Consider the following 72,089-nt stretch of genomic DNA (forward strand, 5'->3'; position numbering starts at 1 on the left):
TATTCAGCTTCTGATCTGACTCAAACAGCGCCAGTATAACTTCACACCCAACCTGACGCTGTTCGTTTTCAAATAATATTGCATTACTTCGACGATGTTTTCTGATTGGTACTATTCGCGTCATAAAATGATTTCTTCAAAACGTCACATATATTTGTCTCTTTCTTTTTTTAAAATGTGCGTTGTAGCACTCAGCAACTGGCCACCTGCATGTTCTTGCGCACACTAAATCAGCGCATCTTTATGTAAAAACCGCAGTGTCAGGTGGGGGGCGGTAGGGATGGATCCTGAACGCGACTGAGACAATGAAAAGTGAATTTAAAAAAAATAAAGCTAACCTTTACAAATATCATAAATTACATCAGCTGTTACAGACTGAAATCAAATGTATCTTTTTATTCTAAAATAGTGAAAATAAGAACACTTTTCAAATGGGAGTTGTGCAGGATCGAACTCGTGAGCTTCTGCTTCCCAGTCAGTGACTGATACTGTTGCGCCACGGAAGCAGTGATAGTTAATACGTGTCAATGTCTCACACTAAGGCGGGTTTTTACAAGCGGTGGCTTTTTTTTGTACCTTTCGTGAAAGTGTTTCTTTGATATTTGGACTTCAGGCTTCATACATTATATAGTTTATGCCTACATTTTGTCAATTGCTACTAGAATATATAAAACGTTTCTGTTTTAACAATGTGTTTACACAGATTACTGTAGAAATGCAACACATATGAAATGCGTGTGTTTCAAATAACAATCTTATTATTTCTACTCTAAAACTCCACTTCACTCCCAGGTAATCAATCAAGGCAAGAGCTGGGAAAAGCCTGTTTACGTTCTAAGTCGTTGGGGGGATGGAATAGCCGGCTGCTGGCAGCTTGTCTTTATCAGTACATTTAGATGACAAAAGACGCTGGCGGAGAGGTGAGAAAGGTTTTAAGAAGCGATTTAAGGTGGGCCGGATATATGAGTTTTTTCGTAGGCTCTGGTAATTCTAGTGTTAATCATCACAGTCTAACACCAAGTCAGTTAAGCTTCAGGGATATCAGTCTGTCCAGTGTAGGAAATTAATCTCACAAGAGACACAAAGAAAGAGTTGGGGAATTGTCCCCTTATAATGTCAGCGATCTTGTAGAAAATTGGATTGCAAAAAGTGAACAAAATCATAACAGTTGATAATACAGAGCGGTTGAAAGTGAGCCTGTATAGAAAATGGCGACAGGAAGGAAGTAATGATGGAAATGACTGTGCAACCAGAAGTGACGTCATCAAAAGGCAGCCGGAAGTGACATCGACGGAAGAGATGTTGGCAGTAGTGACATCATCAGGTAGGGGTCGGCAATGATGTTGTCTTCAGGAGTCGGAGGTGGAAGTAATGTAACGGAAGAGGAGCCATTTTGGGAATCCATGACTGTTGGTGAGTGAATTAATTTATTGTTTTTCTTTGGTAATTCTGGTGGAAAAAAGAGAGAGGCATTAATACCTGATATTACCCTCTTGTCTCATAATCGTTCACTCACCTCAGGGCTTGTTGGCTGCCTCCTAAGCGCACATGTGTGACACCAGTTATTAAGCATAAGTGATTGTGAGTCAACCTCACCTACTTTGGTGCAAATGAAAGGAACAACAGGTGCACTGGAGAGGCAACAGCAAGACAACCTCCAAAAAGGGAATGATTCTGCCGGTGGTGGCCACAGATTATTGCGCTCTCCTTATCCTTCCTGACTGATTCTTCTCTAATTTGGCATTTTGCTAGTGTCCTTGTCACTACTGGTAGCATGGGGTGGTACCTGCAGCCTATTCAGGTTGCACAAGAAGTCCATCTCCTCCAGGATGGCATATCCATACATGCTGTTACAAGAAGGTTGGTTGGTATCTCCCAGCACAGTCTCACTAGCATGGAGGAGATACCAGGAGATGGGCTGTTACACAAGGAGAGCTGAGAAGGGCTGTAGAAATCCATCAATCCAGCAGCTCCTTTGTGCAAGGAGGAACAGGAGGAGCACTGCCAGAGCCCTATGAAATGACCTCCAGCTGGCTACTGGTGTGCATGTTTCTGACCAAACTGTCAGAAACAGACTCCATGAGGGTGGCATGGCATCCTCAAGTGGCACCTGTGCTCACAGCCTATCACCATGCAGCTCGATTGGCATTCACCAGGGAATACACAATTGGCAGCTCTGCCTTTGGCACCCTGTTCTCTTCACAAATTAGAGTAGGTTCACAGTGAGCACATGTGACAGACGTGAAAGAGTCTGGAGATGCTGTGGTGTGCATTATGCAGCCTACAATATCATCCAGCATGACTGATTTGGTAGTGGGTCAGGGTCTGGGGAGGCATACCTTGGAGGGTCAAACAGACCTCTCAGACCTGTTAGGCAATGGTACCCTGACTGCTGTTAGGTACTGGGATGAAATCCAAAGAGCCACTGTTAGACCTTACACTGGTGAAGTTGGCCCTGTGTTCACAATTCCTGGACTCATGCGGCCAGAGTGTGTAGGCAGTCCCTGGGTGATGAAGGCATTGATGCCATTGACTGGACAGCACATTCCCCAGACCTGAATAGAATTGAGAACCTCTGGGACGTTATGTATCAGTGCGTCCGACTTTGCCAAGTAGTGCCACAGACTGTCCACGAGTCACCGATGCCTTGATCCAGGTCTGGGAGGAGATCCTCCAGGACACCATCTGCCGCCTCATCAGGAGCATGCCCAGATGTTGTCAGGAGTGCATACAGGTACGTCGGGTCACGTTATGAGTGGCCGTGATGAAATGCACACAAGTTGGATCAGCCTTTAATTTCAATTTTTGACTTTGATTTTCAGTGTGATGTTGAATCCAGACCTCAATGGGTTGGTGATTTTGGTTTCCATTGATCATTTTCACATCATTTTGTTCTCAAAGAATTACACATTAAAGATTTTCCACTTAAATGTTTCATTCTTCGAGATCCAAAATGTGATTGAAGTGTTCCCTCTATTTTTTTTGAGCAGTGTATTAATAGCAAGAGAGAGTCTTTAATCACAGGCTCAGCATGCTTATTCTAAAATGATATTAACAAATTCTTTCATGTTTTAAAATTCTAAATTGAGATGATATAGAACATACTGAGCTATACAAGGTGGATGGAGATTGGTGTTAGCAACGAAGTACACAGCTCTACAATATAGGCGAACTAGGTGGTCACCTATGGCAGGCTAATTAATCATTTGGCTAAATAAAAATTGGCGTAGCCATTGTAGACACAGCCACACATAAGCACAGGTCTGAAGCAGCAGCTGAAGATCAGAAGTTTCAGGAAGAAGGTTTACAAGGAGGTACAGAGCACACTAACCACAAACTCCATACAGTACACGATAACCACACTAAACCCTAACTTTAACTTCTATAATTTACTTGTGGTTATTATTTCATCTGCATCTTTTGTTGTTTGGGGCACAGTGGTTAGAGATAAGCAGAATTCATCCACTCCAGAGTTTTTACAGTTTTCTTAGAGAAGTAAACTTTCCGGAAATCTTCCCAAATGTAGATGTTGCTTTCAAGCTTTTGCCTGACATTGCCTGCCACAAATGCAAGTGATGAACGATCTTTCTCCAGGCCCTTATTTTTTCCGTTCTTCATTCATTTTAAAGCTAACACTCTGTAGCTGTCATTTGCTTTACTCTGTGTGACTGAGACCTTGAAGTTGATGTGTATAGCACTCAAGTATTTTGTGTAGGTGGGGCCCCAAATGCGTTTCTAGCCCAGGGGCTCCCATCCTTCTTAATCTTGCCCTGTGTTTAGGTATGAGAAGGTGGAAAATTGTTTCTATTCCCTGTATAATTCACTGTAATCTATAATAATATTTTGGATGATACCATAGTTAGACTGGGCAGCATGGTGGCGCAGTGGTAGCACTGCTGCCTCGCAGTAAGGAGACCTGGGTTCTCTTTCTGGGTCCTCCCTGCATGGAGTTTGCATGTTCTCCCCGTGTCTGCGTGGGTTTCCTCCGGGTGCTCCGGTTTCCTCCCACAGTCCGAAGACATGCAGGTTAGGTGCACTGGTGATCCTAAACTGTCCCTGGTGTGTGCTTGGTGTGTGGGTGTGTGTGTGTCCTGCAGTGGGTTGGCACCCTGCCCGAGATTTGTTCCTGCCTTGCGCCCTGTGTTGGCTGGAATTGGCTCCAGCGGACCCCCATGACCCTATGTTAGGATATAGTGGGATGGAGAATGACTGACTGACTGACCATAGACAAAGACAGAGTGATAAAATTAATTGGTATTTAAGTAATGACTCCAGTTAAATCTATTTATTTAGCAGAAATAAAAACATTTAGGAACATTATATTCAATAACTGCCTTACAGTGGATAAAGAACTTAATTGATATGGATTGACAATGTTACACCTACATTTCCTGCATTTGGTCTTGTAGGCAGTGCTCCAAAATGGAATATATAAGATGCATTGTGCAAGTCTGTTAATAAAAACAAACCTAAGATACTTGCAGTAGTTTGAGAAATGGAGTTCTGCAGTATATTGAACTTCATCATATTTTAAGCACTACACTGATGGAATGTAACTTGATAATGAAACAGACTCCTGCATCTGGGCTGCTGAGTGGATTCTGCTGCCAGTTCTCAATGAGTTGCAATGGAGTTTGCCTGCCTACCCTGTTAGTGACCTCACTCCACATCATTGATTTTCATCTTTTAATGGCAGCCACTTAGCCCAAAACAGGGTCACTGGGAGACAGTAATGGGTGCAAATAGCTGATGAGATGCCAACCCATCGCCGGACTCACTCATACCATTGTCATGCTTTTTCAGACTGCTTTGATTTGGAGTCATCATTTAACCTTTAACATATTGAGGATGTAGGATTAAGCCAAATTACCTCTCAAAAAATCAGACAGATACTGGAGTGAATATGTAAACTCTAAACAGACATTTTTTCTTTTTGAGAACTGGAGCTGCATACTTGGAATAGTAAAACTGCAGCACTAACCACTATGTCACCATACTCCCACCACACTTCAATTTCAATAGCTCATTATACATTAAACCATATCAAAGAAAAGCTGTCAGCAACCTACTTTTCACAAAATAGCACTAGACGTCAAAGGATTTAAAGGGTCAGAATGGCACCTGGAAATAATTTATTGTTATCAACCTTAACTTTTATTATCTAAACTCAATAGCTCATAGTTATTAACAAATTGTGCTTCTCGATTACATACAGAAAGACTTCCTGTCGGGCAATAAAATTTGTAAATTAAATTCAGCAATAACTTGCATCTTGCATTTTCCTGTCACAAATGGCAGAGGTATCTGCCGAGTCAATCAGTAGACTAACAAATCCCTTAGTATCCCAACTCGGGCGTTCTGGATTTTATTTCAGGATAATGCCATTATCTTTCGCTGAAGCGCCGTGCTTCGGATTACTGGGCTATTTAATTGCTTCCAGCTCCATTTGTTGGTTTGATTCTGCAGAGAAACTTTAGTCTGGCGAAGAGACGTAAATCTGATAAATATTTAGACCACGTAATTCAACACGGCTTGTCCGTTTTAATTGTATTATTTGTCTTTCATTCGGCACAGGGTACATTGATTTTACAGCCATTTTATTTATTATATGACAAGATAATCAAAAAAGAAAGAGATGATCAAAATTCTCTAGCATTTCCCGAAAGTTTAATTAGACAAGCGGACTAATGAAGTTTTACATTTAAGCAGGTGCGTGTGATAATTAAACTAAAGGGCTGTCCGTTGAGTTCTTTATTTTAAAAATAATTGTAGCGATGAAATAATATCTATGCAATGTCCTTATCTGAATTACTATTGGGATGACATCAATATCAACTTTTCAGACTCTTAAGTCAATATATCATATATCAATATACAAACTTTGAAAAAAAAATCGAAGTACATCAAAGTAATGGAAAGGAATCCAAAGAACAATCCAGGGGAGATTTAAGCAAATATTCAATGTGCTTGTTGGATTGACTTATTTGCGTTTTCCCAGTTATAAAGAACGAGCACGTTATTACTGACCGGCACATGAACAAGCCTTAATGCGCGCGCGTGCAGGTGCCTATTTGTAAATCACGTTATAATAAGCAATGGGCAGTACTCTTCCAGTAGACCTGATTTCTCGCCGCTTCTTTCACTTACCGGCAACATTTATCCTGTAACCAGTACGGGATAGGGGCACCAGAAGAAGGGGTCGAAGCAAACCACACAAGCGCATGACATCAGATGTGGAACTTGCAACCTGATGCACATGCGCCCGATCGAGGATTTATTAATTGTTTGGAAAGTGCAATAGGGTCAACAGTACGTAATGGTGTTTGGGTCGTTTTCTTAAAAACAACAAAGCAGAGATATAGGCGGCTGCCTGCGTCTGCAGTTTAGGTCACTTCACAGCAGTAGTTTTTTTTTTTTTGCCGTAAACACAAAATGAGATCTTCAGCACTCTGGACAGCTCTCGGTCTGTTTCTGTTCAACACGACAAGATCCAGCGAAGGTAAGACACTTTTTGTTTCTGGATTGAAAATCCCTTAATATGTTGGGACAGATAGCAATATAAGAACCGCCTCACTTCTTAAAAGTTACCCGACAAAAAAACTTGAATATTTTATTTTTAATTGATTTTTGTTAAAATATTCTGGGTTGACACTGCACCACTCCTTAAAAACGTCAGTGATTTAGGAGATCGAAAGCAATCCGCCCCCCTTGTTATGTTTATACCAAAGGAGAGATAGTGAATAAATGTACCTAAATTATCAATATATAACTTGATTATAATTATATCGAGGCACAATTAAAGTGATTTTATAATTTATAAGCAAAAAGACAGAATGCCCAACCACCATTTTTTTAAGTAGCTATAAAGTTAATTTACCTTCATTTACGTTAGAATGGATACATGTCCTATTACTATGTATTCATTAAAACATCTGATATAATATAATTGGGTGATGCAAACAGTGAATACTCAACAAGCAGAACCGTCCTTTTGACGGCCACATTTACTGGAAAAAAATCAATATTTTGTAAGTAATCTTACAGCATGGCTCTTTGGGTGTGGAGATAAAGAGCCTTTTAAAGCGAAATAAAACGCAACAGGAATTTAACTGGGTTGCTATAGTCATGGCAATATAAGTACTGCTGGCTAAAATGCTGCCATAATTATAACAATTTAAAATGGTTGCAAGTTACTAAGTAGAAAAAGTCATACTACTTAATACAGTATACTGCATCTGTACTTCTGTTTAAAAAGTAAAAGAGACATGTTTGCTGGACTTTTTCCTTTTCTATCTTTGTATGCATACTGATTCTTAAAATATCGGTTCTTTAATGGCACTTTAATGGGACTTTACTGGGTTGAGAAAAGAAACATTTCATTCTGTACGAAGTTATTTTTTTGGGCTTTGAAAAGGTTCCTAATACAGGGTGAGTCAAAATTATGTTACCACTAAAGGTACTGCTATGTCTGTACTTATATACAATTTTTGTGGACAATTTATATGCCACATATGGGACATGTGTTGAACATGATGGCGAACAAGTTGAGACATTCCTGTAAGTCATCTTGCACATATGAAGTATGTTTTGTGAATAAATTATTTCCACCATTCAAATGTTAACATAATTTTGACTCACTCTGTATATACCTCCTATAGTATACGTATAAGTAAGCTATCTTCTTCTTCCTCTTTCGGCTGCTCCCGTTAGGGGTTGCCACAGCGGATCATCTTCTTCCATATGTTTCTGGCCTCTGCATCTTGTTCTGTTACACCCATCACTTGCATCAAGGCTTTTAAAATTGTGAACCCACTGGTATTCACAAATCTGTTTTCATGGTTGTTTAAAGAGCCTGTTACACATCTAAATAAAGTCTTTCTTGAACCTTCATGAAGATGGTTCTTTTAGGAACCAAAAATGCCCCCCCTCTGGCATTGCTCTGAAGAACCACTTTGGCACCTTTATTTTGAAGAGTGTCGTTAATATAGTATGTCTAATGTTTTATGTTTCCAAATGTCACATATTTCTTTTGGTCCTTTCTTATGTAGCATTTCGACTAGGAAACAATCCAAACCGATTTGCCAACTCCACTTTGGTGCGTCTTTCCGACTACCTGATGACTGGCTACAAGAAAGGGGTGCGGCCTGTTCGAAACTGGAGAAATTCCACTCTAGTTTCCATTGATTTTATGGTTTATGCTATACTTAGTGTGGTAAGTTTACAAAGTAAATGATTACCTTACAAGTCAGAGAAAAGCAAGAGAATGGAAAAGTTGTTTTGCAGATGTAGACAGTATAAAACAATAAAACATAATGCAAAAAAAGAATGTTTTTTGGATAAAATATTTATTAACGCTGCAATGTAATTTTAACTTTTTTCACTTTATTTTAAAACGTCACAATGGATTTTAAATAATTACAAGGGAATACATCATATGATATTTTACTGGAATATTTATAATAAATTTAGAGGAGATATTAGAGCTGTCCATTTCTAATTTGCTTTCTTGATTTAAAAGTACCTGTACTCAAGATGCCTCTAGATAAGTGATATTTCTGAACCGTTTTCATCTGCTTTCATGACTAAATGCATATTAGCATAAACAGCTTGCATTTTTATTTAATAGTTTGTTATTGAACAATCTTAAAATTAAATGGAAAGTAATAAAAAATATGTTTCAATTTAAAACGTTTTTCTTTGCTCACTGTAGAAGTTTTACTGGTTTCAGTACTAAGTTTTAATGTCTATGGGATGCTAGGGTCATCCAATTATGCTCACAGAAAAGAAAATCTTTAGCTTGATTTTTTGTGAAATTTATTCTATTACCGCAATATTAGAATCTCTCATCTAACCATACCATATTATTCAGCATTACTTTAACCAGTATGTGACTGTGGTGTAACATTAACATCACATTCCTAAATACGTTTGAATCAGTTTATTGATTCTGAATCTTTTTTTCTCTATTTTTTACATATTAAACTTTAGGATGAAAAAAATCAAGTTTTGACAACTTACATATGGTACCGGCAGGTAAGTAACGCAGGTTAAGGTGACTTTAGCGCAGACTTCCTTAATTCTGGTCTGTGATGGGGCACTCGATTTGAGTGATAAATCCTGCATATGAAGTTCTGTGACATTCTGTTCTCATGTAATTATCTTTTATAGTTACTGTAATCATATTAAATATTATTGTGTCTGAGTGAACTTTAGGCATTTGTAGAGCATACATGTTTTCTTTGGGACATACAGTGTTCATGCTATATACTAACATGAGGAACACTATTAAAATTAATCATATATAGAAATCTGCAGTAATTTTTTTAATGAAAAACCTTTTTTGATTGTGTTCAATTTCAACCTCTATTTCAGAATGAAGTACATAATTATTTTTTTTTCAGAAATCTTAGTGAATGCCTATGTAAATCACCTACTGTTCTCTTTGTAATACAAATCATACTTATAATTGACACCTGCTGTGTGAAGAAAAGTATTGTTCTTTTTTATTTCTTCATGCCCTCGGAAGTAATCAGCAGTATCAATGCTATTTGACTGCACTTTATGTTCTATAATGTAAAGTGTTATCCAGACACAGTGTAGTCATATATTTAAATACGTAACACTGGAAATGTTCATTTTTCTTAAATAAATCGGATTTATGGGAAGCAGCGAGGATGTTGTGTTAACATCTTGACACCATGACATTTATTTAAAAATTGTACTTTATTGTCTCTGAACTTGGTAAGGATTTGACAATACTACCACTACTAATTGTGCGCAAGTTGTTAAAAATTAATTTATCTAGGTCCTTTTGCGTTCATCATCATTAATACCAAAGAAAATGCAACAAAGAAAACGAATTGCCAAGTACAAGATTTTGTTTTTTATTTCATTTTATGTGTTTATTTGGTTTTATGTTTTAACATAGCATACACTAGAGCCCAATGACAGAAATTTCATGTTACAAGTGGTTCTAAAAAGATACCGTAGGTGTCTAAGCTCTATTTCAATGTGTTTAGCAATGGAAGGATGAATTTCTTGTGTGGAACCCAGAAGACTTTGATAATCTCAAGCAAATCTCCATTCCCACCACTAATGTTTGGGTCCCAGACATTCTCATCAATGAATTGTAAGTAAAACTATTTTTTACATTTAACAATTCAAGCTTACAGACCCCTGCAGTGAAGTAATTCCCCCCTACAGCCATTCCTTGCACCCATGGTGTTAAGGTAAGACACCTAGCAAATCTGAATTAGATTATCAAGTTAGAAAAACGGATGGAAGGAATTATATGTAGGAGGAACGTTCAAAAAGTTTCCGCACTTTTATATTTTCGTTGGAAACGATGAAAGTGGGAGGAATAGTAATTGGGCCTTAAAAAGTTGGTACAACGGTGGGAAAATTGCATTGTGAATGAAGGTGATTATGTAGAAAAGTGATGTCATTTGTTTTGGAAATTCTTAATAGAGTTTAAGAAAAGTGCGGAAACTTTTTGAACGTCCCTCGTATATGCCTTAATTCAAACTGATTTATATAATAATCTGACTTTTCTTCCTTTCAGAAGAAAGCCACAAAAATAAACACATCATGCAAATAAAACAACACAAAATCATTTTGAATAAACATAAGCAAAAATAATAAACAAAAGCTGTTCAGTAAGCAACTGTAGCTCGTGACATTAACCAGTATCACGCTTTAAACACTTTCAAACACATTGCACATTTAATGAAAGGGCATGCATCTGTAAACAAGAGAGTTTACCCCAAGTTCCTGATAATATTTAGTAGGGGGACTAACAAACAAAACTGTTATCTGATCACAAGAGCAACTGCTTCAGTGGAATGTTACTTACAATAAGGATCGGCACGCAGCTCATACAAATACAAATGCTAAGGAATATGGCATGCCAATTTTAAATGAAAAACATGGTCAATTTCTGTGATTAATTTCAAATAGGTTTGTTATATTTTTAGATAGATAGATAGATAGATAGATAGATAGATAGATAGATAGATAGATAGATAGATAGATAGATAGATAGATAGATAGATAGATAGATAGATAGATAGATAGATAGATAGATAGATAGATAGATACTTTATTAATCCCCAGGGGAAATTCACAAACCCTTTTTAATTTTACCCCTTGAATCTCAGCCCAAATTATTTTGGACCCACCGGTGGTACCAAATAATAATACAAATTTTTTGAAAAACATAGATAAAGTACAGTGTGTTGCCATTAAAATGCTGTATTGCGTACCCAGATATCACATTGCAATGTTTTTCTTTCTTCCCTCAAAAATGGCCTTATTGAACATCCTGATTCACTTGTGTACAATTTGAGGGACAGACTGTTGTCTACTAAATGAGAGGGTTGTTTTAACTTTCAAATGACACCACATTCCACTTTCTATGTTTTCTCCTTTTTATATTTCAGAATATTATTTCTTTTTTTAGTAAAGATGTTTTTGAATTTTGCAAGTATTGGTGCTGTAGTTTGGATACGATGTATAATTTCTTTCCTAAGCATATATGTTCTGACAGAGTAAAATCTGCACTTCAGGGCTCTTCAATAATGGATATATATGCCATTGATACTTATTTTATAACAGTACAAGCAGAGAGAACTAATCTTGATTATTGTCTTTCAGTCATTCTCCAACCTGCTATATCCTAACTCAGGGTCATGGGGGTCTGCTGGAGCCTGCACAGGGCGCAAGGCAGGGACAAACCCCGGGCAGGGCGCCAGCCCACCGCAGGGCTCAAACACACCAAGCACACACTAGGGACAATTTAGGGTCGCCAGTGCACCTAACCTGCATGTCTTTGGACTGTGGGAGGAAACCCACGCAGACATGGGGCGAACATGCAAACTCCACACAGGGAGGACCTGGGAAGCAAACCTGGGGCTCCTTACTGCGAGGCAGCAATGCTATCACTGTGCTACCATGCTGCCCCTTGATTATTGTATTGATTTAAAATAGTAAAACTAGATATTTCATAATATTTTTTTTTCTGGGTGTTCCTCACAAATTCACTTGGAAGCTTATGCAACACCTATGCAAATAAGAATAACATTCCCAGTGCATTTTTTTGGTAAAAACATTACTGTTATTCTACTGTAACATATGTGTACAACCTAATTAATTCTTCAGATGTGAAAATTTCTGAAAGAGAAATTCTGACTTTTATTTTGAAGGGTACAACATGACTATTGAGTGAAGGATGATCAGGTTATAGCCAGTTAAATCAAAGTAGCAGAAAACAGACATACATGATGCTGAGTTTAAAGGGTTAAAAAGAAAGTTGTGAAAAGAGCTACAGCTAAACTAGTGAGAGTTACCACTGCAGCCTCTTTTGTACTCTGTTTGTAATTCTTTTAATAAGAGAAATGTACTTACATAATCTTATAAACATGGAGATCTGACTCTGCATATATTATTATTATTTGTTTTAGTGTTGATGTAGGGAAGTCCCCAGATATTCCATATGTCTATGTCAGGAGCGATGGGCTAGTTAGAAACTACAAACCGATCCAAGTGGTGACAGCCTGCAGTTTGGACATTTACAATTTCCCATTTGATGTTCAGAATTGCACGCTCACATTTACAAGCTGGCTTCACACAAGTAAGTATCCTTATCCTGGTTTTTCATACTATTTTAGATTGCCTTGTAGATTATTATTCAAGCTTGTAGATTCTATAGTCATATATTGCAGAGGCATCAGCTAATTCCAAAGAATTATCCAGGCCAGGGGATACAGACCTAAAGTAGCGGAGGTGCTATTTTGGAGTAACTGTTGCTTTTTCCATAATGTATTGTTATGGTGTGATTAGTATGGTCTGTTCTGAGCTGTGCTCGTGCAAATGAATTTTTCCACACTGAAGTTAACTTCAATACACATACATGTATAATGCATATACCTGTACAGAGCTCATTGTACATAAATGCATACAAGATGAAGTGTGAATAATACACGCCAAGCAGTAGTTGGCTAGCACATAGAATATTAATAGTATCTGACTGGTGCAGAGCTACATTACATATTTATCTGCTCAGTAAAACTGTGACGTAAAGGAAAAGATTTTTTGTTACTTATTTTTGCCTCATAGGCAATATTTGAGTTTGGCTCTAGAGACCACAGCTGGCTTATGTAGTATCTGATTGATACAGAGGTGTCAGACATACTTACTTACCTACCCAGTAATCACATAAAGTCCTACACGTGTTTACTTAATGTGTCAACAGGCCTTTATTAAATGGTAAGTGTAAACCCTTGATAAAACCTATGAAAGTACAGAGCAAAATCAAATATTGTAACTTTATCAAAATGAAATGTTGCTTTTGAAATAGGCGCTTTCCTTACACTACATTAAACTGAAATTGAAATTAAACAAATTTCATTTTTAGTACACATTAATAATAATTTTCTTACTGAAATATATGTGGATACAGTTTGTCACACAAAAAGCTGTGACAATCTTAAACAAATTACAGAGCTACTTAGTAGAAACGTCAGCAAACCAAATGAACTTGACGGACTGAATTGCTTGCTTTTGTTTGGTAAAATATCTTACAGTGTTATGTTATTCCCTGATAGGTGTTTGCTACTTTAAACTTGGATAGTAAGTGTTATTCCAGAGCAGTTTGCTAGCATTGGATTTTAGGTTTCATGATGCTCAGGCTGATAATGGAAGTAAACTTCATCACGTCTGAGCACCACATAGTGCTGTTATGACTGGAATCCTTAGAAGGACATTTCTTTGATCAAAGGAGCATCTAAAGAAAAGCATTTAAAAAATTGTTATATATCGGCCAGGGTTCGACCCCTGGCTGGGGTTCAGATCCATGTGTTGTGTTCTTTTTGTTCATCGTTGAGCCATTTATTTATGTCAATGTTACTTTTGTTAACCGTCTGCTGTATTTTATTAGCCTGTGTTATGTTCCTTATGTTTTGTGGTTGGTCCCCCAAGAGGCGCAGCCACCTGCCAATCACTGCCAGGAAATGCCCTCTCCTCTAGATAACCGAAGGGTCTCCCACAGTTCCAGCCAGTCATTTCTTTGCCCTTGTTACTTGCTGGATTTGACAGTTTCCCACTTTAGTGGACATTTTTGGGACTACGTGATTTCAAACTCTTTAGTGCTTGGGTCTCCTAGTTCATGCCAGAATTGTCCATCTCTGCCACTTTGATTAAATATCACAAACTACTGTTGGTTCACTTACTCTCAGGAGAAGCAAAATTTAGATGGGGAGAAAGTGGGTAATACAATACCAAGGGAGAGTCAGAAAGGTTGAAGGACGCATGAGGTAGTTTGGGACTAACCTCATGTGAAAGGTGGAGGCTAACACATCAGAAATGGCAGTAAGGATTCATATGGGATTCATAAGCAGCCAAATTAGATTTTGGTTTGAACAAAAAAAATGATGGAGAAAAATTGTTATAGGTGTTCAAGTGAAATGTAAACAATTCAGAGAAGAATTTTATCTAACTGAAATGTATTATTCTACAGTTTCTGACATTAATATCTCTTTGATGAGGACACCAGAAGAGGTGATGTTTGACAAAAGTGTTTTCATGAACCAAGGAGAATGGGAGCTGCTGCATGTGTTGTCAAAATATTCAGTCTTCAGTATTGATGGCAATGACCATTATGCAGAAATGAAGTTCTATGTAAGTATGCAGGAACAATATTTTGTACTCCATGTGATAGCTACACCGTTACACTGGCAGCAAAAATTCTAAAATTCTATAATCACTTAGAAATGAAGGGATTGCTATAGTAAGGTGCAAGGTGTCAAAACACTCCCATCTTCATAGCTTAAGCCAAATGCCCCATAATAAGTGTGCTCTGGCTACACCACCTTATTATAGTTGCATGGCAATGGCAATTATCCCAATATTTTTTATTACTTCTAGAATAGTTGCAATGAAATTCACTTTTAGTTTAGTCATTTTGTCTTTAATTACTTTAGTTTCAGTGCCTTTTATTATCTTTATGAGTAATGTATTTGATTTGTTTTAGAACTCTGACATTACTTTCAATTAATCTTTTCTTGGGACTATTAGCACAATAAAGTACAAACTATTATTTGCATAAGAAATAATCTTTCTGCAATTAAATTACTTGGTTGCTTTGTTGGCATGAGTATCCAAATGGTTTGATGCTATGGACAATCTCATTGTAAATTGTTTTTAAGGTATTGGATGGCACACATGATTATAAAGTGGCCTGAGTATTACAGTATATCTTTGATAATAGCACAGTGGTAGGCTCGGCTGTCTCACAGCTCCAAAGCACTACATTTGAAGCACTTCCTGACATATGTCTAGGTAGAGTTTGTACGTTTTTCTCATTTTTGCTTTGGGTTTTCTCCAAATACTCATTCCAGTAATGGAAGGCATGTGTGTTGGGTTAATCTGCAACTCTAAAATGTCCTGAATGAGAGAGTATGGCTATGTATGGAATACCTAATGATGAACTGGCACTCTACCCTGGGATTGTGTCAGTTTTGAACCTAATGCTGGTATCATAGGTTACCTTACAATTGGATTTAGTAGTTTCAGTAATGGATAACTGGAATGTGTTAGGACAAATCAAGTTAGAGTTTAAAACACAGCTAATTAATAAAATAAATATAATAATTAATAAAATAAGGCTAAATGTCTAAATGCATAGCAAATCACATTAAGTTATAGAGAAGTGTTTATTGATTTCTAGGTAATTTATTTTAAATTATCACAAAATCATTACTACAAAAATGTTTTTTGGAGTTCTATTTGGAATTCTTTAAATTCTCCAGGTTCTTTAATTTTTCTCCCATGTCCCAAAAACCGTGCAGATCAAAAAACTGACACAGTGTAAGTGTGAGTGTGTGCGTAGGTGGGTCTCACAATAGACTGGCATCTTGACCACAGATGTTCCTGTCTTGCTCCCAGTGCTGCTGCAACAGACTTCAGCCTCCCACAACCCTGAACTGAATTAAGTGGGTTTAAGAATTTTATGTTATGATATGTTGTATACTGCATATACTGTATACACTGTACAGTATATACAAAGTATGTACACAACAGAGCAACAGAAAATTCTGTTACTAAACACATAGTCTCTTTTAGGAAATTTACAAGAGAAAAGGAAGGACCAGGAGATAAAAAATGTGAACCAAAACTGTAGTTGAAGACGGGTTGAGGTTGTAAATGAGAAGACAAAACAAAACAAAACAAAAGGGCAAAGCCGAAATCAAAAGTCAAAGTTCAAAGGGGAGCTCAAAAACTTAGTGCTGGTGGGTTCAGAATCTATTACTGGGTCATGAAGAATGGTAATGTGTATCCAGAGGAATAATAAGTGTTATGACCACTTCCATATTTCTAATGTCACTTCCTGTGATGTCAGCAACATGACAGGAATGGTCATGTGATGCTACTTGGAGCATCATGTAACCAAGAAAAGCAAAACATTAATAAAACTTTGTCAAAATATGCTAGAATAAAAAATACACTACAAAAACGTAATCTTAGTCTCAAAAAACCATGAACAGAATAAAATTATACATGTAGAATGAACATAGTGCCACACTTTGGAGGTGTCATCACAAGTTTAATGGTCATTTTATGAGTTTACTCACTCCCACTCTCCTCACCTCTAGGCATCCTTAATTGTGCGACCTTTTCTTTTCATATCATCTGGTGACACCACCTTCAGCCACATCTTCTGCCTCATCCGCTCCACTTCCATCTTGGTGCACCTCTTCTCCTAGCCAACTTTTACCTTTCTCTCCACATACCTAAACCAAGTTAATCTGTTTCTCTTCAGCACAATGCCAAATGCATCAGAACCAAGTCCTTCTCTTAATTCAGGTCATTCTGCGATAGTCTGCACACCCATCGGATCATTCTCATCTCTATTCTTCTGAATTTTGCTTGCTGTTCTACTTTTATCAAATATGTCTCTCTCACAAACAACATAATACTCCTCACACAGTTTTCATAAACATTATTCTTCAATGCCATAGAGACTCTTTTAAAAATCAAAATTGAGGACAAAGACTCCGTAATTTCTTCTATACACTTTTCAGTCTTGCTATCACTGCTGTGTGCGCACTTCCATTTCTACTCAACATGTCGCCAAGGTAGAAGTTCCCTACTTTCTCCAAAACAATTTCCTTGTTTACACACTACATCTTTTATGCAACCATTTTGAACAAACTATGCAGTGGATTGAGTTTTTTTTACAATACTGTGCAACCATTTATTCACTTCTTTCACACCTTCTGCCCTATTCACATCCAAACTAGCTTTCCATTTCAGGATATGTTCCTTCAATTAAGCTTTAATTTTTGCCATCTTTTGCAATCTTTCACACACTTCTCCAGTCAGCACCTCCATTAATATCATGAAAAGTAGAAGAATGGATTTCTGGTGCAGCCCCACCTTCACCATAAAATCTTCAATATTCCCATTTGATGTCTGACCACAATTAGTGCTTCCTCATATATTACATTACTGTTTTATCACACTATAAAATCCAAATAGATTTTGGGGACACCTCTCCTGCTATCAAATGCACAAATTCCTTACCTGTACAGTTATATGTTACACCTCTGCCACTACTCCCATTTATCAATTCTTACTGTATATTTACCAACCTTTATGTAGTTCACAGTTGCAGTGCTATTGCTTCCAGGGCTATGGTCCACTAGCTTCTATCAGTAGCTACTTCATAAACTTCACCCAGAAATGACTGTTATGGAAGGAGATCCCAGAGGAAGACAGGAATAGTTCAATCAATTAGCTTTTATTCAATCACAGATGAGTACATGGATTCATGCTTTGCAAAGCAGAAGAGCAAAGTTCCCCTGTATCAAGCGGCTTTTAATATTCATTTTCCTCCCTCCCCCTTACTTATGAAACAGCATCTAAACATTTCATCTTATATTATGCAAATTGGCCAACCATTTCTTTTTTGTGTACATGTCAAGAGGGGCCCCAAAGAAAGAAAGGTCATCTTTCCTGTGTCTAACAGACTCGTTCCTAAAGAATGAAGTTGTCTTATGATAGATGCCTGTATGAATAACCTGCTATTGTAATAAAACAGTTTTTAACCCTTAGTAGCTTGCAAGCAATTACATTTTCTTTCACACTGTAATTTTAGCTTATTTCTAAAGAGCGTTCTTTCTCTCCCCTGCCCTTCATTCTCGGTCAGTGATAAAAACAGAGAAAAGCATGCAAGCAGGGAAACAGGCTTATTAAGTTTTAAAAATACAGCTAGTGTAATAAACAAAAGCAAACAGAGTATAACATTTCATACCATACAACCTGATAGTTCTAGAAGTTCAGTCTCTCAAGTGGTACTTAATCTTGCTGTTACACAAAATCTCGATTTGACTTCCCTCTTCTCTCTGTTCAGCCCATCTCTAGTCAGCTCTCTATACTGTTCTCTGCCTGAAGACAATCTTATTGATCGGGGGCTCTTAAACCTAATCAATGTCATGCCATCTCTCAGACTTTCTTCTGGGACCTTGTCAAGTCAAATGCAGTTTTTTACTTTTTACCCCGCTGTCTGCACACTGCTTGTAAACTATGTCAGATGTGGAAGACATAGTGTGTTTGAATTGCTTTGCTTCAGAAGGAGCACAACAGAAACATGTCTACATAGCCTTGGTCATAGCTGTTCCTCCAATAGATAGAAAATTTGATGCCCACAAGATCAGAAATCGTAATGGATTAGAAGATGAACCGTTAATCAAAAAACAAGCAAAGTCAAAACCAGCAAGTCAAACTCCGGAGAAGCACCTAAAGACAAAACATAATCACTAGTCATTAATTTGTGCCTTTAAACTGTAACCTGAAATATTTTAAATAGGAATTAGAATGAGTCAAACTTCTACAATCAACAAACTGTGTTACCAGCTCTTTGGGGCGACTTTTGGAGTCTGTTACCTACGAATCATTGATCACATTTGTACCCAAAATGGTGATGTCTGTGGAGCATTGCAGTAAATAAAAAATATACAATAAGGTATTCTTACAAATTTTAATCCATAATAAATTATAAATGAATACATGAAATGTTCCTTTTCTGAGATATGAACAGTCCAGGATACCAATGAGAAAAATTCTGAAAGGCCAGGAAAATTTTACAAAATCAGAATTTCTCAACAATAGTGAAGCAGTTTATAAAGCCATGAATCTTATGAAAGAAAACACAGCAGTTCGTATTGCCAAAAACTCTGATCTTACAATACCTCAGAAGTCTTTTTACACATATGCTTAATGGAAGCAGGCTGCTTCCTTCGTTTAAAGAGATTGTACAGACAATTATCACAAACAACTAGAAATTACAAAAACACAACAACGAAGTAAAGAAAAAATAGTAAAAGAATGTTGTCCACAAAACAACTTGCAGAAAACAAATATTTTGTGCAGTCCTTTACTCAGTTTATTGCTTTTCATTGCTAAGCATAATTTCAGTCTCCATTTCAATTACATGATGGAGGCAAAATAATGTATGCTAAATAAAATTCAAATACAAATGCATAATAATGTAGAAGTCTGTTTCAGTAAACTGTGAATCCAATATCTGACTGAAATACAGACATCTGACCTTTTATTTGTACTATAGGAGACATATTGTAGACGGTGTCCATTCTATAATCAAGTTAATAAATTAAGTTTTCTTAAATGTTACTTTCAGTCTAACAATCTACACATAGAAAGCAAAGACCAATTGCATTTCTGTTGTATTAAATTTATTGTATGCAGCTAAACATAAAATTTGTTTTCTTCTTAGCAAAAATCCTAATTTATATTGTTTTTCTCCAGATCCGTACATGTTCTTCCACTCATCCAATGCTCTTTCTCTTCCTGTTCAGGTTGTGATTCGCCGGAGACCTTTATTCTACGCTGTGAGTTTGTTGTTACCCAGTGTGTTCCTAATGGTGATGGACATTGTGGGATTTTATCTTCCTCCAGACAGTGGAGAGCGAGTGTCTTTCAAAATTACCCTCCTCCTTGGATATTCAGTCTTCCTTATTATTGTGTCTGACACACTGCCAGCCACTGCTATTGGGACACCCTTGATAGGTACAGTATCTGAATAATGCAAGGCGATTTGGGGTTGCAGTGATATGTAATAATAATAATAATAATACATTTTATTTAATAATTTATTTCTTATCACTCTTATCACTCAATGTCACCTTACAATAAAGTTAAATAACAGTTAATAAAATAAAAACAAGAAAATGATAAATCACAAAGAAATAATTAGTAAACAAACAAATATGACCGGCAGTAACAGTGTAGAATTTACAATTGATATGCTAGCTTGAAAAGATAAGTTTTGAGAGTAGTTTTAAACTGTGCTATTGAATCAAGCTGACGAATATGAGAGGGAAGAGAATTCCAGAGTTGAGGAGCACTATGAGAGAATGCTCGAGCTCCCATAGAACTGAGTTTGATGTGTGGTACAGAAAGTAGAGCTGCAGATGAAGATCTGAGTAAGCGAGAGGGAGTGTAAATTTGGAGGAGATCAGTGAGGTAGGGAGAAGCAAGGTTGTGGACATGTGTGACATCATTATAACCTTTTTCAAGGCAAAGAGATCTGAAAATGTCTTCATTTTTTATAACAGACAGTTTTCAGTACTTGTGAAGGTCAAATTGTTATAAATCCTTGCCAGTTCAGGAGAAAGTCACATGTTTGAGAGAGATGGATTCTTTGTTTAATGTAGAATAGGAATATGCTTGGTGTGGTTTAGCAGGTGGTTGCCTTAGAGTAACGGAACTTATGCTTGATGTCCAGCTTGGAGGCTTTCTGTATGGAGTCTGCATAGGTTGGGGAGTTCCAAATTGTAAGTTGGATCGGTGATTCTTATTATGAGTGACTATGGGTATTTACCTCAGTTTGCATTATTCTTACCAGAATAAAGTCTGAACTGGAAATGAAGAAGTATGGAAAGTGAAAAGATAGATCTGTTAACCTTGAACTCCCTTCCTATATTTCTAGAATATATTTGGATTAAAAACTTTAAAATATTTTTCTTTTTCTGTTCCACATATGACATATTTACATTCACATGGGCATCTAGTACAAGCTATTGAGTTATGAATTAGAAATACCCATAAAGTTTAAACAATGTGTTGATGAAGCAGCAAATAGGCTTTCTCTTAAGGGGAGTATGGGATGGTTAGGTACCTAGAGTACAATGTTCTCCTTCTGTCCTTATGGGTTTTTCTTCAGGTCCTCCTGTTTTCCTCTCAAATTATAAAGAAGTGTTTTACACTAATTGGCAATCATGAAATTGAAGGATAAAGTGTGTGGAAATGTGGCCCATGATGAACTGGCACCCTTTCAGGACTGGTTCCTGCTTTTTGTTTGATGATACTGGGATAGACTTTGGGCCCAGTGACCCTGAATTGGATTAGACTTATGTGCAAATAGATAGATAGACTTAAAATGGTGAACAAAAGTCCATGTCACATTGTAGCCTTCATTTACGTAATCTTAGTGAAGCCCGCTCTAGTGAAACTCAGTTATCTAGCCTGACATACCAGTAACTCCCCCTGACAGTTTGATTCTGTCTTTAGTCTTAGTGGTGGGCTCTGTGTGCATGAGAGCTGACGACCAATGAATGCTTATCTGAAAGAACAATGCATATCATGCAGACGTGGTGGATTTTATAAACAGAAGAGAAGCTTCTCTGTCTGATGGGTAGAGATGGCGTCTAAAATCGTCAAACCTTTCAACCCCTTGTACAGCACTGCTTCCATCAGACACCACACCATTGGTGGACATAAAAGGTGTGAGCAAGACTGTGCTAGAAAGTTGGTATGCACTCACTAAATTTGAAATTCAATAATGTAAGTTGACATTGTTCGGTTGACAAGACCTGCAAACACAGTCAGCAAGTCTGAAATACCTAACAACTAGAACCAGCATAATATGACAGCAACGTAAGACTGTAAAGACTAAGGAGTTTTCTTTTTGTAATCTCCTTATAGAATACGCTACCATGGCTGTCCGTTTGTCTGTCCAGGATTTTAAATCACCTGTAGCTCGCAAACCGTTTGACCTATTGACCTGAAATTTGAAACAAATATACTACGTGACCTCTACTATCCGCTGTCAGGGTGATGATTGACCTCCAAGGTTATTCATCTTTTTATTTTTATTTTATTTTATTGTAGAATCAACTCTCGGTAGTGGCCAGCAGTGTGCATGCATACGGGCACCATTCTCATTCCCTACCACCTTCGCCATCACTTCCCCTAACTCAGTCAGTCAGTCAGTATCCAACCCGCTATATCCTAACACAGGGTCACGGGGGTCTGCTGGAGCCAATCCCAGCCAACACAGGGCACAAGGCAGGAAACAAACCCAGGGCAGGACGCCAGCCCACCGCAGCTTCCCCCAACTCTTCATATCTTAAATCATTTTTGAGGCAGATTGAAGACTTAAGTACCAGCTTAACTGAAAAATTAAAGAAAAACGTAATTGCAACACAAACACTGACTTAATCAGTTTTAACGTGAAAAGATGCAAAAAGAAGAGAAGAAGTGGGCCACTAGGGTGGAGAAAAGAAGAGCTGCTCAGGAAGCAGCAAGCACATCAACCTCTGAGCAAACGAATGCTAAACGTACAGAGAAAGAATATGAAAACGATGAATGCTCAAGTCAAGTGTATTCACTGCACGTTATCGTGCAGTGCACCGTTACTGGTGTAATTATAATTTGGGGGAGGATATGAAGAAGCACATCATTAGTTTCCTCCAGTTTCTGCTTATTGTGACATCTATACTCTCTTTATTGGTTTCAAGATTTTTGTGGACAGTTTTTATAGGAAAGTGAGGTCAGTGAACTTGTATTTAATCAGAATTTGTTTCTCTTGTGTTGTTTATGGGAGTTGGAGTTCTAGATGCACTATTTTTCAACCAAAATGTGTAGCCTAGGAGCTTGTGATGCTGCTCTTGTCTATATTCCTTCCTCTAGATGATACCCACATCCCCTACTTCCACAAAATTGTATCCTCATGGAACAGATATTTTGACTCTTCTCACGTGTATCTTAAGTACATTGCTAAAATAGTTTTTACTTATTTTCATTGAGTTTTTTCCCCTCTCTTATTCTGTTTGTTGATTCATAACGTTTGACTATTTTCCTGCATTTCTAAATCTTGTCATGGCCTGCTCATTTGGCTTCTTTTCTTGATTAGCTGTGCTGTCACTTTAGCCTTGGCTCTTTCTTTTCATTGCTCTCAATATCATCTCTCTTGACTAGTGATGAGTGAAACAGGCGAGTTTTGATTTGCATACAGTTTTGTGAAAGTGACACTCAGATTCATTTTGCAGGCAATTTCACAATTTGCGAAATGCAACACTCACTAAAACAAATTTTTTTGGAGGTTTAAGGGTTTCTTTGTGGTGAATTACAAGGAACGTTGCTTTCTAAAGCCTCACTCATGCTTCTCTGTTTACCAGTGCTCTTTTCTGCACTCGTGTAAAGCATTTGACCTGTCAGACGCCAGTAAAATCAATTCTAATTATACCTTTCATTCACATCGCCCAGAAGGAGTGTAGTGCATTTTTTTATAAATATGACATGCTGCATATTTTATATGCAAAGACACACTAACGCACAATATTGTGCACATTGCAGTGTTTTCTCGGCTGGAAAATCTCCATAAACTTGAAGAGGTCTTTGACAACCTTACCCAGAATTCGACATTTCCAGTTTCTTGAGGTCTGCAGGAAAAGTTGAAGATATGCACTCTCCTAGCGTATTCTGTCTCTGACACAAGTTTAAGATTATGATTGCCAAGACTGTCATTGACAAAGTAACGATTTTTCCTTCCAAACATAACTGGCTACTCAATCAAGTGTTTACACGTGACTGGAAATAAGTTCAGTGGTCTTCCTTTCACTAGAGATCTTTATTTAAATACTAAATGACAGGCAGGCACATACTAAATTAATTCATGTGAATGCTTTCTTCTTGTGTCGGTGGCACACATTTCACTAGAAACGAAATACAATTTGTTTAGAAAATCTTTATATGAAGTGAAGCATCAATTTTTTACTGCAAATTAAATTTTGCTCATTACAACGTTTGACTAATGTTCCATTTATAATCAGAATCCAGTTTAAAGAGCTATTGCTGTATTTCTTGGGCAGATTCACGATCAACTTGGAGTCCACTTTGTGTGGCAAATGCTGGATTGAAGTCCACTTTGTTCACTGCAGACTAACAGTTCAACAGGCCAAAGGAGAAGGATGTCTATGAGGGAGTGGCATGCTTATCAGAGCAGTTAACACATTTTCCTGCTTTGTGTCCTCTCTTATTAGTGAGATGAGAGAAATGTCTAGTGTTAATGTCAGGAATGTGAAAAATATGTTGAGGATCAAGAGAGTAAATAAAGCAAGTACCTGCTTGGAAAAGAATGTCCCAAGTCTTGGTCAGTGTCCCTGCTCAGTAGACTTGTGTAGGCAGTTTCATGGTCTTTACACAAGATGGTCTTTACATGAGGGCTGATGCTTCCGCTGATGCTTCACAACTGCGCTGAAGAGCTCTTAAATAGAGAGTAGCTGCTTGAGCACAGCTGCGAGTATTGAAGCAAATAAAAGACAAACAACTGCATGAACAGCCGAAACTGAAACTGTTTCACAGAGAAACAAAAGATGCGTATTGATCGCTAGAGAAAGCAGACAAATGAGAACTTAATACAGGTTAGAAATAATAAAAATCTAGCACAACACAAAATACTTATCTATACACAAGTTAATAATCAAAATGAACCAAGCGGAAAACTGCCACTTAAATACGTTCACTGGGTGCTTTGAGTATCAAAGCAATTGAAAGACAAAGCACTAGTGAAAATGGCCAAAACTGAAACTGGTCAGCAGAGAAACAAAAGACGTGGAAAGATCCCTAGAATAGGCACACAAGTGTGATTGGAATATTAATTTGGAAATAATAAAAAGCTTGCACAGCACAAAACATTTCTCTTTACACAAGTTAATAAAGTGAACTAAGCTGAAAATGACCATTCTTGAAAGATCCATTATCTGTTACTACTTCCAAAGGATAACCTAGCCGAGCAAAGATATTGTCGAGTAACTGTGGCCGATTTCATGTCTGATACAATAATTACTTCAGGATACTAGGGTGTTGTACCATGTTAGCCATTGTGAATGTAGTGAGAAGTCAAGCAAAATGACACCTTTTATTGGCTAACTAAAAAGATTACAATATGAAAGCTCTCGAGGCAACTCAGGCCCCTTCTTCAGGAAGAGGGGCCTGAGTTGCCTCGAAAGCTTGCATATTGTAATCTTTTTAGTTAGCCAATAAAAGATGTCATTTTTCTTGACTTCACACTAACCTCATGATATAAAGTATAATAATCTATGACAATCAATATGTAGTCATTCTCAGTAGGACCTACCAGGTGGTCTTCTTCTTCTTTCGGCTGCTCTCATCAGGCCAATGCTCGTTTTTGTCCAAGGCCTTGGAGGTAATTCAAGTAATTCCTTATGCAATAGATGATTTAACAAATAAGTGGAAAAGTGATCAGTCTTTCAACATTACTATCCATGTTGGGCCAAGTCAATTTTCTTCTTAGAGTATATACTGTTTTGTACAAACTACCCCTTGATGTATCTCATGAAGTATTTTCAGTGCTTATGTGATTTTTATTTTCACTAACACAATCCTCTGTCCTTTCAAATTCAGCCTATCATAGGTAGGTAACTCCAGCCTACATCTGTGGTATGGTTGAAGTTCCCCTAGAACTGCATTAGGCAAATGATCTTTTTCTACAATGGACATCAACAATTTCAAGTCATCTTCCTTTGTTGCATTCTTAAGTTCCTCAAAGGTCAGTGCACCAGCTCATAAATGGCTTCCATTGCTCCAAAGTCACATGATTTAGCTAGCTCCCTCAGTCCATTTACAGAAACTTTAAAAGATTCGCCATGAGACTAAGATCTCTGTACAAATTTATGCCTTTCCATGGCCACATTTCTCTACGGTGTCTTAGGCAGCTACGGCCTGTTCATGCGTGCCTTTGTCTTCAAGAAGACTGATGAAAATCTACTGCATGGACACCTTGGTACAATATAGCAATGTATTGTAGCTCCTCTTATAGCATCTGGTGAATCTATATTTCCCCTGGTTCTTTCATATACTGTAATATGTATGACCCTGTCTATATCTTGTATTCAGTATATAAATCTACAGTTCTCAGGTTTATTGGCAGGGATGTGGAGAGCTAGACTTGAGAAAAATTTCTCAGCATGGTGTGTGTTAACCTAACCATTCAAAAAAAGTTTTCTGCAAGACGCTAGTTTTTAACGTTCTGGCCACTCTAAGTTCAATTGAAGTACTCATCTCTTGCTGCTCTAAATGTGTCCCTGAATAATAAGACTCTCTCATATTTTAATAACTCTTTTTACATTATCGTTCCATTAACTGCCCAGAATCACCCACTTTACTGATTCTTTTACCAGTTCATATCCTAGTCATTCAGTGATGTCAACGTTTTATACTACATCCCGTATTTAAACACAGCTACGTTTCACAAAACATTTGTTTGGGCAAGGTTCCACTGCATATACATCCATAGTCCCATAAGATTATAATACACGGGTCAAATTCCGTTACAACGAAGTGCCAGGGACCTAGAAAATATGTCAATGTAATGAAAATTTCGTAGTAATGAGATTCTGTATTTGTCTTAACTCTTTAATTGTCAGTTTGAATTAATTATTTTGACTTCTGCATTCATGATGACGCTTTGTGTTGATCGTAATTATAAATTAAATTAGAACAGCGTTTCTCAACCTTTAAGTATTTGCGACCCGAGTTTTCATAACAGTTTTAATCGCGCCCCCCTAAAGTTTTTTTGAAGGAGCCCACTAATACCAATTTGTTCTTTTTTAATTAATGATATATCATAGATGCATATTTTATTATACCTACTTAACTTTTATTGACATTTATCTAACTCAATATTTATTTTTCTAGTATCAGAATGTAGTTTAAGTTAATTTTTTTGCTTTCAATAGATTAATTTTTCATATTTTTGATTCTTGTTTTTTTTTTCACAACTTTGCGCCCCCCTTTTTGTTACTTCGCGCCCCCCTAGGGGGGCCCGCCCCACAGTTTGAGAACCACTGAATTAGAACATGATTACATTCTTATAATAAATTCCTATATGATTTATTTATCAAATTAAAGTAAAACATGTAAATTTTAATGCAACAGGAAATAGGCAATGAACAAGTCCAGTAGGTAAATAACAACATATATTCATATTAATCTTAATAATGTTAAATATTATTCATATTAACATAAATGTAAGAAAAAATACTGTTGTACAGTAAATGAGATGCATACTCTGCATTATCTTTTTATTTTTTAAGAAAATCAGTAATCTTAGGTTGCATCTCTTGTTTTTTGTTTACAAAGCAATTGCGCTGCAAACTCTGTACCGTAATTTCTCTCGATTTTTCATTGTGAACTTTTCCTACTTACAAATAATATGTTTACTGTTTACCATATATGCTTATTGGTAGCAGCACCCAGCTGACAATATGGTCTGTTCTGGACTCATCCCCTGGTCTGCAAGGAAGAGAGAGGAGGTGGTTAGCGATCACTTTCACCCCTGCCCTATGGTCGACTTCAAAGAACCACTTAGATACTCTGTGCATCTCTGTACAAATGGAGATCCATAAGCCCAGTCCATTTATTTTATGTCCAGTTGCCTCTTTCTTATGGATTTTCAGATGTTTTCAGACAGATCATGAGAGACTGTTATTTTAAGAAGTTTTGTTTCAGCTATAGATGTGTGTGAGCACAGAGTCTGCTAATTCTTAAAACCCAAAGTTTTATTTGTTGCGTTACTTGCATGCAAGTTGCCTTGATCACAGCTATGATTACATTCTGCTGAAAGAATAAAGTCTACATTTTCAACATTTTGGTTTAGTTTTCAGTTCACTGATATTTCTTTTGTAAGCAGGATCTAGGCTTAACTTAAATGTTCTGTGGATACTTTTATTCCTTTCTTTCCTTTTTTTTACCTCTCTTCATCCTTTTGTCTTTTTCTTGATTTTTGTCTTCCTTTGTGTAGTGGAATTTAAATTATGATGGTGCCAGTGCTTGTGGTCAACTAATCAGCACAAATTCATTACCTAAGTCTGACCCGTAGTAGTTCCTGATTGAATGAGAAGTACATATACTAGAGTGGAAGCTAAAAGAGTACCAGGAACTACCAGTGGCCCGAGTTCCTGTGGCGGGAATGCTACAAAAGCTCCTGAGTTTCTAAAAAGTCGTTGGTTCCTCTAAAAAGTTCCACTGGTGGGAGACTTCGAATTGTTGTACTGAACTTTATTTGGTGGCAATCAGAGTCACTTTAATTGACGGCAGGTGTATACTAACTACTGTTTAACATGAGATTGAAAGTGATTGGTTGATTCTGAACACAGCCACATCTTTAACCCTTTCGGCCCTGACATCCTTTTTACTAGTATATGCAGCCATTTTTGTGAAGCACAGATGTGTTTGCAGCCATTGGAACAGGGTGTGCTACTATTAGTGCAGACTGGAGAGAGGTGGTATTTGCTTTCGGTGCCACCAGATGGCATACAGTCCGCAAAACACAGAAGTGAAAATGGACGCTTCCGGACTGTGCGCACCACATAGTAAGTAGCTCCAATTTTATTTCCTCAAGAAGATTGAAGTATTTGGCAGCTATAGTATAATAATAGTGATCTTTTTTTTGTTTTTGTTTTTTTCATTTTTGAGCTTCCTAGACACTCCAAAGGTAGAATATAACATAAAACAATTTTTCCCATAAAAACAGAAAATCCATGGCCGAATGGGTTAATTAAAACAGTGTGTGAACACTTACATTTTTTTTTTTTTATTTCCTAAATAGTTTCTGATCTTTATATAGCTTGATTTTTTTAGTAAAGCTGGAAAGAGTTCTGAAATGATATATCTTGATTTCATTTTTTTTCATCATGAAAACTTGCCATTTTAACAGGAGTATAAAGACAGTTTACAGGTATATCCACTGTAAGTGGGCAAGTCATTTCACCAGCACACAGAGCACAGAACTTGGAGGATGGCTCATAGTGTTTAAAGCTTATCTGTTTGTTTCTACCTTGCATTCTCCAAAAACCCAGTTAGGGTTTCACTATATTTATTTTTGTAAAGAAATGTTTCTTTATTTGAGTATTATGGACTTCTTGGCATCATTTTTGGGGTTGGAGATGACACAAGAGAGCCCCCTCCAGTGATCACGCCTTGCTTCATTGTCTCAAGAATTTGTGTTTCTTTGGCCTTCTTTTTCTGTCTGACAGCTTCTTTCTTTAACCATCTTTTGCACCAAAATCTTAATTCTAATCTCCTTATCCCCTGGTAAGTGGGTGATAAGCTCTTTCCATTGTCATGCCTGCCCTGTACCACATCTGATGAGTAAGGTTTGCCTGCTTTCTGGTCAGTTTGATTGTGAGTTGTGCTTTGAATGTTTGGAGGTTTAGTACATGCAGCTAAACATAAATGAATGCACTCCAGCAGAAACCTGGTCAGTCTTTTTAAGGTATTAAATGAGCTATAGTAAATGCACAGTTGGATGGGGGTTCTACATTGCAATATCAAGGCAATATTTGTTTCCATAATTTTATAATAATTTCTGGGTTCTGTCCATATTTTGATAATATTTCAATCTGTTTCTAGAATATGCGCTACTGTGTTAGTGTTTTTCATTAGGCAGATGATGTGTTTCCAGCTCTTCAACTTTGAGTACGTGAGAATAGCTAAGGTCAGCAAGTGTTCACCTACGCAGTGTAAATTACAGCTCTTGTGTCGCTCCTCATATTTCCAGCTACACAATTGTCTGGTGTAATTCATTTGTTTACTAATCTGAACAAAGTTTCATAGTAGCTGAGAAAAATGGAGAGAAATCATTTTGCCCTCAGTTCAAGAGTGTGGTTTGACATTTGCATCTCAAAATCCAATTCAACTTTCATTAGACATTTATATGTCTGATCGTAGAGAATAAAATCAATATAACAAATGGCAAAGCACTGGAGGAAATCATATAATTGTTCAATTAGCAATTAATACTTTGATGGAGTACTGGCAAAGGACCCATTAGTGTGACATACTGGAGGAATGCATCGACTGCTTTACGAAATGTTGCACTTGAATTAGTGAGTTTTGACCAGTTGAGATTAAAAAGATAATTTTAGCCCAAGGTATTGAAATTGGAGGGAACCCATTATATACTGAAAAGATCACTTTAGAGATGCAAATTTGATTATAATCTAATGATCAAGAAAGCCAATTTCCATTTTACTAGCCCTTCTCCTAGCACAAAATACTCTCTTTTGACAACGTCCATTAATCATCTTCATTTTTTTTAATAAGCTCAGTATTGTGCATGAAAACAGTAGCTGCTACCCATATGCTGGATATTAAAGAATAGCTAGTACACTATTGCCAGTCATATTATTTAGCCAAAGGAAATAATGTAAAAATTTGATTTGGCCATTTAGTCAACATATGTCAGTGAACACAGAACCATTAATCTAAAAATGCAACATATGCCATTTTGAAAATAATATGAATGTGCAATGTTTCAAAAAGTTCATACAAGGATGCTTTCTTACAGTACTGTATGTCCTTTACCAGTTAAGGTAGGATGTAATTTGATGTTCCAAAAGCAATTGTAACAACACATAAAATCATAATAACAATTTATTCCAACTCATTGGAAAAGTACTCTTCAAAACATAGACTGATTTATTTCAAGGGTCTGTTAATAAATATTGTGACCACTTACCGTAAGGCACTTAAAACAAGTCTGCCTTTTTAAAATGGAGTTGTATCTCAGACTCTATACTGATATCATTTGGCAACAACGCAAGTCCATTTGGACTGTTAAGGTTTCCTTTCATTGCTCAGGTCACTGCTGCTTGTTGTGATACATTCCAGAAACATTCTAGGAAATGAAAGGAAAAGGGCATTGATTTCAAGGAAAAATTTTGTTTGCCAGTTCATGGCATTTTCATTGGATTCATGTTTATATTTCTGATTCAAAAGGTTTCTTTGAAATAAGTTCTACAAATTGAATCTTTGTGTACCAAAACATTTTGCTATTTGCCCGTCCATCGGTTGTCTTATTTCAATCCCCTTGATGTTTGTTGGTAACAAATCATCTTTATATAATACCTTACATAGTGAGGAATGTGAACTTAAAGTGCTTCATAGAAAGAAGGTCCAGAAAAGATCACAACAAAACAGAATGAATGTTGATCAAGAGCTACTTACATATGCAAAAAGCTGAACTTAAAAAGGTGACATTAAAGAATAGAGGGTTTAGAAAAGATTTATCGATGGTAAACAGTGAAGTCTCATTTCAGAGTTTTGCAGGTAAAAGCAGGTTAACTTACATGTAATACTTTATATAATGCATGCATATGGTAAATGTATATGCTGTTTAACAACTGTATATCTTCATATACATAATCACGGCAAAAGAAAAGTATAACAACATTATGTTTACTCAGATAATAACAAAACGATCAAAGTAACAGTTAAACGGACAAAGCATCTGTCCCACTGTTCCTAAGCAGGAAGCTCCCCCTGTCTTACACACTTATCAACCCTTAAACAACACTACAACCTTCGTCTTTTCACATTATGCACCTTTCATCACTCTGACTACACTATCTCTCATTAATCAAGCCCTTGCCAGCACTGATCCTCCCAACTTCTGGTCCTAGGTTTGAAGTGGCTGTTAGGCCCTGACTAGTGACTACTTTGGGTTCATTTTGGAAATAACAAGCAGGACAAGATCAGTCTGTGGAATCTCTGAAGCCTCCCTCCTAGAGCTCCCTCTAGTGGATCCCTGTTGTCCCTGCTGCCCTCACAAACAGCTGTTCATTATAATGGGTATCAGGAAACTATATAATATATAGTGTATAATGTAAAAGTTTTATATAAAGTGTTTTTCTTTTTAAATACCTTAAATAATCAGGAGTTAGAGCAGCATCGGCAATTAATAAATGTCACAGTATGAGAAGTTGATGCTGCCAGTACACATACCACTAGAGCTATTAATTATTCTACCACTGTTCTGTAAGCTACAAAAATGCTTCCATCTCTGGTCCCTTGGTTCCTCTGTCTGTAAATACAGTTTATTCCAGACTGAAATCTAAAAGCCAATATTTTTAATTGTTGGATGACCCAGGAATGTGTGGATGTAATTTATGTATTCATCTATTATTCTATATTCAGAATCTAATTATTTCCTTAAGGGTCTATTTGTGTCACAAGTCTGTGTGGTATATTTTTAAAACTTTTATTATAGCATTTCTTATTGTTTATTACTTTTAATGATATGAGGATGATATCATTGCAACACCATTTTGGATGCCACTTTCGTTTTGTAGTATCTTTGCATGTTTGTGGATGTTATACCAATTGCTGGTCACGTAATGCACAGATCACATGACAAACTGTGTCATTACGCTACGTCTGTGCAAGATTTCTGCATGCAACCTTCAGTATCCTCATGGTGGATGTCTTCTAAAATTAAAACTAACTTTGCTATACAATGTCAAGTCAGCTTTTAGGATGTTTTAATCTGTTTTGACTATATTCTTGCCTTATAGTTCTATTTTCTCACTGGGTTTTCTTGGCTTGTTCTAGTATTTGACTGTTTTCTACATCTATGCCTGTGCCCTAATGGTCTTTACTTCTCTGGTATAATTCTTGACATTTGATGATTCCAAGCATATTATATTACTTTCAAATCAGTACAATTTGCACAATTCTGAGCAAAGCACAATAGTCCATTGCAGGAGCTGTACTGTACCACTTTATACAGAGGACCTGGAGAAAAGCCAAGGTGATACACTGAGAATGTGCAGACTCCACAGAGATAACAGCCTGGACTGACTTGGACACTTCAGTCATGCTAAACACTGCACCACCTTTATAATATAATATAATATAATATAATATAATATAATATAATATAATATAATATAATAACCAAAAATGTGTCGTTCCAGGGGTGTATTTTGTTGTCTGCATGGCTCTTCTGGTGATAAGCCTAATGGAGACCATCCTGATTGTACGACTGGTCCATAAGCAGGACCTCCAACCACATGTTCCTGAGTGGCTCAGACACCTTATTCTTGAACGAGCGACGGTGCTGTTCTGCATCCGAAACAAACACAAATTTGGACCAATTAACTCTTCCAGAAGGGACGTGTCTCAGTACATGGAAAACAATGTTACTGCAGGTAAGTCGGAGTTTGCCAATTTTCTAACCATTCGAAGAAATATAAGATTTACACTTCAGACTGTTTAAGGTGTGACTATGATGCATTCTTAATAGCTTACACTTAAGATTTTCTCTACACTATACAGTTCAGATGCACATTTGTACAGCAATAGTTTATACTTCTCTTGCTTTCTCTACCTGTCTCTTTCCCTGTTTAACGATTTCTTATCTAAACGTGGAGGTACTAAACTCAGATATCAGAATGGTTTTGTTCAATGGATGACATGAGACATATTAAAAAAAGAAAGATATAGCTCGGTGAGAAAAAACAAAACAAAGAAAACGTATTAAGTCTTGCACAAGGGTTGTATTGCAAGTAGTGCATTATTGTCCAGCACCTCTATGATGTTGCCTGTGTCAGTCAGTCATTTTCCAACCTGCTTAGTCCTGAACAGGATTGCAAGGGTCTGCTGGAGTCAATCCCAGTGAGCGTAGGGTACAAAGCAAGGAACAAACCCTTAGACAGAGTGCCAGGATATCACAGGGCAAGCACACCCACACCCACCAAGCACACACTAGGGCAAATTTAGAATCACCAATTTACCTAACCTGCATATATTTGGACTGTGGAAGGCAACCAGATCACCCAGAGGAACATATGCACACTCCACGTGGGAAGGATCTGGGACGTGAGCTCTGGTCTCCTTAATGTGAAGCAGCAGCTCTACCAATGTGCCACAGTTCTGCCCCTGTGTCAGTTATGTCTTTATGATTCAGGACAAGAAAATGGCTTACTAGGATGATTAGGACATTTTGTTTTGCTTACATGCTACAACTGAATTGCTTGTGAAGGGGGTGTTATGAGATAGTTTACTTGCAATCATTTCTGGAGACTCTAAAAGAACAGGAGATAAGGAACAGGATTTGTGAGACAAAAATCGTTGTTGAGGCCAGGCAAAGTCAAAACCAGTAGACAAAAAAGGTAACAAACCAAACAGGTAAAGCAAAAGTCAAAAATATTTCAGAACCAAAATGAAACCTAGCTCTAGGCCTACTTGTAATAAAGCTAACTGTCAGTAAAGGTTTTTATTTGTTGTTTATCCAACAGAGAAATAACTTAGGGCAAAGCCGTTGCCTTATTTATACTGTTACTTCCCGGTGACGTAACAAATACACTGGTCCTGGTCATGTGAAACATTTCCCATGTCACTGTGGTATAGCGGGTCCACGGCTCAGATGAAAAGGCCAGTTTTTAAATAAATAATCACCGCACTCGTGGCTTATAGAGGGGCCGCGGTAGTTTGGCCGGAGCGGTTTGGGTGCTACGTGATGTAGGCATTTCCTCGCTTAAGTGCACAGGTGAGGAATTGTCCGTATCCGTAATTGATGCCGAGAGCTGGTAATCGCCACACCTGTGCCATGTCCCTTTAATAAATAGGAGAAGCGCAAGTGGGAGGGGGAGAATGATGGTCAAAAGAACGTAGGTTAGAGGATGTGAAAGAAGAAGATGCTGGAAGCGAAGGAGTCGGTGTGTGCATGAGAAAGAGAGAGAGAGAGAGAGAGCGAGTGAAGGCAGAGAAGGCAGCTGGGAAGTGAGCCCTAGCAGGGTGTTTGGCCGACACCCGGGGGACAGCACAAAGTGGTCGCTCCTGCTGGAGGAGCAGGAGTGACCAGAAGGTGGTTGGCTCACTGCCTAAGGTAGCGGGAGTCATGAGGCTTGGGAGGTGGAAACCTCAGCGTGAGCGCCCTGATCGCTGGGGAACCCAAGTCAGTCTGGAGAGCCCTACAGAGCCAGGGACTACAAGGCTACAGACTAGAACAAGAAGGTCAGCTGCAGGTATGGTGACTCCTCTGGTGCAAAGCCCAGATGGGAGAAGCAGGGGAGCCACCAATAGAAGAAGACACCAGTTTTTGTTTTTAAAGGACTGCTTCCTGCCATTGTTTTAACCTCGTTTTTAATGGAACTATTTATTTGATTGTAATCTCCACATTTCCATGTGTTTTAATGGATTATTTATTTATTTGACATATTGAAATGCTGCACTGTTTATTTGAACACTGTTTGTTTTTGTTTTAATAAAAGCACTCTGGCACCTTTTTGCACCATCCCCTTGCTTCGTTGGTGTCCTCACTGTCCAGCTCATCCGGTTAGATTACCGACAGTGTCGGGTTCAAGAGCTCCTAAAAGTGAGATGGGAGCATGAAGCAGAACCCGCATCATTACAGTCATGCAAATAATACACCAGGAATAAAAATAAAACTTAATTAACATATAATATAACAGAAGCATTGTCATAACATATGTTTATTTACAAGTTTACTATGCATATGGAGACACCTGCATAGGTGCTAGCAGAATCAGACTATGGGAAAAGCAATTGCCAGATGGAAACAAAGACAGATCACCCTGCAGTGATCACTCACAAATTAAAAAGGAAAAAAAATTATATGGGCTTATTAGAGAAAACCAATCCACGACAATTATAAGTGACAAAAGAGTTTGGAGTATAAGACCATGCAGTCGAGGGAAAAGTGAAATACCAGATAGAGTACAACAGTTTAAAAAACAGTGGCAAAAATTAGTCAGGAAGGGAATTTTATACAGAAGTCGACAAATGACATGAATTAAAATAAATGGATATCCTATTCGGATCTTTACTGTGTCGTAAAATGAAAACTACTATACCAAGTATTGAGAAGTTTAGGCAAAAGGTTCATTGTAAAAGGTTATGTCTACTGCCTGGATCAGCTTGCTTTGCTGTACATTTTATGACAGAGGAAATGTCTTTCATACATGTAGAGATAGTCTTATTAAACACCAATTTTAGAAAGGCTGGGCAAAAAGGAATCTAAACATACTGCCTATCTTGAGATGCTATAAAATCTTTGTTAAACAAGTGTTCTGTGTATGATATAAGAGCCATTATTAGCACTCAGTGATAACAACATTCTTTGTTTTTTGTCTAATTGCAGCAAAACTCAACCATGTCACCTGTGAAAACTCAAAAGACTGTGAAAAATCTCTGGGGGTGACCTTTCCTCTGAAAGAAAATGCACCAGTTGTTGAAAGCATTCTTCAGGAGATCTCATCCATTCGTCAGTACTTGGAAAAACGGGATGAGTACAGGGACATTGCTAAAGAGTGGCTTCAAGTGGGCTATGTTCTTGATGTTCTTCTTTTTCGGTTTTATCTGGTTGCTGTGCTTGCATACAGCATCACTTTGGGAAGTTTGTGGTCTGTGTGGCAATATGCTTGAGCAGTAAACTGTATATTTACACTGTGTTTACTTTTTAAAAATTTAACGTGTTTCCACCAGTGGAACTGCCAAAGTGTCTGCTCCTCTGAGTTAGTTGCAGTTCACTTTACTGGAACATCAGCCAATGCTCTCCTACTTGTGTTTCCTACTCAAAGAGTGCACATTTGTTCTTTCATACCTGATGATGTCTCTCCAGTAGTTTGAATTCTTTTTTAGTATGGAAAGTAGTATAGTTGGTAAGACAGGCAACTTGCTATTGCATATGTTGACATGTTTTAAAAATCCATACACACTGATATTGTCTAAGAAAAACAAATGCATAAAGTGATGGACAAAAATGGCAGCTCATAAAGCCATTTCTTAAAAACAGGTTATAGTATTTATTTTATAATGTAAATAACTTTAGATAGTCTAAATATTTAAAAACATCTTTTTTTTGGTTAATCAAGTACACTTTGGCAATAAAAAAGTAAAATTTGTCAATAATAAATAATGTGTTTAAACAACTGCATATTCTAACTTTCCTACATACATGTATGTGCGTACTACACTTAAACACAAATACATACACATATACACAGAGAAGAATATAAAACCTAACATCACAGGATGTTTACACTGTGTATACATTATACATGCAGTACACAATGCATATGTATTAGTAAGTATGTACAGTATGTGCATATACTGTATGGCATAAACCCAATGGTTGTATACACTCCATATAGAAAATATACATATGTGCTTGTGTACTTACTGACAAACATATACAACAGTCTCATTCATAAAGTTACGTACATGTGACCAATACACACACACACACACACGCACACACACACACACATATATACCGTTTATCATTCAGTTGATGTAACAGAGACTTGTGTTTTTATTGACGACTTAACCAAGAATTGCGAAAGACAAGGTGGAGTTTAAAAGTTCAAATCATGGATCTTCTGGACTCTTGAGTTGTTCCTGGCTGAGCTACTGTGCAACCTCAAAATCCTGCTCCCATGTAACTTTCAAATAAGCTTCTTGGGTTTGTGACTACATATACAGTGGATTCAGAAATATTCATATACCTTCACTTTATGTACACTTCATTTTGTTTTCTCTTTGTCATCATAGGGTGTTGATTGTAGACTAATGGACAAAAATGGGAAATTTATCAATTTCAAATTAAATCTACGACACAATAATGTGTGCAGAAAGTGAAAGGATGTGAATACTTTCTGAATCCACTGTATATATTCTACTGTATATATTTATAACACAGTTTTTATAATACAGTTATACCAACTTACACTTACTGTGTATAAGCACACACATGTAAATACAGCATATGACCTATAACATCAACACAGTATTGTCTTGTAAGACGTAAATGGTCTTCTGAAGTATTCCTGAGCCCACGTGGTAATATCCTTTACAGAATGATGTCGGTTTTTAATGCAGTGCCGCCTGAGGGATCGAAGGTCATGGGCATCCAGTGTTGGTATTCAGCCTTGCCGCTTACGTGCAGAGATTTCTCCAGATTCTCTGAATCTTTTGATGATATTATGGACAGTAGATGATGAAATCCCTAGATTCCTTGCAATTGTACGTTGAGAAACGTTGTTCTTAAACTGATGGACTATTTGCCCATGCAGTTGTTCACAAAGTGGTGAACCTCTCCCCATCCTTGCTTGTGAATGACTGAGCCTTTTGGGGGTTGCTTCTTTTATACCCAATCATGACAAACACCTGTTTCCAATTAACCTGTTCACCTGTGGAATGTTCAAAACAGGTGTTTTGTCCCAGCTTGTTTTGTAACGTGTTGCAGGCATCAAATTCAAAATGAGTGAAGATTTGCAAAACAACAATAAAGTTTATCAGTTTGAACATTCGATATCTTGTCTTCGTAGTGTATTCAATTGAATATAGGTTGAAAAGGATTTGCAAATCATTGCATTCTGTTTTTATTTACGTTTTACACAACGACCCAACTTCATTGGAATTGGGGTTGTACAATAAAAAGCCCTCTTGTAGTTGTCATCTGAATACATGAACAACTTCTCCAGTTCTATATGTGGATTTTAATTGAATGACACTTGCCTTTGTCCTCTTATTTCGTAACGCTGCTATATTGCATGCAAGACATGAATAACATTTCTAAAAAGGTGTCTGATGTCTTAAGGGTGGTTCCTGTCTCTGTGTACACTCCTCTAAATCTGGGGACACTTCTGCTACAACTCTGGCTGACAAAATGCGTTTAGTGCATCTTGAAGAACACCAGCAAGTATTATGGGACGTCTTTCTTGCTTCATGTTATGCAGGGTTGCCAGGTCCTCAAAAAAATGTATGTCCCATGGAGAGCTTAAAAATAACAAATTCACCCCATGAAATAGCCCAATACCTCAGTAGAAAAAATAATGCACTGAAAATCAGGGGCAGTGTCAGAGTAAAAGGGTGAGGTACATACCATCAAGGCTGGGGGTGGTGGGTGGTCCCCTCATAGATTTACCAGTTGTAAAAAACATATACAATTGTAAATAGCAGGGGGAACACATGATAAAAATGCAGTAGCTGGGAGGCTGAAAAATAGCCCAAAATATCACATTGTTTATAAAAAAGTAGCCCAAACAATGCAACCTGTGAAAATCCACTTTATCCCACAGACAGCAATCAAAAATAGCCGAATTGGGTGAGAAAACCGTGAACTTGCCAGCACTGATGTTAAATGCTGAAGGATTTCTTCTTTCAGTAGTGCTGCATGACAATAAATGTAAGTATACAAAACTCTATTATACACTTTTTGCTTTTAAAGACTTAAGTTGCTCTCCTTCGACTTTTAACATTAATAAAAAAGAATCCCAATAATTAATTAATGCCAAAAATAAAGTTAACTGATAACAACACAAAATTTATAGCTCATATAGCTGATACTTGAACTTGATATTTTTATTTTAATTTTTATTTTAAAAAGACACATCTCACAATCCAAAGGGCTTTCATGCTTTTTCTGATCAATCATCAGCTTTAGTGCCCACGCTACAAAATTTACAAAAACGTTGGGGCATGTCACAGATAAAAAAAAGCTTACTATTTAGATATTAAAAATCGTATTAATATTTTGTCATCCAATTCATTGAACACACATACACATTTAGGCTTTATTGTATTCAACTTTGTTTGTATTTAAGTTTAACTTCATTGATTTCATTTTCTATCATGTAGAATTTGGTTGCAGATATGTAGTGTTTTTTACATTTTTCAAATTTTACTAAATGTGACCTAATATAGTCAAATTCTGTATTATGATGTAAAACTTGAGAAAACATACATGATCTGAGATCTTGCCTTTGGGCATCATTTTGTCATTCACCTTTCTGTGGACTTCTAAGAGAACAAGGAATTAGGAGTCATAGTCAGGTGAGCACCAACTGGAATGTTTGTAATAATTTAAAGGTCAAACAGAGATTAATTATGCTACCTTATTAATTAAGTCAATGACCTAAGCATTGCCTAACTTTACAAGTAATTCAAGACACAGTTTGATGGGGAAGAATGAACATGATGATATCAGAAAAAAGAAATATTACTTAAGCAGTGTGCTACAGTGATATCTGCATTCAGATTCTAATAATGAGTGACACATTGGTAAACGCTGGACTGTCTGAGTTGAGGTTAAATGTTCTGTTCATGCTCACCAGATCTTCTTACAAATATTATAATTTCCTCTTACATCTCAGAGACATTCAAGTTATTCTAAATAGTGATAAAAATTGGAAGATAATGCTTTATTATTGCAATAATAGGCACATGTTATACATGTATTTTCATTTGTTTTATAGCTTTATTTGTTTTAAACTTTTATGATAGCTAACTTTTGTCTGGATTAATTTTGGAAAAGTTATGTTTTACTACCACATTTGTTTTATTTGTTTATAGGACACCATTGACTCATGCCACATGACCTTCCTGTTGTGTCTGTGACATTATGATGACTACAGTATATTATAAATTTGTGCAGGTGCCAGTCTGAGTAATCTCTTAGTGGATAAACATCTCATTTTGGAGATCATTTTCTAAGTAGACCCTAGCAGTGAGTTTATGTTTAGTTTTTCGACTTGTGATTCCTTGTTATCTGGTTATTTCTTAACCCATTTAGTCTTTGACTTTGGTACCATATTCTAGTCTTTTTGTTCTCGCACAATAATCCTCAGACACTCATGTGTCTTTTAACAATTCCGCAGTATTTAGATACACTGTGTTATTTTGTGTTAGGCTCCTAGGTTGACCCTTTTCTTCCCTTTATACTCTTCATTATATAGACCTTAACAGAATGGCTGAAATCCATACTTTCACCACACTGTGAGGTTACTGTAGTTCAGCACTTCCCCCTTCCTTTTGTATCTATAGCCAGGCAATTAGATACCAGTACCAGAACAGGCAGGAGAAAAATTACACATTTATTCATGTACTGTATTATTGACATTGTTTTAAGCTTCAGATAGTATAACTAGTGCCATAAACAAAAAGCAAATAGAATGTGGTTCTGCAAACCATACAACCTGATAGTGCTAGTAGTATCAAGAAACAAGTTAACTTGTTGGTGCATTTGAATGTCTTGTCAGCAGACACAAGGGTGCCAAGAGAGATTTGTCATTCTCTTTCATTAATGAAAAATGGCATAGAGAGAGACAGTTTCTTTTTTTTAACCTCTGTCCTTAACTTTCTTAATGTACCATTATGTAAGATAAACCAACTTCTTACTTCATACCAATTCTATTCTGGCACTACTCAGTCCTCCAAGAACCAAAGGGATGAACCAGCCCCCTAATTCATACCTGTTCTTGTTTCAGCAAGAATCAGTCCCATTCCATCCTTCAGCTTCCATCTCAGCCCACCTGTATTCCCCCAGGCTAGGTGACCACTAAATTCCTGCATTGAAATTTCAGGTAGGGGCTTCCTGCATGCAGAGGTCTTATCTGATAAATGGAATGGCTTAAACATTTATATTGTTAGATATTAATAATGAAAAAATATCAATCTATTTGCTAGATATTATTCTTTGTTACAACTACTAAATTTATTAATATGCTTTTAAATGCTGTAACCACAGTGTTAAACAAATCATACATGCTAAAAGCTAGAGAAGAATATACAGTCCTGCTTGGTTTATTGGGTTCATTATCTCATTCATTTGCATTTTGCAAAAAGTAGTATCAGTAATACAACTGTTTTAAGTTTCAAACCTACACCTATTAAGCACTAAAGAAAACGAGGCCTAGTCCAAAATGTCTTAAGAATAAATGGCCTATCCATAAAATAAATACAAAAACTAAATCTTAGCCTCAAAAACAAAATGAAAATGTTCCTAGTCACAACTATACTGAGATTCAGTAACTAAAACCATCACGCAACACACTTTTTGATATAGTTTATCCAAACACTATTAAACACTGTGTGCAGAGGGTGCAGACCTATAAATATCTGGGAGTGCAGCTGGATGATAAATTAGACTGGACTGCCAATACTGATGCGCTGTGCAAGAAAGGACAGAGCCGGCTATACTTCCTTAGAAGGCTGGCGTCCTTCAACATCTGCAATAAGATGCTGCAGATGTTCTATCAGACAGTTGTGGCGAGCGCCCTCTTCTACGCGGTGGTGTGCTGGGGAGGCAGCATTAAGAGGAAAGACGCCTCACGCCTGGACAAACTGGTGAGGAAGGCAGGCTCTATTGTTGGCATGGAGCTGGACAGTTTGACATCTGTGGCAGAGCGAAGGGCGCTCAGCAGGCTCCTATCAATTATGGAGAATCCACTGCATCCACTAAATAGTATCATCTCCAGACAGAAGAGCAGCTTCAGCGACAGACTGCTGTCACTGTCCTGCTCTACTGACAGATTGAGGAGATCGTTCCTCCCCCTAAACTATGTGACTCTTCAATTCCACCCATGGGGGTAAACGTTAACATTTAACATTATACAAAGTTTTTGTCTTTTTTTCACCTGCATTATTATCATTCTTTAATTTAATATTATTTATTGTATCAGTATGCTGCTGCTGGAAAATGTGAATTTCCCATTGGGATTAATAAAGTATCTATCTATCTATCTATCTATCTATCTATCTATCTATCTATCTATCTATCTATCTATCTATCTATCTATCTATCTATCTATCTATCTATCTATCTATCTATCTATCTATCTATCTATCAATTTAAAGAGTCCTACTATTTTTAATAGTTTTGCAGTGATGCCATCACTTTCTATTTACAAGACCAGCAATGATAAGCAACATGACTGTAACCAGTTCAAAAACATCACAAAATAGTGGTGACGATGGTGCCCTTAAAATAGACAAAATAATGACAAAATTATTAATGGCTATTCAGTCTTAAACTAAAAATAAAGGCACAAATGAGGACTACAACAAAGGCAAGTTCTTCCAAATAAATCTAAATGCATTTAGTTACAAGTTATGTCCTCAATTGCTTTCCTTTATGACTGAACCACAAGACAACTGGTTGAACTGTGCCATGTTGAATGCATTCAGGCATCCCACTTGCATATTTTCAGTTGGCCAGAAGGTGTAACAAGTATTCCAGGAGCCAATGCCAAACTCCATCTTGAATTATCACAGTAGAGAGAATTCCCACTAAGGTAGCATTTCTCATCTCATCTACATACAGTAGTAATAAACCAGTTTAAATGCCTATGTAATAAAGTCAGGTGCTCATCTCTGCTGGTCTTCTTATGCTACTGAGTACAGCATTATACAGTAGTTATTATCATTATCGTAGTGTAGTGCACCATTTTCTAAAAGTACCCATTAAACACAAATATTAGTGCTTGTCGGCTGGTATGGCGATGATAGAAGCAGTTATGGAAAAGGCTTTACTTTAAAGAGACTAAGAACAGGAAATGAAGGGGACGCTTAGACAGGATTTAAAGAAAAAAATAACATCAAGGCAGAAGTCAGCACACAAAAAAGGTACTGTATATATTCATGTTTAAGTTCTCCCACAGAAAAGTCGGGACTTGATTTTACTGTATAATTTCCTGTATTTTATAATGTTGGTCATATAAGTTGAATGCGGAAAACTCACACTATTGGTGCAAGAGATTATGGTATGCTAATGCCAACCTGAGAGAGTAACCATGGAGCACACTGCCTTTTTTTCTATGTATTGTGCCTACGTGACCACACAGTATTACGCAAACTATTCCGAAGTGACGTTTGCACTGTTTTTTGTATCTCACACATTCATACACCTTTATAGTAAGAGCATCCCTTATCTATGATGGAGTGTTCGATCAGAAGAAAATATGAAGCTGATTTAAATTAAAAATTTAATTTAATGAGGCAAGAAGATGTAAAAAAAAAAATTCATACAGGTAAGTGTTGCATTTTTGAATGGGCGTATAAGTCAGGGTCTGATTTTATGATTGATTTTTTGGGTTTCAAGACCTGACTTATACATGAGTATATACGGTGTATTGACCAATAACAGAAGGCAAAATCAGTTTCAAGCCCTAATCTTCTAATCAGTTCCCTAGATACCACATGAAACTTTGTTTTGCTTATATCCCAAAATTTAAAATAGTAACTGCTGGATGCTGTCATCTTGAATAAGTCAGTTCTAATACAGCAAATATTTAAAGGCAAGCCATTACAGCGGATTTACTTTAGAGTGGACCAGGAAAGAAATCTAATCAATGGGAAAGTCAAAAACACTGGCGACAAGACAAGAAGAGTTAATGTCAAAAGATGAAGCAAGGAAGTTAATACCTGATCATTCAAAAACAAGCACTTTAGCAGGTGAGATTCTTATAAGACACTATCCACAATCTTGGATGTCACTAGTACTGTGACCTTGGTCTATGAGGAGTCATTGCATGGTTTCCAAAACTCTACCTCTAACAACTGACCATCACTTCCAGATAAAGGCACACCAAAATGGCAGGGGCCCGACACAAACAAAAGTGTGTTGTGATAATAACTTCAAATAATAAAAAATAAATACATCTTTATGAATTATTTATCTTAGACATGTGGAAATCATAAATTCTAATTCTGTATGTTTCAAAAACCACCTTCAAAACCAGAATGAAAAATTATTTGCCAAGAAATATATTTTTACTGCTTTATAAATCATATATGCCATATGGTTGAGAGACATGGACGCTATCCAGTGACCTGAGATGAAGACTGGACTCCTTTGGTACTGCGTCTCTTTGGAGAATCCTTGGGTACCATTGGTTTGACTTTGCGTTGAATGAGCGGTTGTTCATGGAGTCCCGAATGAGGCACATTACCTGCATTATGAGGGAGCGTCAGTTACGGCACTACGGCCATTTGGCGTGATTCTCCGAGGTTGACCTGGCTTGCAGGATCCTCCTAATTGAGGACCAGACCAAGGGGTTGCCCACGTAACACTTGGCTGCGGCAGATAGAAGGTCATTTCCTGAGAGTGGGACTGGACCGTGTGTCTGGCTGGGGGGTTGCCAACCGGGATCCCGAACTGTTTTGTCGTGTAGTGGTTGTGGCAACACGCTGTACCAGTGCATGCTCCCCAACTTCCCTTGACTTGAATGGCACCTCCACTTGATGTCACTCGCTGTGCAATGTGCCTGTCTAATTGCCATTTGCGTCTGTAAGAAACTCAACAAACAATAATCACTGCAATATTATGAATGCAGCAGTAAAAACAAATACAGTAAAACAATACATATAAGTGAAAAAGCAATAATATTTATAATCCTTAAGTTCCTTAATACACTCATGACAGTGAAGTCACTGATCAACTTCTAGCCTTGGTCTTTATGCATGACACTAGACTGCAGATGGTATATTTTTTAAACCCTTTAAACCCTTAATATTTAAATCTTTGTTAAAAATAAGCACTCATTACAGTGTGGGCTGATAACAGAGTTCCAAATGATGAGACAGCATATGGCTAAGTATTACAGAAGCGAGAAGAACTTGGCACTGTGTGATAGAGGGAGAAAAAACACAGTATAGAAAAGGAGCATGAAGGACAACAACCACAGTAGTAATTACATCCTCTTTTTATACATCAGTGATGTTAGGGAAAATACTCTGTAAATAACGAATAGTTGTGAGTCACAATTTGTAAGGAGATCCAAGATGGATGTCATTTATTAGACAAGCTTAAAGGAATCAGCCAAGTGCACTGTATCAGTTCACTGTAGCTCACTAACTAAAATGACAAAGCAATGGCCTTAAAAAACAATAAGTCCATTTACATAACACACCAACCAATAAAGATGTACGACAAATCCTTAAAACACACCTATGTTTTGAAATTATCTAAAGGTCCCAAAATAGCTCATTAAATTAAAATACCCAGTTCAAGCCAACCCAGGTTAAGTGATTTTATTGCCATACCATCCATACACCGAATTGCAGCATATAGTGGCACGAAATAACGTTCTTCAGAATTTCAGTGCAACATACATATACAGTAAACACAGCACCAGTGCAACACAAGGAAAGAACTATACTATACTGGACTATACTATACTATAATCCATATTACTAACCGAGAATGCTAAACCGGATGATGGACGCAGGCACATCCGGCAATGGGCCGTAGCTGCAAAAAGACGTACTGCGCAGGCGCAAACAAAATAGACGGCTATGCAGCATAGGTGGATCTCCTTACAATAAGGCACTATTAACCGTTCAACCGCAAAAAAAGGCTCCATATTAACAGTGAGTGCAATACTCCTTATTACTTATCCATATTTCTAAAAGAAAAAATGACTCGACTCCAAAAACGCAAAGCTCAACTAAAGCTTCTAACTAACGATGTACCTAAAAGTAAAAACTTTATGAACTGCATTAGATCCTACAATACTTCATTTAATATGCACAAATCTACATCCTAGATCCACATGACGCAAACTATCAATCAAAGTGCTGCATCGCAACAGGCACGGATTCAAAACGAAACACCTCCCGTCTCAGACATACGTTAATGGCAGCGAAGGCTACAACGGGCTTCTCACACAGCACAGGCAAATCGATTACAGCTCCAAAACAACACGTCCCAAATACTACACATGCAACAACGCGCCTCTCAAACGGCACAAGCAAAACATACACCAGGAAAATTCATTCGGATTAATGAATGTCATTTGCAATCATTGTCATTTAGTTCACTTCCCTGAAGAAACAACTGGCAATACAAGTTATACATTTACACGTTGTTGTCAAAAGGGTCAAATTAGACTGCCTTCTTTACATTCATATACTGAATATCTACAGAAGCTTATAACTGACGATGTACCTGAAAGTGAAATCTTTATCAACTTCATTAGATCCTACAAATCGGTATCCACTATGAACATTAACGGTGGCACTGCACGTGACATCCGTCTTGAAAAAATGTTGTTTATTGATGAATGTTCAATGGCATGAACAAACGTTTATGAATAATAATATTCGATTTGGAGGAAAGGTACTTTTATGAGGAGGAGATTTTAGACAGTGATTAGCTATTCTTCCAGATGCCATGCACTCAGCTATTGTTCAGTGCACCTTAAAATATGCAGACAATTGGCATTGCTTTCAAAAGATAGTTAGTAAAAAAGATACGATGTCCAGAACCAGATCATAACAATTGCTTATTACAAGTGAGAGATGGTACACTCACCAATACAGATGGACTTCACCCACATATTATTACAATTCCTCAAGCCTTTATCTGCGACGACTTAGTTACAGAGAGATTTGGAACAGCAATCTCATTAGACCAAATGCCCCTTTTAACACAACACACTATATTATGTCCAAAAAATATTAATGTGGAAAACATAAATACCCAAGTCATTCCATTACTTCCTGGAAAGACACAACTCTTTCTAAGCTCTGACAGACTTGACTCTGATCACAACAATAACCATCTTAAATGACCTTACAAGTTCTGAGCTGGAATTACCTTTTACACTTAAACGGCGTGTACAAAGAAATTTTCAAATAAACCTTTACACTGTGCCACACACTTTATTGTTTGCTTTCTTTTTGCATCATCTACACCAAGGGTTCCCAAACTTTTTTCAGCCGCAGACCCCTTTACCAAAAACTTTTAAAACCGTCGACCCCCTAATTACATGCAATGATTTTTCATATCCGCACTTGCTTTGATATGTTCGATAAGACAATGAACAGACATGTTTGTGCTACATGTATTTTCATGCATTCTTACGTGTGACTCTTTTAATGACACATTTTACCTTTTCGTTCGCAAATTTGGTATGTAATGTGTTTTTTTTAAATGATTTTACTTCTTAATTAGGTACCTATTGGAATCATAGATATTTTGAAGTAACAAACAAATAGCAGTAGTAAGGGGGTCTATTTTTGCTGTCGTTGACCCCCAAATTTTTTCATTGAAACTATCGACCCCTAGAAAGTTCAAATCGACCCCAGGGGGTCAATATCGACCACTTTGGGAACCCTTGATCTACACCGTCACACTATTCTATATCTCATTCATACATCACGCTCTTTGTCATTCCCAACACCAGGGGTTGGCGAGCGAAGCGAGCAGGGGGCGGAGCCCCCTAGTAGATAAATAAATAGTAACACACAAAACTGTAGTAACACATTTAGCAAATGTACTGCATATAAATATACCACTAAAAGCAGATCTGAGGGGAGGTGGGCAGCACAGTATTCAGAGTCTGGACAACCAAGGGGCAGAAGTTGTTGCAGAACCTGGCAGGACTGACTCAGATGCTACAGAACCTTCTGCCAGATGGAAGGGAGACAAGAGAGCATCAGGAGAAGTGGGAGTGGGTCCTTCACAATGCTGTAGACTTTGTGGATGCAACACTTAATAAAATTGTCTTTAATGGAGGGCAGAGAGGACTGCTTATATATACATGAATAGGGCTTCTTATAAATAATTTCTCACAGAAAACAAAAAAATAATAAGTATTAACTTAGGTTACAGAATGTCTTAATCAAACAGGCAGGCACAATTTGAAGCAATTTACAAATTCATATAAAAGGTTTTTACCTTACAGCAGGGGTGGGCAAAGTCAGTCCTGGAGGGCTGCAGTGATTGCAGGCTTTTGATCTAACGCAGTTGCTTAATTAGAAAGCAATCCTTGCCAAAAATTGAATTTCATGGCGTGTTAGTGCTTTAACTCTGCCATGTCAAGTCATTCTCATATCCTAGATTTTTTTTTCCTTTCTAAGGATATCATCCCAATGGTTTGAAGTCTAAAACGGAGGAGGAATTCTCAGCCCTTCACTTTTTTCTCTTCCCTTTACCTTCCAAGTATTAAATTAAACCAAATAGTGTACGATAAATACAAACGGGTGTAAATGGTAACAAGCTAAATGGAGAAGTGCTGCTTTCCTTTGTCATTTGCAAGGAGCAATTAAAAACCATGAATACAGCTGTTTAAGACTAAAATAAGCAATCAGGGTTCAAAATCTTAACAAGCGACACAACTAAAATGAAGCAGAAGTGTTACTTGAGCAATAAGTGCTTCTTATTAGGCCATTGGGTTGGAACAAAAACCTGCAGCCACTGCGGCCCTCCAGGAACGACTTTGTACACCGCCTTACAGTAATTACGCAAATTTACAGTATCTGATGTTGTCAATGAACAATGATGCCTTCTTGACCTTGAAAATCCAATCCATCAGCCTGATTTGGTTTCTGTTCCTATTGGAAAAGATAATGTATCATTACATGAGTGAATTACCCTGCTTTTGCCATCGAGCAGTTAACAGTTTAGTCTCTTGAGCATAAACAATCTGTCTTTTTGTTCTTGTTTTAATCATCATTCAGAAAGATAATAGATACCCAGGGTTGTCAATGAGTTGCCATATCATATTAGTGCTGCTTGCCGTCATATCTAGAGTAGATGCAGGCAAAGACATTTGGACAGATTTAATTAAGTTCTTTTGCTGACATATAAGAAAACAAAAAAATATCAACAGTATAATAAGTATCTTCTGTTCATATTATGCAACATATTGAGCAATATCATAAAATTGTCAGCTTCTGAGCTCATATCGTTATGTCTTTTCTCATAGAAATTTTATACCAAGAGAAAGAATTCAAATGCAACATTAAGACTGAATCATATTAAAAGGTTTCCGATCATATATTATGTTAAAAATATAATCAAAGTAGCTGGCCAGTTAGGTCCATGATAAATGGTGGACTATTCATTTAGTTCTTAAATGTAAATGCAGAAGCATGATCTACTTGAAATGAATTCAACAGAACGTAACGGCCTTCTACAATACCTACAACGTCGCTCATGACACGTTCCCTCAAGGGTGTCATTCTCGACGTGCCCATTCCATGGCATCTTTTGTGTGTATCAATATAATGCATTGCATTTTTCAATAATACAGAAGGTGTATACAACTGACTTTATAACCCAATAAAGTAAATTTTAAATAGAAAAAGTGAGAGGAAATAAAAAACAGAGACAGAGGTTGGAGTCCATTAACTGTCTCACAGAAAGAAGTAGATCGGGGATGTCAAACTCCGGTCCTTGAGACCCACACAGGCTGTAGGTGTTCATTCTAGCCCTTTTCTTAATTAGTGACATGTTTTTGCTGCTAATTAATGTCTTTTGAAGTCATTTTAATTAACTTGCTCTTGAAGACTCAAACCTAATAATTGTTTCTTTTTACTTAATTAGCAGCCAAACAATAATGAGATACGAAATGAACCAAAACATGACCAGCAAACTGTGACCATCATATAATATCTGAAAACAAAAAGGGTGGAGGTCTCAGGAATGTTGATTTGTCCCCAAAAAAAACATTTTAAAAGTGCTCTTAGAAATGTAAAGAAAAAAATCAACAATTTTGAAAATGTCTACTACTGCACAATGAGAGCAGCAACAAGCCATGGAATTAAAGAATGGGTTTAAGTAACGACAAGACTCAGCGCCTCATTAAGCAACTGGTTGGAGTGAAATTGGTTGGAGTTTGAGGCCCTGACTTAGTTGGTCTTCTGTTGGCTCCCTCACTTCACGTTTCATTTCTTTTTGGGTGCCATTTAAGGAAAGAAAATTCAGGGGAACAAATCCTAAAAAACAAGTCATTTAAAATTACTTCAGAAGAAGTTAATTAGCAGAAAAAAAAGTTCACTAATTAAGATAAGGGTTAGAATGAAAACCTGCCATCACTGCAGCCTTCCAGGACTGGAGTTTAAGATCCCTGAAGTAGATGATGGGATGACTGTGGTCATCTCAGACTTGGGTCCTGGGAGGACAGGCTGATTTCTTCATAGCTGTTAATGGACTTAATTCATGGCCCATGTTAAATGCTAAATACACCCAACAGGGTGCAACTGCTGGATGGCTCATATTACATAGACATCCAGAAAGGTCCACTATTTCATCTTCTTGCTAATGTATCCAAACAAGACTACCTTTTTTTGAGTTTTTCTGTCACTGTGGGCTCGGACCTTTGATATTATAATGCATTCTTCCACGGTGCTTATTTTCTTCATTTTGGTTCCCTTTTAGTTGTTCAGATCATTGCATCTTATTTTCTGTACAAGTAAATACCTCTAATGCAAGGAGACAGTCTTGGAATAATAATCCCCAGTGATGCATGTTTCTCTTTCAAAACATTGTTCAAATAAAACATCTCATATTTACATTTACATGTCAGATTTATGGAACTCAATTAACCCCACAACCCTAACCAGGATAAGCAGCTCTGAAATGGAATGGAAAGCATGGAATGACGTACAGAGTGAATGCTTGAGGCAGACGTTTATTCTGTTGGAGGTCAGGGTTTGTAATTAAAAACAAAGAGACAGTGAAATGGCCATTCTAAAAAAGGCAGCAATTCAAACAGTACGTGTTTACAGTAAATTGTAACAAGATGCTATGAGGATTTTGGCATTGTAAGCAGACAGAGATATTTGTAGTTGTCAATAAAGGTTCCCTCTCAAGTGTGTTCATTAGGGATAATAGAAAAATTAGATGCAAGGTGATCCGGTTTCAAATATTTGATCATAATAAAAGATAACGGGGGCTTTTTATATTTAAGTGATTATTTTGCGGCAATAGTTACAAAACTGGTGGGTGCTGACATCAATGAAAACAGAGTGGATTCAGAAAGTATTCAGGCTCCTTCACTCTTTGCACATTTTGCTATGTTGCGGCCTTGTGCAGCATTCATTTAAATTCATTTTTCTCTCTTCAAGCAACACTCAATACTCCAGGATGACAAAGTGAAAATAGGATTTTAGGAATTTTTACAAATTACTTAAAAAGTGAAAAACTGAAATATCACATTGACACAATTATTCATACCCATTACTCAGCACTAAGTTAAAGCACCTTTTGGCAGCGATTACAGTCTGCAATATTCTTGGGTCTTACGCAACAAGCTTTGCACACCTGGATTTGGGGATATTCTCCCATTCCTCTATGCAGATCCCCTCGAGCTCTGTCAAGTTTGATGGAGACCATATTAGGACAGCTACAGTATTTTCAGGTCTCCCAAGATATGTTTGAATGGGTTGAAATCTGGGCTCTGGCTGGACCATCCAAGGACATTCACAGAGTTATCCCTAAGCCACTCCTGTGTTGTCTTTGCTATGTGCTTAGGGTTCTTGTCCAGTTGGAAGTGCACCTTCTGCTGGGTCTGAGGTCCAGAACACTCTGGAGTAGGTTTTCATTAAAAATTTCTCTCTACTTTGCTCCATTCAGCTTTCCCTCAACCCTGTCTAGTCTTCTAGTCCCTGCTGCTGAACAACAATCTCACAGCATGATGATGCCATCACCATGATCCACCATTGTAGTGGTATTCTTGAATGGCATGAAAATATAGTCAATGAGCAGTGTCTTGTTTCTTATCTTGGTTTAATAAGACCAGAGAATGTTGTTTCTCACAGTCTGAGATTCTTTTAAGAGCCTTTTTACAAACTCCAAGTGGGATTATATGTGTCTTTTACTGAAGAGACGCTTCTATCTGGCCAGATCCGTGACCTGGGAGTTTCTTTAAATAGGTTCTCTGGTTCTTGGTCACCTCTGTTACCATGGCCCCTCTCCCATGATTGCTTGGTGGCCACTCTAAGAAGAGTCATGGTTGGTCTAAAGTTCTTTCATTTAAGAATTATGAAAGCAACTGTGCTCTTGAGAACCTTCAGTGCTAGAGGTCTGTGTGTAGACACTAACCTGTCTCTAGGCTCCACAGGCAACTCCTTTGACCTCTTGGCTTGGTTTCTGCTTAGATGCACATTATCAGCTGTAGGATCTTAAATAGACACGCTTGCCTTTCCTAATCATGTCCAGCCAAATGAACTGACCACAGGTGGACTCCTAACAAGGTGTAAAAAGATTTCAATAATAATCAAGGTAATGGGATGCACCTCAGCCAAATTTCAAGTGTCATAGCAAAGGGTGTGAATACTTATGTCAATGTGATATTTCAGTTTTTATTTTTATTAAACATGCAAAAATAAAATCCCACAATTGAGATTTCACTTTGTCATTGTGGGGTATTGAGTGTTGTGGGACAGGATAAAAATTAATTTAAACTATCTTAACATAAACCTGCAACACAGTTTGTTTTTGGCTTAACAAACCTGACTCTTTACAGCAAAAAAAGCCAGCAAGTTTATCTTTGAGGTTTGGGTGCTTTGTGGTCAAGTGTCTTGTTAATTTAACAGGCTTCAGACTGTCATTTGCAAGTACCTCAGAACATATAACACATTGTGGACATTGTTTGCCATTTAATATGATACAAATAAACCCATATTTTATGTTCCGTTCATCATAGTTCCTTCACTTGCTTTCTCTGTTCCGATGCTAGCTCTGCATGTGATGTTGATGGCTCACTATCGTCGGTTTCAGTTGCCACTACCCTGGCATCTTTGTTGCTGTCAGTTACATTAGTAGTATTTCTGTTGCTTACTTTTCTTATTGTGTCCAGCCACTGTTTCATTTTTAACCATGAACGTTTTAGCCTACTATGGATTTGTCCTTTGCTAGAAGCAGTTCCCACAAACAAATGGTCACCAGTGATCGCAAAACATATACTGTTATTGTTGTGAGATTGCCCCCTAGAATAATGAATTAGTGACTTTCAAAGATAAATAAGATTTCACACTGAATTTTCGATAAACTTTTACACCCATGTTGACATGTGTCCATGCCCCACAAGTTGAAAATCCCTGCTCTAGAGTATATCTCCACCTCTCCAGGGTCTCCTCAACCTGTTCCCTACTCTCATTACAGATCACAATGTCATCAGCAAACATCATAGTCCATGGGGACTCCTTTCTAATCTCGTCTGTCAACCACTTCGTCACCATTGGAAAGTGATGTAATGTTTTTTTCATCCCTTCATCACCTGCAAAATGATGACTTCTACTACTTCTAATACGATTACCTATGTCATTATTATCTTTGTGCTTCTCATTAATGGTTGATGTTAGAATATAAAATGTTTCCTCCAAGAGACCTCTTGGTTGTTGAAGTTTCTAACGTCTCTCCTGATTGCTATGTTTTCATCGCACCTTTCCGACTTTTCTTGCACGGCTCTGTCCACTTGTATATTCTTTGGGCCATGTAAAGCATTTTCCTTTTACCGAGGACAGGTAAAAGCTATGAATTTCAGTCCCTCTATCCTCATGTTTCCTCAGAAATCACTCCACACTTCTCTGTTCTTGTTTGGTGCAAATTGATATACATACATCCAAGTTCATGGGTTGGTGTCAGATTACACATTGAGAGCATGCTACCAAACCTCCACACTAAGGGTTACAGTGTTACTAAGTCTCTGTAAACTCAGAAAAATGGTTTGGTAAAGATAAGTGTGAAAATCTTAGGCCTCCTCTTATACCCTTGCAGAAGAATAATGTGGTAAGGCATTGTATATCGAACCACAATGCTCCTTGTTCAGACCTTCTTTGTGATTCACTGTGTGACCTGTAGCAGTTCACTTAACGTGCCTCTGTTTCCAGTGTTTTGTATCCTCCTCTCCGAAGGCACTTTGCATAAACATCCCAATAAACATTAATAACATATTTGTACGAGAACAACTCAGGCAGTAGTGGCTAAGGCTTTGGACATCCAAACCTGAGGTTGTGAGTTCAAATCCCACCACTAACACTGTGGCTATAAGCAAGTCACTTGACCTGCCTGTGCTCCACCTGGAAAACCAAAAATAATGTAACCAATTGCATTATAAATGTTGTAAGTCACCTTGGATAAAGGTGTCTGCCGAATAAGTAAATGCAAGTAAAGGTTTAGAGCCAATCCCTGATATAATCCCACTACAACCCTAAATGCATCTGTACAGAGCCAGTCACAAACCTAGGAACTTGAGGTCACAAAAACACTGTTCTATGGGACATAGATTGGACAGCAATGTGCTTGTTGGGTGTGCTGTCTTAGGCTAGCTCTGTTCGAGGCCCCTGCTCCTGCGTGTCCCTGGACTTCTACAGTTGGGTTCGCTAAACAGAAGGACGGATTAATACATTGTAATACTGCAACTCTTTGTGGATTTCAGGAGAATTGGATACACAGACAGACTTGTTAATGGATCAGAATAGGCAATGCCATCTGTTTCATATTCCTTTTGTTACATATATTGTATATAGTGCAGGCCTGGTTAGGTCCATAGCACAGAGGGCATATTGAAGAAATTATTAGTTTGATTCTGTCATGATTCTTAGGTTTCAGATAATGCACATGTACTAGTTCTTGCAAAACTTTTATTATTAAGGCACAACATTTAATCATTGTTTTTATTTTTTCATGGCACCATTTTTTTAAAATTGGCAGCCATGTTGTTGCTACCAGCATAATCACGAAAAATCTGGAAGTTACACAATGTGATGTCATAACCCTGAGGGTATTTGAGATGGCGACTCACTACTCCTAGTGTTGAAGAAAACCTTTCTTGTGCTAGTTAGAAAGGAATCTATTCAAAGACTTAGAACTTTGCATGACAGTTAACTATAATTTTATGCTAACATTTCGGGCTTTGGATGCTTGGTATTTTGGGTATTTCTGGCTTTGAACTATGCTAGTATTGACTTTGAGGTGTTCCTCCTGATCCGTGTCTTCTGTTTTTCTCTCGGTAAGGTATTTGCAGCAATACAACCTGCACTTTGAGTTTTACCACTGTAGAAATCGGGGGGCAAAGTTGGATCAATTAACAGAAAGGGAAAGGAGAAGAGAAAAACAAAAGCAAAAAATGGGCTGGGGTCAAACCAAAATATCAAATCTCAATGTACAAACAAAAAAATCAATGACAAAAAACATGCAAAATTCTGTCTCCCTAAATTGATTTGTCACGAGTTAAATGCATAAAACTTATTTAAATTTAGTGAACACAGGTACTCATGTAGTGTGTCACCATCTAAATAGCGGCAGTTATATGACGGCCTGCCAAGTAACTTTCAACTGGCAAATGTTAGCAGTTAGAGTGCTGTTACCAGCAATAATGTGCACAAAGTGGTGACGTCTGTAAGTAATAACAAAACACAAAACGGCAGCAGAACATAATGAAAAAAATAATTACAAATTAAAAATGAAAAAAAAAAATCACAAAATGCACACAAAGTAATATTTCTACATGTATAACATTCCCAGAGTCATTAAAATCAGATGTCTGGGTTAAAAAGATGAATTAAAGGATTAAAAGTAACCAAACTGATGGCATCAATGTGTGCCATGGTTACGTAACTGGACAAGGCCATCCAGGGCATCGTGACATCTCCACAGAAATAACTGCATTATGTAACTGAGAGGTAAAAAAGAGAGTGCAGGCAGGGTGGAGTGGGGGGTACAAGAGTGTCAGGAGTCATCTGTGACAGACAGGTGTGAAAGGGCAAAAGTGAAGGACTACAGGACAGTAGTGAGACCAGCTATGTTATATGGGTTGGAGACGGTGGCACTGACCAGAAAGCAGGAGACAGAGCTGGAAGTAGAAGAGATAAAGATGTTAAGGTTTGCATTGGGTGAGACAAGGATGGATAGGATTAGGAATGAGGACATTAGAGGGTCAGCTCAAGTTGGACGGTTGGGAGACAAAGTCAGAGAGGCGAGATTGCGTTGGTTTGGACATATGCAGAGGAGAGATACTGGGTATATTGGGAGAAGGATGCTAAGGATAGAGCTGCCAGGGAAGAGAAAAAGAGGAAGGCCTAAGAGAAGGTTTATGGATGTGGTGAGAGAAGACATGCAGGTGATGGGTGTAACAGAGCAAGATGTAGAGGACAGAAAGGTATGGAAGAAGATGATCCACTGTGGTGACCCCTAACGGGAGCAGCTGAAAGAAGAAGAAGATATAACTTATCACAAATTAGAGAAATCAAAAGTGACATTATAAAAATCTTCAGCAACCTCAAGATAAAAGCTGTGCTAACCTCTGTGGTTGAAAAGATGCCACCACAACATCACAACAGCTGCCTTGAAACCTGTGAAATAGCTGGTGAACCCCTTGTAGCTCATTCATCCAGAGAAGATGGTCAGATGACTGTAATGCACTCCTAAAAACTACCCAAAAAAGACATCAATTGATTGCAACTAGTGCAGAATGCAGCTGCTAGAATCTTAACTCGGAAACGAAAATCCGAGCACATCACCCCAGTTTTCATGTCACTACACTGGTTACCTGTGTCATTTAGAATTGACTTTAAAATACTGCTTATGGTTTACAAAGCCTTAAATAATCTCGCTCCATCTTATATTTCAGAATGTCTTACACTCCAAATCGTAACCTTAGATCTTCAAATGAGTGTCTGCTTAGAATTCCAAGAGCTAAACTTAAAAGAAGTGGTGAGGCGGCCTTCTGCTGTTATACACCTAAAATCTGGAATAGCTTGCCAATAGGAATTCACCAGACTAATACAGTGGAGCACTTAAAACAACTGCTGAAAACACATTACTTTAACATGGCTTTATCATAACTTCAACTTAGTTAAATCCTGATACTCTGTATATTCAGTTAATTATCATTATTATTCATGGTGGCTCCAAAATCTGTACTAACCCCTACTTTCTCTTTTGTTCTTTTGATGGTTTTTTGTGGTGGCGATCTGCGCCACCACCACCTAATCAAAGCACCGTGATGTCCTTACTGTGGTGTGTGGCCGGCTAAATATTCCTGCCATCACCCCCAGGCCGCCAGGTGGAGCTCTCCCAACAGCGTAGACGTTCCATGAATTCCAGCAGGGCCTCATGGACTTTGTAGTTTATATGCACAGCCCTGCTGGATACCATGGGGACCACCAGGAGTTGCTGTGGGGAGGCTGCCGGACTCTTACTTGCCCTATAACCCAGAGGTGCGTCATGATCACATGACAAGAGGAAACAACGTGCTTCCGGGTTGAAGAAAGGAGCTTTTTATCCGACCCGGAAGTGTTCATGATCACATGGACAAAAGAGAGAAACACTTCCAGATCAGGGACTATATAAAGGACTCTGGGAAACCAGTACACTGAGCTGAGCTGGGAGGAAGGGTGGCGAAGTGTCTGGGAGTGTGGAGGATTGATTAGTGTAGTGTTTATTGATTTATGAATATTGTGGAGTGGAGGGTGCTTTGTGCACATTATTGTCTAAATAAAAGTAATATTTGGACTTTTACCTGGTGTCTGGAGTTGAGTCAGAGGGTTCAAGAGGACGACAAGGGCCTCAATCTGCGACACTACATTGATGGATTAAAGGCCAGAAGTCCACATGACCATCATCATCAAATTCTTCCATGTGAAGCCTGAATACAATGAGGACTGATTGAGGCCATTTATGTTAGGTAGAATGCCCAGAGGGGGCTGGGTGGTCTCGTGTCCTGGAACCCCTGCAGATTTTATTTTTTTTCTCCAGCAGTCTGGAGTTTTTTTTGTTGTTTCTGTCCTCTCTGGCCATCGCACCTTACTTTTATTCTATGTCGATTAGTGTTTCCTAATTTTAATTATTTATTTTGTTCTTTTTTCTCTTTCTTCATCATGTAAAGCACTTGGAGCTACATTTATTTATATAACACATTTTCATATAAACAATGTTGTTGTTGTTGTTGTTGAGATATCAGCAATGTTAGTTCTCAGGTTTCCTTTCAGACACATTTTCAATACTTGCCAAGATATTCCAAAAGGGAAAGCAAACTTCCTGTTGGCAGATGAATTTCCATTTAACTTTCCATTTTCTAGATTGTAAAGCAAACAATAAAGGATATTGCTTCATAAGGTCATCACCATATCCATGACTTGCTTTCATGAACAAAGTAAAAAAAAATGCAGTATATCAGGTCAAGCTAAAAGAGAACTCATTTTACTCAACTGACTATTTAGGCTCATGCCTGCAAATGCTTTCTTCACTTGAAATTTAATACTCTGCTAGGCAGGTTACCACTGGCATCTTCCCAATCATTTTAATGCTCAGAGGAGAGCACCTCTTAATGGAGACTGCTATTTCAATGCAACCAGCAGGACATAGAAAACTAGTACAAAGTAAAGCATAAAGCAGAACAAGTCTGATAAGAAAAAAGAGACTTAATAACAAAACAAAGCAAACGTACCAAAAAGACTAAAGGCAAGATGCTAGGCAGAATGGTGGTCAAAATGCAAAAATGTTTTTAAGGCATAAAGTTCTAACACAAGCTAAACATTTCACAAAAGATCCTACACTTGACAAGAACATGTCATCTGAAATTGGGAGAGCCGAATGACACAACACGGCACATGAACTTCAAAGCAAAGGTAAAGTGATAATAATATGGACCTGGCCATGCACAGATATCCACAAAATGGATGTGACCAACCAATTAAACAGAATAATGAGAGGATGATAAATATTCAGAAAGTTTAGTTACAGGTAGTGTGACAGTATGTCACTTTAGCAGCTGTTACAACAGTTTGTATGCTTGTTGGCTGAATATATTTCTGTAGAATTCTGTAGAATTTCATGGTTTAGTTTCTGGAAAAACATTCAAATATACTGTTGGCAATTCTTGTCAGTTCATTTTCCAAAATGACTTAAGATGAAAATTCAGTTTAACTGCTAGTGCTTCACAAAAAGAAAAAGGAATATCTTATCCTTGTTTATTGCCTATGCTTATAAAAAAACATTTATTATATGGAGACCATGCCAATGATGGTGTTGCGGTGGGCTGGCACCCTGCCCGGTGTTTGTTCCCTGCCTTGCGCCCTGTGTTGGTTGGGATTGGCTCAAGCAGACCCCGTGACCCTGTAGTAAGGATATAGCAGGTTAGATGATGGATGGATGGATGGATGAATTCTGTAGTTGTATAATTTCATTAAGATACTTAATGAAGTTAAGTTTACATTCAGTATATTTGGCAGAATAAAATATTTTATAATATATAACACATTTATGAGCCAGAATATCAGTTTTGCATTGTTAAATCACAGGCGTACTGTGTCAGAAATTTATACAAGTGGTCTTCTATCCAGGCATCAAACTTCTCTGTTTTGGTGTGCATGTATGCCTTTTGAACTTAGTTCATTCAGCCCCAAGTTTTTTCAGAAAATGAACACTAACGTAGGCTGACTGAGGCTTGTAGCATAGCGGACATTACACAGGTCCACTGCATGGTTGACATATCTCGTAGCTAACGCCTTGACATGCTTCCTCTGATATTTCAATTTCGATTTCAGTATCGGTGTAGGACTGTGAGAGATGGTCTGGGGTGTTAGGCGGTTTTAGATAAATAATAATGTGTGGTTTTGCAATCAGATGCTGGTGTGTGCAGGGATGCTTTGCTCCATGGCTAATTGGGATGCTTCGCTCATCACACCGCATACACGTGCAGACGCAGGTGGATCGGTCAGGCACCTCAATTGTGGCTTGGAGGAAGTGGCTTGTTACACCTGCACCCAGTTAGAGAGGATAGTTGAAAAGGAGCCTGTGCAGAAAGAGAGCAGGAAAGAAAATAGACTGGCCAGAAAGAGAAAAAGACAAGGGAGAGGCTGGGGTTAAATGAACAGAGACACAGTGAGAGTCCCCACGCAGTAAGGAGCGAGAGGCAGGTGGCTGCAGGAGCTTGAGGCTGAAGAAAGGGCACTGCTACTGAGCAGTCGCCAGGGAGTAGGAGCAGCCTGATATGCGGTGTGGAGGGATAGGCGGCGGGAGATGTGATGCCCCATGGTTGACAAGGGCCTGGCAATGGGGACCCGAGCCTGGATGTAAGGGTTGACAGTACCTGCCGGTGGGTGTCTCCTCCTTCTGCAAGGTCCAAACAGGATAAGTGGAGGTGATGCCAGGTTTTAAAGGGCAGTATTGGGGCTCATAGTTTTTGTGGACTGCCTCTCTTGTTGTTTTTAATGGAATATATTTATTCCTGCTTTTATTCTTCACTTTCACACTCTGTATGGAATATTTATTTATTGAAGAGTAGGCACACTGCACTGTTCACATTGTTTTGGAATGATTTTAAATTAAAGCACTAATTCAATTTTGCACTCACCCCTTGGCTGGATGTGTGTGTCCTCATTTGCCTGGCTGATCCTTGGTTACGTTATCGACGGTGGTGAGTTCAAGAGGCTCCCAAAAGCCACAGATTGTGAAGCTAACCTGCACCATCACAAGGACATGGCACCATTTGTTAAAGGATTATTAAACAACTAGCCGACGCACGCCATAGCATACGGCGGTGTAAGAATAGGAACGGAAAATGGTGAGAAAGGAATTCAGAAATCAAGAAGAAATAAATACTTCTTGAAAGACGCAGTGTGCATGTAGATTTTCCGGCCAAACAGGATTACATGTGAAAGTGATAAATAAATCAGGCTTTCCGAATTTACAAACTCTGGCCATGGCATCCTGATAGTTTTGTTGCATGTATCTTAGACTTCCTGGAAATGTGGACGGTAATATGATCATTTTGCCTACACGTACATTGTTATTTTCAGCGTTTACTTGCAGTGCGTCTGATAGTTCCACGCGCAGATCTTGTTGATGTAATCTGAGATAGTTGAGATGCCTGCCCTCTGTTTTAACATACGCATCTACGATGTACTGTTGGAATAGTTTGCCGCTGGAGTGCAAAATACTAAATGTATTCCTCATTGCTAATCTGTACACGTAAAATTGGCACTGAGTAAGTCTTATTTGCTTGGCGCTTCTTTTATCGGGAACATGTTGTAAGTCTTTGTGCCAGCCAATGTCTCCGTAAGGGAATAAAAGTGGGTAAACCATAGGATCACAATTCATATTGAACGTGGAAATCTGTTTACAGTAGTTGCCTATGGGATAGATGCAAATGTCCCTTTCGGCAGGCGTTTTGCAATCTTCTCCGACGAAAATCGCTGCAATGTCGGGGCATTGTATCGTCGTAAATCCTGCCCAGGGTTTTCCTTGAAAACCATTCATACAGATGCTGTTGGATTGGATTGAGCAATTTCATGCATGTGTTTATATGATTTAGCGAAGGGGTTGATGGTTCTGAGCATGGAATCTAGCTGGAGAAGTACATTTTCGCAACATTCAGAGTTTATTTTGTAAGCGTACTTCAGTAGCTTGCGCTGTGTCAAAAACATACAACTATCCATATCCTGGAGAGGTAGAACTGTTAGCATATAGTGGAGAGATTTGGTGATAAATTTGTCCATGTATTTTAAAACAGTATGGTCCGTGGCCAGGAGGTTGAGTTATCTGTGCACCCATGGAAGCAAACGCTAAAGAAGAGTTGTATATGTTCACGATAATTTTTAGCTTCTGATGTTTGCTGTGTAAGAAGCTGTTGTACAGACACAGGTGGTTCCCGCAAAAGTGATAAAGCTACTTCATCGTTGTGGCAGCAACTCGAGTACTTGCTGGATGTATTACGCTCGGCAGGCCAGTATAGTGCATGACATGGAAGAGGACGAATAGGAATCGAGAAAAGCCGTGTCAGCTGCGTGTGGGTGGGACCGGTTTTGAAGTGGAAACAGGACAAACCAGAAGAGAAATATATATAAGAGATTACAAAAACAGAGTTTATAAATGGGCATTTCACAGAAATTACCCAAATGCAAATTGCTAACACAGAGACTATGCAATCAAGTAAAACGTTGCTCCACTACCTATAGCTTATTTGACAATAAAGCATTCACCAGTGGTTTATAAAATGCCTTCTGAAGTCACAAATGACACTGATAAATGTTTCTGTGGAGAAATGAAAGAGAATACTCCCCAAAGGGTCATAAGCTCTGCTGTTGGAAACATTCACCTTCATGCTCTGCCCAGCCTGGCACGCCATCAGGAGTCAGCAGACACTAAAATTGTCTTCAGAAAAACACTGTGGCAGGCAAATGAAACAAAAGCCCTGTTGACTTTGCTGTTATGTTTTGATTGAAAATGACAGCAGTGAGGCAAGTTGCTCCTTCTGTTGCTGCCAATGATCGAGAATAATATTCTGAATACAGTGAACACAAGCTAAACGTTAAGTATTTATCACTCTTTGATTCTTTCTGCATCAGGCTTGACACTAATGTACTTGTTCTAATGATTTTAGCTTGCTGAAAAAGCACTCAGCGGGTATGCAATGATTAAATAAATGCTTCGACAAACTGTATAGTTTAAAAAAAAAAATCAGTAAGACAGTAAATGGGACCATTGATTCCAGTTCAGTCAATGAAAACGCAGACTCTGTCCTGTCAGAGAGATTAGAAACACCTAGTAAAAGAAGCCAGTTCCTTGTAATTTCGAGTAACTCATATACTGCGGCTATTATGCTCATTGATCAAAGACTGTTGTTTAGCCTCTAGCTGACACTTTTAAGGCGTATACGCCACCAAACTAAAATTTCAAGTCAGATTAACTGTTTTCTTGTGGTTTCAAGTTTTCAATAGAGATGTCACACCACTCTGTGCAATTAGGCTAGAGAGGCAGTTTTTTAATAGCACACACCATTTAAGCCGTGCTGCATTCAACGGATGCTATCTGACTCAAGCTCCATCATTATCATCATCATTGCCGTAATTATTATATTTTAAAAGAAAAATAGCTTGGGTCTTGGGAATAGGGGTGGTATAGTAATGACGAACTAAAGCTTGAAGACTGAGGGGTTAACTGGCTCAAATCCTATACTTTGTCTATACGCAGCTGAAGAAAATCACTTAACCTATGATGCACCAGAAAGCCCGGAGCAAGAATCCAGGTGATCTTCAGGGTAGCTGACAAATGTTTGTTGCAACTATAACTTTTTCAATAACTTTATCCTAAGAAAATTATAGATTACTGTTCAAAAACACCTACTTTTCCAATTGTATTTCGAGATGGGGAATTAACTTGCTTAGAGTCATGATAAGATAGCCCTGGGAATCAATGCTTTGGCCGTTAGACTGCTCCCTCTGGAAGATGTACCTGGTGTAAACAGGTGCTCAGATGGAATTAAGAGCAATACAGTACTGATGCAGAGTAGAGGACAGTTCCACATGAGGCTTGCAAAGGAGAGACACAGAGAGAGAGAGACCTACACTGCCAGAGAGACAGAGGAATTTAGCATGCCATTGCTGATGGAGAAGTATAGAGAAGGCCAGAAGGAGTTGCATTGTGTATTTGTGGACCTGGAGAAAGCATATGACAGGGTGCCGAGAGGAGTTGTGGTATTGTATGAGGAAGTCGGGAGTGGCAGAGAAGTACAGTTAGGTCCATAAATATTTGGACAGAGACAACTTTTTTCTAATTTTAGTTCTGTACATTACCACAATGAATTTTAAATGATGCAGTTGAAGTGCAGACTTTCAGCTTTAATTCAGGGGGGTGAACAAAATGATTGCATAAAAATGTGAGGCAACTAAAGCATTTTTTAAAACAATCCCTTCATTTCAGGGGCTCAAAAGTAATTGGACAATTGACTCAAAGGCTATTTCATGGGCAGGTGTGGGCAAGTCTGTCGTTATGTCATTATCAATTAAATAGACAAAAGGCCTGGAGTTGATTTGAGGTGTGGTGCTTGCATGTGGAAGATTTTGCTGTGAACAGACAACATGCGGTCAAAGGAGCTCTCCATGCAGGTGAAAGAAGCCATCCTTAAGCTGCAAAAACAGAAAAAACCTATCCGAGAAATTGCTACAATATTACGAGTGGCAAAATCTACAGTTTGGTACATCCTGAGAAAGAAAGCAAGCACTGGTGTACTCAGCAGCGCAAATAGACCTGGACATCCACGGAAGACAACAGTGGTGGATGATCGCAGAATCATTTCCATGGTGAAGAGAAACCCCTTCACAACAGCCAACCAATTGAACAACACTATCCAGGGGGTATGCGTATCGATATCCAAGTCTACCATAAAGAGAAGACTGCATGAAAGTAAATACAGAGGGTGCACTGCAAGGTGCAAGCCACTCATAAGCCTCAAGAATAGAAAGGCTAGATTGGACTTTGCTAAAGAACATCTAAAAAAGCCAGCACAGTTCTGGAAAAACATTCTTTGGACAGATGAAACCAAGATCAACCTCTACCAGAATGATGGCAAGAAAAAAGTATGGAGAAGGCGTGGAACAGCTCATTATCCAAAGCATACCACATCATCTGTAAAACACGATGGAGGCAGTGTGATGGCTTGGGCGTACATGGCTGCCAGTGGCACTAGGACACTAGTGTTTATTGATGATGTGACACAGGACAGAAGCAGCCGAATGAATTCTGAGGTGTTCAGAGACGTACTGTCTGCTCAAATCCAGCTAAATGCAGTCAAATTGATTGGGCGGCGTTTCATGATACAGATGGACAATGACCCAAAACATAGAGCCAAAGCAACCCAGGAGTTTATTAAAGCAAAGAAGTGGAAAATTCTTGAATGGCCAAGTCAGCCACCTGATCTTAACCCAATTGAGCATGCATTTCACTTGTTGAAGACTAAACTTCAGACAGAAAGGTCCACAAACAAACAGCAACTGAAAGCCGCTGCAGTAAAGGCCTGGCAGAGCATTAAAAAGGAGGAAACTCAGCATCTGGTGATGTCCATGAGTTCAAGACTTCAGGCTGTCATTGCCAGCAAAGGGTTTTCAACCAAGTATTAGAAAAGAACATTTTATTTCCTGTTATTTAATTTGTTCAATTACTTTTGAGACCCTGAAATGAAGGGATTGTCTTAAAAAAATGCTTTAGTTGCCTCACATTTTTATGCAATCGTTTTGTTCACCCCACTGAATTAAAGCTGAAAGTCTGCACTTCAACTGCATCTGAGTTGTTTCATTTAAAATTCATTGTGGTAATGTACAGAACCAAAATTAGAAAAAAGTTGTCTCTGTCCAAATATTTATGGACCTAACTGTATGTAAGAGTTGTATAGGATATGTACGAGGGAAGTGTGACTGTGGTGAGGTCTGTTGTTGGAGTAATGGATGTATTTGGTGTGGAGGTGGGATTACATCAGGGATCGGCTCTGAGCCCTTTCTTGTTTGCAATGGTGATGGACAGGTTGATAGACGAGATTAGACAGGAGTCCCTGTGGACTATGATGTTTGCTGATGACATTGTGATCTGTAGCGATAGTAGGGAGCAGGTTGAGGAGACTCTGGAGAGGTGGAGATATGCTCTGGAGAGGTGAGGTATGAAGGTCAGTAGGAACAAGACAGAATACATGTGTGTAAATGAGAGGAAGGTCAGTGGAATGGTGACGATGCAGGGAGTAGAGTTGGCAAAGGTGGATGAGTTTAAATACTTGGGATCAATAATACAGAGTAACGGGGATTGTGGAAGAGAGGTGAAAAAGGGAGTACAGGCAGGGTGGAATGGGTGGAGAAGAGTGTCAGGAGTAATTTGTGACAGACGGGTATCAGCAAGAGTGAAAGGGAAGATCTACAGGACAATAGTGAGACCAGCTATGTTATATTGGTTGGAGACGGTGGCACTGACAAGAAAGCAGGAGACAGAGCTGGAGGTGACAGAGTTAAAGATGCTAAGATTTGCTTTAGGTGTGACAAGGATGGACAGGATTAGAAACGAGTACATTAGAGGGTCGATTCAGTTTGGACAGTTGGGAGACAAAGCCAGAGAGGCGAGATTGCATTGGTATGGACATGTGCAGAGGAGAGATGCTGAGTATATTGGAAAAAGGATGCTAAAGATAGAGCTGCCAGGCAAGAGGAAAACAGGAAGGCCTAAGAGAGGGTTTATGGTTGTGACGAGAGAGGACATGCAGGTGATAGGTGTAACAGAACAAGATGCAGAGGACAGAAAGATATGGAAAAATATGATCCACTATGACAACCCCTAACGGGAGAAGCTGAAAGAAGAAGAATTGTGGGAAGGCAGGGGCCACTACTGGGTAATTACTGGTGTAAAAAGACATTTAATAGACAGAGTACCCAAGAAAGAAAGAGAAAACATCAGTCTGGATGAAAACACTCTGGCACTCCCCATAAACATTTGCTGAACCATAGTGTCTCTACCTTTTTTAATTAATTTCAGAATGACAATAACCTGTCTCTTCCATTTGCAGATGCACACTGATGAATCGCTTTACTAACTCTACATCTTAAATGCCCAATCTAGACCCATCTTCCCTAGCTATGGACAAGTGTTGTGATCTTTAAGTGTTGTGATCTGCCAGTCACCCCTTTGTGGCATCCCTTTGTCTCGCTCTCTCTAAGAAGAAGAATGGGCATCCCCTGCTATCCACAAAGTGGCCTATCCTTTAGCATTCATGGTAAGTTCAGAATCTTTCCACCTACGCTGTCACTGTTAGTCTCCATCTCCTGGATGGCTACTGCTGCATGAGGTACCATACGTCTGCAAGTTCTACCAACTCCTAGTGGACGAATGCCTTTCTAAAGTAACATGACAAGTTGCTCTGACTTCTAGGGGTATTGCAAGGAACTACTCTGTGCAATCTTGGTGGTGCACCTTCATCTGGCACACTGTCTACATCCAGATAGCCCTTCACATTAATTTAGAAAATAAAATGATGAAAACCAAGCCCAATTTTCTAAAGTGTATCAATTTTCCCTGAGGTTCATTTACCAATGATTTGGTGGTTTTAAGTGTAGCGGCTGCTTCTCCATATTTGGATGCAGGGCTCATGACAGCTTTGATGGTCCTTTTGATGCATAATCTATATGCTTTTCTTACATTTGTGGGTTCTTCCACAAAGTATCTTAACAAATGTGCTTAAAACTGTGTGGAAGAAAATGGTTCATCAGAACAACAAATAAAATATCTCACTAGAACATCTATGAACAATTTGTACAATGGAAGTTTTCTGTTAACAATAATTTTGGACATAAGGTAACAGCAAGATGAAATTATAAGAGCAGACATTCAAATTCCAGCTTTGGCTCATAGTATGTCCCTGACCATCCCCATGGGATTAGCAGCAGCGTAGGCTGAGTTCCAGTGTTCTCCCTATAGTTGTGATTGTGATGGTGACCCATGATGGACTGGCACCCTATGTGATATGGATTACTGTTGATTAGTTTACACTAAAGCTCACAGTGACTCTTCAGTAAATGAACTGAGAAACGGGGTGGCTGTGTGGTTATTCACTTTAGCAATGTTGCTAAATGCCTCCTGCAACATGGCAGCAGACGAACAATCCTGTATTTGAAACTCAATGACCGAATAGAATATCGTCTTTTCTGAATACGAATCTGCATTCTGATTGCTTGCGAAAATCTGCTGATATGAAAACCACCCAACCACCTTTAAAGCATCAATTTGCAGTTGGGGAAATAAAAATGTATAGAGGGAGGAATGGATTTGGGGAAATTATGGCGAAAAAGAATCATGTAGTATACATGTAGAGATGTATGAAAACAGGAATTCCAATTTGGTTAATGATTTCAGTGGTGAGTCATGAAACAACGACTTCTTTTTTTTTGTAAGCATTTTTTTATTTTTAACAAGGAAGAAAAGGGGAACAACAGGATAAGAAAAGTAACACAAGCATCCACACAAGCGTCCTCCTAAAGATTTGAAGATAGTTGGAAAAACAAATTTGACAAGTACTATCAGCATGTCCTACACATCCCGATTAGAACAAAATGAAGGTGCAAGTCCTTTTTCTAAAAATGAAAACATGGATGGAGGAAAGAAATTATCACGAGCTGCAAAAGTTCTTAAAGAAATGTTATAAAGTAAATTCTTCCAGGAATTTATTAGATATTGGTCTTGCTTTTCCCAGTGAGATGCCAGGAGGATCTCAACAGCTAAAGAACTCAATAAAATCAGTTTCTTCTTACAGAATGAAAAGGAGTACAAAGAAAAATCAAAAAGTAAAAAAACACTGGAGAACAAAGAATAAAGGCATTCAAAATGACTGAAAGAGAGGTGGGCACGGAGACTCACAAAGATGAGGCAAGAGGTTAGGAGGAAAACGTATGAAAAAAGGAACCAGGCACTTTACAAAATGGATCAGAGGCTAAATCTATTAAACATCAACTTAAAGAAATTGTATACATCCTATCACCAATTTTTTATTGAATAAACTAGGGATTCAACATGCTAGCTTTAATGAAGAGTGAAGAACTCTCTTACAGAAAGCTGAGATCCAGCACTTGAAAGCGACTCTGGCGCTCTGATTTGCTTTCTTCAGGATAGGATCCAGTGGGCTGTGATCCTGACCAAAAAATGGGTTTAGAAATCAGACGCTTAAATGGATCTTACAAATATTTTGCAACATGTGAATGCTGTTCTTTATCTTCTGCCTTTGCATGACTTTGTTTAATCTGGATGCACAAGCCTTTCAAATCTTTCGCACTGCTGCTCATTTCCCTGTATTTCATCTATAAATAGATTGACCGATTGATGTACTGTAGGCTGAAATCTAACAGCAGCACGATGCAGGCACAGCTGCTTGTAGAGCAGGACATTTTAGATAACAGAGTAGCGCTGAAATGCAGAAAGGACACATCTATTACAAATAACAGTTCACCTCGCAACATTTCCAGATTACAGCAATTGAGCCAAGAATCACAGATGCACAACCGTATATTAAATGGATCGAGCTTGGAGAATCAGGTACTGCAGAGAAACGAAAGGAGTGACGTTACAACGCATTAGGGATTAAATATAGGCTCTGTCCTTTTATAGTTTTCTATAAACTTTTTCTTAAATAACCCTTTATAATGTAGAAAGATTTAATCTGGTTTTTGCGTCTTTACACTGCTGGCTCCTCCATATGGGCGGACAGTTCTTGTTACAGATGGACTTTTCTCACATAGTGATTAATGGATTTTTTTTTTGTGCCTCATGGAGTCATCTTTAGATATACAGTAGGCAGTTTCTTTCACATATCTGCTCATTCATGACTTTTTTTTTAATGATAACCTGTTGTGAAATCATCCACATGGCAACAATTATTATACTTTAACTTTATTTGTGAGCAATTTTCTGTTTCCATTTGGAGTGTGACTGTAGAAGTTGTGGGACACCGACTACAACTTCGAAATGACTAACTGATCGTTTCCCCTGGGAGGTTTGTGCATTTATTTTCAATATAAGGGAACAGAGCATGTTTCTAGTAGAGCCAAAGAAGACGAGAGCCGTATATATCACCCCTGCTTAAGCCAGCAGGACTAGCTGGTAATGATGTTTAGTGACGGCAGACACACGTTCTGCATGGGAGGCAACTAAAGGACTCAAGAAAGGATACTTCAACGCCAGACCACGGGATGGCAGAGCACACTAATCCATCCTCTTTTTCCTCTCTAGACCGAATATGGGAAATTCTGCCTGGGCTCGATGACATCACTTTCGGTCGCGGGCACAATAACATCACTTCCGGCTCCTGGCCAGATGACGTCACTTCCTGTCCCTGCCCAGACAATGTCATTTCCCTTGCCCGGCTTTAACATCACCATGTTTTTGTCTACCTGCCAGTTCTGTTTTGGACTGATGTCTGTAACGATTTGTCCAACCAAACCTTCTCTTCTTGACAGCCAAATTCAAGTATATGAGTGGCTGCCCCCAGACATTTTTGCTGTGTGGTCTGCGTCCTTTTACACTGGGCTGGTATCATCCAAGTCTCACAATCAGGCTGACCTTATGGTTTTTTTCTTTTTTTCTACCCAAATAACATTGCAAAACAAACTGATGACAGTGTTAGCCCCCTACGAGTTTTCTATTTCATGTTCACACATTGATGATTTAGTATTAAGTTGTATTTTGTGGTCCTATTTGAACAATAATAACATCCAAACTTGTTTATTCACCTTTTGCCTTGTTACCTTGTGCCATGACAGCTTATGCCTGGTCCCCTGATTATATGTGTAGCTGACATAGAACAGGCAGTATTTTGTTTTTTAAACATTGTGACCAAATCTAATTACTTCTAGGTGACTTGAGTAATGTCTTAACTGTCTGTCCATTGTCATTGTCCATGACATGCTGGCTATAGGTGATAAAAACAAAAACTGCATCAATATGAGAGCCATTGGGTTTACATGCATGTAAGGTTAATAAAACAGATGTTTGTTATTTAAAAAAAACTGCTGTGTAGATATCAAAAAAGCTGGTGTGCCGCACCACACAGGAAAAGATCTGTAGGCGTCCAAGATGGGTTTGACGCATAACATCTGTCAATTTAATTGTGTCAATATTTCACGTGATGGTACTGTTCTTTTAAATATATCCCCCAAGCTGCATTGTCTCCTTTAAAGATGCTGACAGCTTTTTATTTTCTTTGTTTCATTTCAGAAAAGCATTTGCCTTTAGCATTCTAAACATTTTTACTTGAGTGAGGAAGAGATTCATCACTGAGTGCAACCATAGGAAGAGTAGCCAACTATTAACTTAAACATGACCTTAATTTGTTTGGTAATTCCTATGATATGGACAGCGGTTAACAAGCTTAAGTAAAGTTTACATATAGGAAGGTGGGATAGTACAATTTGGCTTTGTCCACATTCAATTTTAAAACACTTTTTAATTGTTTTAAACCCTCCATCTGAAAGAAGTAATGTTTTTGACCACCAAAAATTGCTCTAAAAGTGTAACTGTCGTAATGCTGGGTCTCATGTGCTGGTGTGGATGGGGACAACAGAGCTTTTCAAAAACACCGATATACGATCAAGACACTGATTTCAGCTTTATCGTGATAAGTGCCGTTTGTGATGTCATCTTTATTGTAAGAATAGTCCTTTCCTAATGTCTTGATATAAGCTAACCTGTACTATACCTTGAAACACTTAAATATTTCACCATATTATGTTCGTAAGAATGACTTCTGAATGCTATGAAATCACTTCAGTATTTTTGTCCTGACTCACCAGTACAAGAAATCCCCAACATATCATCATTCAAAATGTCTTGATTTCTAGTCAGGCAAGATGTCGAGTCTGTTGGCCCTCTAGATCTGAAAAATACTCATTGTTATATTTTGTGCAGTGTAATGCACCCTTATGATAAACAGTAAACCAATAAGTGTCTTTGGCAAAGAAATGATCAGAGGGACTTGAAGTTGTACATGCCACATCAACTGACGCCAGGAGTTCACCCCCCTAATGGGATATGTAGGGTCAATGTTCGTCCTTTTCACAAAACGTTGTGAAAAAAATGGCCATCAGTAACATAGGCGTGTGGACTGTCGTTTGAGGTTGAAGACTCCGAAATTTCATTTTTTGACAATTTTATACTG

At 38.1% G+C, this 72,089-nt stretch overlaps 1 protein-coding gene across 1 annotated transcript; it reads left to right on the forward strand.

Moving 5' to 3' along the window:
- The first annotated feature begins 1,337 nt into the window (after positions 1-1,337).
- On the forward strand, positions 1,338-36,781 carry htr3a (5-hydroxytryptamine (serotonin) receptor 3A). Its single transcript, XM_051932245.1, has 9 exons — positions 1,338-1,413; positions 8,049-8,212; positions 8,989-9,033; positions 10,020-10,129; positions 12,459-12,628; positions 14,513-14,673; positions 19,872-20,082; positions 33,075-33,308; positions 36,263-36,781. The coding sequence occupies exons 1-9, from the start codon at positions 1,338-1,340 to the stop codon at positions 36,544-36,546; spliced, it is 1,455 nt and encodes a 484-aa protein (XP_051788205.1). The 3' UTR covers positions 36,547-36,781.
- The last annotated feature ends 35,308 nt before the right edge of the window (positions 36,782-72,089 follow it).

This window comes from Erpetoichthys calabaricus, chromosome 9, assembly GCF_900747795.2.
Source record: "Erpetoichthys calabaricus chromosome 9, fErpCal1.3, whole genome shotgun sequence".
Taxonomy (NCBI): domain Eukaryota; kingdom Metazoa; phylum Chordata; class Cladistia; order Polypteriformes; family Polypteridae; genus Erpetoichthys; species Erpetoichthys calabaricus.

What these genes read in the sequence shown, in the direction of transcription:
- htr3a (XM_051932245.1), top strand. Translation starts at nt 1,338, where the DNA reads ATGATGTTGTCTTCAGGAGTCGGAGGTGGAAGTAATGTAACGGAAGAG. An exon ending in TTTATGCTATACTTAGTGTG is followed by an intron (nt 8,213 to 8,988) that starts GTAAGTTTACAA and finishes ATTAAACTTTAG; the next exon opens with GATGAAAAAAATCAAGTTTT. An exon ending in ATGCAGAAATGAAGTTCTAT is followed by an intron (nt 14,674 to 19,871) that starts GTAAGTATGCAG and finishes CTTCCTGTTCAG; the next exon opens with GTTGTGATTCGCCGGAGACC.